This window comes from Oncorhynchus mykiss, chromosome 23 (genome assembly GCF_013265735.2).
Source record: "Oncorhynchus mykiss isolate Arlee chromosome 23, USDA_OmykA_1.1, whole genome shotgun sequence".
NCBI lineage: Eukaryota > Metazoa > Chordata > Actinopteri > Salmoniformes > Salmonidae > Oncorhynchus > Oncorhynchus mykiss.
The window spans coordinates 25,366,924-25,439,012 of NC_048587.1; the positions used below are offsets into that span (position 1 = coordinate 25,366,924).

The 72,089-nt window shown below is 40.4% G+C and overlaps 1 protein-coding gene and 2 long non-coding RNA genes across 3 annotated transcripts; 2 read left to right on the forward strand and 1 right to left on the reverse strand.

The window, feature by feature from the left end:
• The first annotated feature begins 12,449 nt into the window (after positions 1-12,449).
• Positions 12,450-41,854, forward strand: LOC110502488 (inhibitory synaptic factor 2A). The gene is made up of 4 exons (XM_021580538.2): positions 12,450-12,809; positions 20,175-21,360; positions 26,022-26,093; positions 39,407-41,854. The coding sequence occupies exons 2-4, from the start codon at positions 20,180-20,182 to the stop codon at positions 39,588-39,590; spliced, it is 1,437 nt and encodes a 478-aa protein (XP_021436213.1). The 5' UTR covers positions 12,450-12,809; positions 20,175-20,179; the 3' UTR covers positions 39,591-41,854.
• A 6,240-nt stretch (positions 41,855-48,094) lies between these two features.
• On the forward strand, positions 48,095-51,619 carry LOC110503058. The gene is made up of 5 exons (XR_005039166.1): positions 48,095-48,396; positions 49,515-49,630; positions 49,800-49,885; positions 50,439-50,546; positions 50,705-51,619. It is a non-coding gene; the product is annotated as an uncharacterized LOC110503058 (long non-coding RNA).
• LOC110503059 lies at positions 50,441-51,676 on the reverse strand. The gene is made up of 3 exons (XR_002470430.2): positions 51,582-51,676; positions 50,693-50,788; positions 50,441-50,526 (listed from the first exon to the last, which is right to left on the reverse strand). It is a non-coding gene; the product is annotated as an uncharacterized LOC110503059 (long non-coding RNA).
• Positions 51,677-72,089: the final 20,413 nt, after the last annotated feature.

Consider the following 72,089-nt stretch of genomic DNA (forward strand, 5'->3'; position numbering starts at 1 on the left):
AGATGTGCACTAGTTTGTAAAATGTCATAAAATACAAAGATATTGTGTGTGAAGATGATACAGCATCTTCTCCTGCAATTCTACCCCTGGTGTGTGATGAACTTCGTCTAATTGCTGAGCTAGGAGAACAAAGAGGTGTCATCCAGCACTAATTAACTTTCATATGCAGAGTACCAGAGGAAATGATTACCAGGAAAACAGTCAGACTTCCATACCACCACTCTAGCACACAAACTTTTCTGACAACTTTAGTTTAATTAGTTATGTTTTTATGCTGAACTACATGGATTCCCTTATAATTGGAATAGTCTGGAGTGTGATCATGATCATAAATAATGGTTTGAAGGAGATTTAAAGTAGGAGGAACAGAGCAGCGTCAAGTCGTGATAAATAAAAAGTGCCTTGTTGTTCACAAATAACAACATACACCTTTCCTTTCTGATCTAATGTAGTCTGCAATGAGGAGAGTGGACTGATCTAATTTAGTCTGCAATGAGGAGAGTGGACTGGTCTAATGTGGTCTGCAATGAGGAGAGTGGACTGATCTAATGTGGTCTGCAATGAGGAGAGTGGGCTGATCTAATGTAGTCTGCAATGAGGAGAGTGGACTGCTCTAATGTGGTCTGCAATGAGGAGAGTGGACTGATCTAATGTGGTCTGCCATGAGGAGAGTGGACTGATCTAATGTAGTCCTCAATGAGGAGAGTGGACCGATCTAATCTAGTCTGCAATGAGGAGAGTGGACTGATCGAATGTAGTCCTCAATGAGGAGAGTGGACTGATCTAATCTAGTCTGCAATGAGGAGAGTGGACTGATCGAATGTAGTCCTCAATGAGGAGAGTGGACTGATCTAATCTAGCCTGCAATGAGGAGAGTGGACTTGTATCTGACATAGAGTAACACCATCTCACCAGTCTCCATCAATACAATGATGCATTCATATTCTGAGAGGCAGTGGGGATGAAAGCTACTCTCCTCAACCTGTGCAGCTCTGCTATGACATTATCTCTCATAGACTCTGAAGGTAAAGTTACTCGTAACCAGATTAGAGAAAGACGCAGGCACTCAAGTGAAGGAACATCCTGTGTTGAGAGCTTCACCTGAGAAAATTGTACAAAGCACTTCATTTCGTTCAGGAAAGGTTGTGATGCTCATTCAGGCCAAAATACCTACTATATAATTCAATTAGACTGAGTTAGTGAGTTTCAGGCATACAGTGCATTCAGAAAGTATTCAGACCTCGTTCCTTTTTCCATGTTTTGTTTCATTACAGCCTTATTCTTTAATAGATTTAATATATTTTTTTACTCATCAATCTACAGACTATATCCCATAATGACAAAACAAAAACAGGTTTTCAGACATTTTAAGAAATTTCTTAAAAATAAACGACAGAAATACATAAGTATTCAGACCCTTTGCTATGAGAATCGAAATTGAGTTCAGGTGCATCCTGTTTCCATTGATCATTCTTGAGATGTTTTATCAACTTGATTGGAATCCACCTTTCGTAAACTCAATTGATTAGACATGTTTTGGCAAAGGCACCTGTCTATATAAGGTCACACAGTTGACACTGCATGTCAGAGCAAAAACCAAGCCATGTGGTCGAAGGAATTGTCCGTAGAGCTCCAAGACAGGATTGGGTCGAGGTAATGATCTGGGGAAGGGTACCAAAATATATGTGCAGCATTGAAGAACCCCAAGAACACAGCCGCCCCCATCATTCTTAAATGGATGAAGTTTGGAACCCTCCTGGAGCTGGCCGCCCGGCCAAACTGAGCAATCGGGGGAGAAGGGCCTTGGTCGGGGAGGTAACCAAGAACCCAATGGCCACTCTGACAAAGCTCCAGAGTTCCTCTGTGGAGATCTGAGAACCTTCCAGAAGGACAATGATCCCTGCAGTACTCCACCAATCAGGCCTTTATGGTAGAGTGGCCAGACGGAAGCCACTCCTTAGTAAAAGACACATGACACCCCACTTGAAGTTTGCCAAGAGGCACCTAAAGGACTCTCAGACCATGAGAAACAAGATTCTCTGGTCTGTTGAAACCAAGATTGAACTCTTTGGCCTGAATGCCAAGCGTCACCTCTGGAGGAAACCTGGCACCATCCCTACGGTGAAGTATGGGGGTGGCAGCATCATTCTGTGGGGATGTTTTTCAGCGGCAGGGACTGTGAGACTAGTCAGGATAGAGGGAAAGATGAACGGAGTCAAGTACAGAGAGATCCTTGATGAAAACCTGCTCCAGAGCACTCAGGACCTAAGGCTGGGGCGAAGGACAACCGGTTGTTCCAACAGGACAAAGACCCTAAGCACACAGCTAAGACAACGCAGGAGTGTCTTTGGGACAAGTATGTGAATGTCCTTGAGTGGCCCAGCCAGAGCCCGGGCTTGAACCCGATCAAATATCTCTGGAGAGACCTGAAAATAGCTTTGCAATGACCCTCCCCATCCAACCTGACAGAGCTTGGGAGGATCTGCAGAGAAGAATGGAGGAAACTCGCCAAATACAAGTGTGACTCGCTGCCAAAGGTGCTTCAATAACGTACTAAGTAAAGGGTCTGAATAAGGTATTGATGTTCTTTATTTTTAATACTGTTTTGTCATTATGGGGTATTGTGTGTAGACTGAAGAGGGAAAAACAAATATTTAATCAATTTTAGAATAAGGCTGTAACATAACAAAATGTGGAAGGGTTCTGAATAGATTTTCCGATTGCACTGTAATTCTTCCTGTTCTGCGAGAATTGGATTTAACAAATGAATGTTTTCACTGCTAAACAAAAATGTACTCAGCTGCAACTCAAACATGCTCTCATTTAAATGTGTATTAATTTATAAACACAGGTTCAGATTCACCCTCAAACAAACCAAAATGTGACTTTAGTGGAAAAGTACCAAAACACCTCTGCATTCTTTATTGTGAACAACAAAAGAATCAAACAAACATTGTCCTTAAAAGCAGAGCACATTGCGATAGCTTTTGCAAAGGGAAACTATACACCGTCCCATGCCACAGAGGTTCAGATCATTTTTCTCATTTTTTAAGTGTAGAGCTAGCCAGAGACAGGAATGGCTGTTGACACAGCTGAGGTAGTAAACAACGCCGTGGTTGTAAGACTATAATGAGTCCATCTGAGGCAGAGTCTCTCACCAGAGACCATTACAGTGCTTCCCCACACCCCAAGGACACCAACGCTGTCATCACTGTTGGAAGTGCAGAAGAATGACTATAACATCAACAGTGATATCAGCTCCATGGCCAGGGCTATGGAGACGCGTGTCTATATGGAGGAACAGGAATTTTACCTGACCAGGAAAAGGCTTCAACTAGGGTTCAGAGTTTTTCTTATTCAGGTCCCATAGTCAGGGAACCTCTGACTGGTTTGTATCACTGCATAAATCACCATGGCAAAAAGCCATTGCTATCAGATCTGAGCTTTTAATCACCTAAATGAATATTGGCCGGTAATTTTACAGTTTCTGATGTGCCGCAGTTTCCATAAACGAGTTACTGGGTAAGTGTTTCTTCTTGTTTGTTTAAGCAGATAATTATTCCTCAAATGTTTACTCCATAAACCTAAACACTAAGTCTGTGTTCATATTCTAATCAGCTCTTCTTGTTCTGCACTAGTGGAATCCTTTAAATGAGTCTAATAACAAAGTCCAAAAGCATACCGCGCTGGCAAAACTGAGCCTTGATCCTTACTCCTTGATGAGGAACATGACACTAACATGGTGAATAGGCAGGCTGACTCCTCTGTGTGTACATTAACAGTGCCTTCAGAAAGTATTCAACCCTCCGCCTGAGTTTAAAATGTATTAAATTGAGATAATTGTCATAATAATAATAATGTCATTTTTCAAAATGTTTACTATGTTTATTAAAAATGAAAAGCTGAAATGCCTTGAGTCTGTTAGTATTGAACTCCTTTGTTATGGTATCAATACACCCAGTCACTACAAAGATACAGGCATCTTTCCTAACTCAGTTTAATTTTTTACCCATCTTCTAATAAGTGTCCTTCTTTATGAGGTATTGGTAAACCTCCCTGGTCTTTGTGGTGAATCTGTATTTTAAATGAACTGCTCAAGTGAGGCACCATACAGATAATTGTATGTGTGGGGTACAGAGATAAGGTAGTCATTCAGATATCATGTTAAAAATATATTTTCATACAGTGAGTCAATTCAATTTATGTGACATGTTATGATTGGTTTTACTTCTGAACTAATTTAGACTTACTATAATAAAGGTGTTGAATACTTATTGACTCAACATACATATATCATGAACAAGTGCAAAAGTGTTGCTAACGCTCTGCACTTTCTGGAGGACGGAGTTTTTAAATCAAATCAAATCCAGTCAAATGTTATTTGTCACATGCGCCAAATACAACCTTACAGTGAAATGCTTACTTACAAGCCCTAAACCAACAATGCAGTTAAGAAAATACCCCCCAAAAAGGTAAGAGATAAGAATAACAAATAATTAAAGAGCAGCAGTGAATAACAATAACGGGATATATACGGGGGTACCGGTACAGAGTCAATGTGTCAATGCGTGTGGGCAGATAATTGAGGTAATTATGTACATGTAGGTAGAGTTATTAGAGTGATTGTGTATAGATAATAGCAGAGAGTAGCAGCGTGGGGGGGGGGCAATTCAAATAGTCTGGGTAGCCATTAGAGTCTTATGGTTTGGGGGTGGAAGCTGTTTAGAAGCCTTTTGGATCTAGACTTGGCACTCCGGTACCGCTTGCCATGCGGTTGCAGAGAGAACAGTCTATGACAAGGGTGGCTGGAGTCTTTGACAATTTTTAGGGCCTTCCTCTGACACCGCCTGGTATACAGGTCCTGGATAGCAGGAAGCTTGGCCCTGGTGGTGTACTGGGCAGTACACACTACCCTCTGTTGTGCCTTGCGGTCGGAGGCCAAGCAGTTGCCATACCAGGCAGTGATGCAACCCGTCAGGAAGCCCTCGACCTGTCATTCACCTGTTTTCAGATATAGGTTTCTACATTTTTCATGAAGTTGTTTTCATTACAAGTTAAAGCATACTGTTAGCTAGCTAGCTATCGCTAGCTGGCTGGCTCACTTACTAACATTACGTGTATGATCTGTGTAGTAATATTATTAGAATCTCAGTATCAAGGCTTACGAGAAGACCCAGATGCAGACAGTTTTGAAGTAACAAAAGTTTATTACAGAAACAGTAGGCAGGTCAAGTGACAGGTCAAGGGCAGGCAGAGAACAGTAGTCCATAGCAGAGTCTGGAAGGTAGAGAACGGCAGGCAGGCTCAGGGTCAGGCAGATGTCAGTAGTCCAGAGCAGAGTCTGGAAGGTACAGAACGGCAGGCAGGCTCAGGGTCAGGGCAGGCAGAATGGTCAAAAACTTGGAAAGCTAGAAAACAGGAACTAGAGAAAGACAGAAACACAGGAAAAACGCTGGTAGGCTTGACAAAACAAAGAAACTGGCAACAGACAAACAGAGAACACGGATATAAGTACACTGTGGATAATGGGGAAGATGGGCAACACCTGGAGGGAGGTGGAGACAAGCACAAAGACAAGTCAAACAGATCAGGGTGTGACACTCAGAGCCATTGCTAGTTATATCCTAATGTTAGCTAGCTAACATTAAATCTAGTCGGTTAGATTTAGCCTCTTGCAGATTCATGCAGGGAGGTAATGTTATAAATTGAGATTATGGTTAATTGTTTAGCTTGCTACCTAGCTACATGCCTAAACAAAAGACTCCAGTATGCAAGTCACCATTTCACTGTACCGTTTACACTTTCTGTATCCTGTACACCCTGCTAGGTAAAGTCCCCCCTTATCTCAGCTCACTGGTCATCATAGCAGCACCCACATGTAGCACATGCTCCAGCAGGTATATCTCTCTGGTCACCCCCAAACCAATTCTTCCTTTGGCCGCCTCTCCTTCCAGTTCTCTGCTGCCAATGACTGGAACGAACTACAAACATCTCTGAAACTGGAAACACTTATCTCCCTCACTAGCTTTAAATAAAAGTGAAATTAAATTTTCAAAAAATACATGTGTCAAATAAACCATGATTTTATTTTATATAGTGTGTGTTTACCAGAGACAGTAATGTGAAGAAAGATGACCTGCACCAAAGTCAAATTAGGATATAATGTTAGGCCAACGAGAGGGTGTCCAAGTTCTAAAATTCTTCAGTAGAATGCCCTACTTTAATTACATCACACTCACAACAGAAAGCTATTTTCTGTAATTAGTGCTGCAATTAGTGCCCCAGATTTTTCTGCCATCTCCTTAGTCCACAGTTATCAGACTCTGCTTCCACGGGGCATTCCACTGATTTCAAAACTCTGTCCTCCAACAACTGGAGAGAAACACTTATTCGTGATATCTTTCAAAAAAGCCATACACATACTGAGCAGCCCTTAGTTATAGACTGAAGCTAGCTATGGCAGAGTATTCCCAACTCATCTCTCGGGATGTCCAGCCTATCCGTTATCTCAGCCAATCATGACTAGCGGGAACGTTCCTGAATTTTCCATGGCTAAACCAACTAAGCTCATAATTTAACAATTTTATTTGTATTTACAGACGGGATACAAGTTTGCTATTAAGGCACATGAAAGTTCACATGTTCAAGAAGGCATTTCTACCAAAAAAGGTGCCATGTCAGATAGAGAGTTGAATGTATTACATTTTGAGTTTGCATCCCAATATTACACAATTTAAATAGATCACAGAAGACTGAAAAATTACTAAACTGTTTGACACAGAAACACTAGATTTAAAATAAAAAGATAATGAAATCTATTAATTACATTCCACCCATGAGGCCACTAGGTCATTTTGACTGCAGGAAATGGCTACACAGCCACTACAATCTTCAGCTAACTTTAGCCACCGCTAGCAAAACATCTATGAAAATTATGGGGCATGTGATCCCCTGTGAACCCAAAAATGTAGAATCAACTCAAATCAACTCCTTATTTGGTTTGATGTTACTTAAAGGTGATTTGTCCATAAAAAATACAAAACATGTTCACATGCTTCAAAACTTCAATTGGTTTTTAGCTAGTGGTGGCTATATTTAACTACGTTTTGTTGTGGCTGAAAACTGAACAATGGATTCATATTTATCCTGGCTCATAGTCTATATTCAGGCTGAGGAAACATCTAATATCATGTTGTAAAATAATGAACAACTCCTTTATATTAAAAACACAATTGTTGACCTCAAATTATACACATCTACATTTTACATTTTAATAATTTACCAGACGCTCTTAACAGGAGGGTAACGTTTCTTGCTCAAGGGCACAGAAAGATTTTTCACCTAGTCGGCTTGGTGATTCGAACCAGCGACCTCTTGGTTACTGGCCACTAGTCTGTTACCATAAATAAAAATAATAATGAATTAAAAATACACTTTTTATTTGCTGGTACCCTTTTTTTTTAAACCTTTTAAGGATCTGACATACCCATGACATACCCAAATCTAACTGCCTGTAGCTCAGGCATTGAAGCAAGGATATGCATATATTGATGTCATTTGAAAGGAAACACTTTGAAGTTTGTGGAAATGTGAAAGGAATGTAGGAGAATATAACACATTAGATCTGGTAAAAGACAATACAAAAGAAAAAAACTAACGTTTTTTTTTATTGTTTTTGTACAATCATCTTTGAAATGCAAAAGAAAGGCCATAATGTATTATTCCAGCCCCGGCACAATTTAGATTTTGGACACTAGATGGCAGCAGTGTATGTGCAAATTTTAGACTGATCCAATGAACCATTGCATTTATGTTCAATGTGTTGTACCATGACTGCCCAAATGTGCCTAATTTGTATATAAATACATTTTCGAGGTCATAACGGTGCACTCTCCTAAAACAATAGCATGGTATTATTTCACTGTAATAGCTATTATAAATTGGACAGTGCAGTTAGATTAACAAGAATTTTAGCTTTCTGCCAATATCAGACATGTCTATGTCCTGGGAAATGTTCTTGTTACTTAGAAATTCATGCTAATCGCATTAGCCTACATTAGCTCAATCGTCCCGTGGGGGACCCACCGATCCTGAAGAAGTTTTTTAACAACATAGGAAAAATGAATAATTTAGATAGAATTATAATTATTTCACCTAGGGATGTACATCTCAGAGATGCACTTGACAGCATACTCTGCACATTCTGAGCCTTTGAAGAGTGGAAAATTAAGTGCCAAAACAAGTAGAAGAAACACAATAACGTTGGCTACTGAACCTCAACAGAGTCCTCTCGCTCCCTAACTTCCCCTTATAATGTGCAAATACATTTTCCCTATTCTCTGTAACCAGCTAAATTAGATCACTTTACAGTCAGTGTTTGCAGTGGCCTCCAAAGCGCAAACAGTCTCTGTGGGAAACCGACCATGAACAGTTAAAAACTGACAGTAATCTCCAAGGATAACTCATTTGAATAAAACATACACTCACTAGCCAGCCCTTGGCAGATCAATTAGTAGAGTGGAAGAGAGACGAAGAGAGGGATATTCCTCATTTCCTCCCACTTGTCTTTGCATTGTTCCAATCATTAAATCTAGTCAATTTTATCTGGGCTTCAGGCTGATTGGGAGATCTGTTTCTGGGAGCGAGAGAGCAGAGCTTAACAAGCATTCCATGGTGTGGCGTAGTCAGGAAACAGACAATTAAAGTCCAGGTAGCAGATAATGGACCCTATCAGATATTTATGTAGTTAATGCTGTATAGTAACTAATATACATGGGTTCTAACTTGAAAACCACAAAGACTGATGGAAGGCCCTAAACGCAAGATCATAATTTCTTTGACAAGGTGGACGAACAGATTGCATGTAGTCTTCTGTACAAGGTAAACTGGTGCGCACCAGGTGGCACTTCCTTTTTAGTATGGAAACTGGCTGTGGCGATTTTTTTAGACAATATTCACAACATATTGACACAGATACAAATTTATAGAATAAAATACTAATTTCATCAATTACACGTGGAAAAGTTATTTGAGTGAACATTAGCTAGCCAGCAGCAGATGAAACATAGAATGAATGATCTCCTCCCTCTCTCCCTGGTTTTAGTTTGTGGCTATCAGTGTCTAGCTGGCTAGGTTTATGATATTTACTAGCCCATACCAGTGACAAACGTAGGTATGTTATCGACATATGGCAGTACACAAACAAAATCTAGCTCACTTATTTTGCCAGCAAGAAAGAAATAGCCACACTAGCTATTATTACCAACGGCTCTTCAGGCAAATCACGAGTGGTACCATTAGTATGACAAGATGATAATACAGATCCTTCAGAAAATATTCAGACCCCTTCACTTTGTCCACATTTTGATACGTTACAGCCTGATTCTAAAATTGATTTAATGAAACATTTTCCTCTGCAATTTACACATAATAGCCCATAATGACAAAGCAAAAACAGGATTTAGACAGTTTTGCCAATATATTAAAAATAAAAAATATATGTTTCTACAACTGTTTCTACAACTGAATTGAAGTCCACCTGTGGTATATTCTATTGATTGGACATGATTTGGAAAGGCACACACCTTTCTATATAAGGCCACACAGTTGAAAGTGTATGTCAGAGCAAAAACCAAGCAATGAGGTCGAAGGAGTAGAGCTCTGAGACAGGATTGTTTTGATTGTTTTGACCTCCACACACTGGTCAAACATTTTATGCAGCAGAGGACTCTCTAGTATTGGGATGGGAATGTCTTTGTCTAGCGAGAGGTTTACTTGCCCAAAACTCTAGCATCCAAAAAGTGAACACTGGAACAATATTTCTAACATAACGAATATGGGAAATGGTCAGTGGGGACCTAAAGAATAATAATGTTGCTTTTAATTTTGTGATATAATTAAAAACTGTATGAACCAAATACTGTAACTTAGGAAGGGCACCCCCTCTAGCTGTCAAGTTTCCATCCAATACGTTTTCTATGTGATATGACAATTAATGAAAACATTTTTTGTAAGATAGGAATGTGATTTTAGGAGTCATAAGAGATAACTTCTAATCATATCCTTTGCACATTAAGTACCCACGCCCCGAATGAGGTCAGAGAGCTTGTCAGCGTGATGGAACTGTCCTTTTCGACCATAGTGCCTGACTAAGAATTAGCAAATCATACCAGAAGATGTGAGACTGTGGTCCACATGTTGAAATGGTTAAAAACTCTGAAATTCTGAACCTCAACACTAGATGAGAAGATAACCTCACCTACCATACCAGGAAACATGGAGTGTTAGCTACATGTGGGAAACGGTTGAAACAACAAACGGTCAAAAAGATAAACTCACCAGACTATACCTGCACATGAACAGATTGCAGCTGTCCATGTAAAGGGGTTCAAACTCTGACTATCCACACAGGCTAAGAACAAGTTATGAACAAAAACAGTCCATTGGATACCGAACAACTAAGAAGAAGGACATTGTGACATCTGATGGAACCTCGGAGCATGTACAAGTGGCATGTACAACGGCATCCAAACACGTAAATACATTCATTGCTTCTTATTCCAAAATGGGTGGCGGTTCGCGTGCAAAGTATATGATTAAGGTGACGAAAGTCCTAGAATGTATCCACGATAAATGTTCCTTTTTCTCCATCTCTCTATTTTACTCACCCCCTTTTCCATCTCTGTGTAAAAAGCTATCATATCTTGGTAGTCCACTAGGGACTTTTGTCTCAGACATGTCGACATTTGGTTAGGTTTATCTGTCTTACTTAGATGGAAGACATGAGCTAAATGCGGTAGCTTTATAGCTAGTTAACATTAGCATCAAGGTACCAAGCTAGTTCTTTCACTTACCCTTATCACTTCCATTCTCACTGAAGCCCGTGGTAATTCTCGGTTTCTGCTGGTGCAGCAGGCTGTTTGAGATGCTTTAGAAGCCCCATTGATGGTATGGACAACATCTACTTTGAGAAGCAACTTCTTGATGAAGCCCTCCTTCCATTGTTGATGACTCTGAAAGTTCTCAGGGATGAAATGTGCCCCTCAGATTGACGAGTAGATGTCCAATTCTCACACATTTTAAAGAATCTTTTCATTCACTGTGTGACGTTCACCACGGGTTATTGTGGGATTGTTTCCAGAAGTTATTGCTGATTTGGAGAAAACCTCAAACCCAACTTTTAGAACAAGATTACAATATTATAACAATTGATTGAAGAGTTTTATCATTTGTGAATGATATCTTTGGGTGCTCTAAGTTAACATTATATGCATTTCTGGCATTGGGAAATAGGTGCTACACTCCCTTTAAATCAATAAGACAGCAGTCAGCAGATTACCATTCCGCCTCCCCCTCATCTCTTTGCACGACAAACGTTATTTGGAAAGCTTTTCTGCAGGTTGCTTACTCAAGCAAAGCACAGGCAAACTTTTAGTCACACTGGCTGAGAGCTCTCACAGCAGCCACTTGTGGTGCCTTAGTGTCTCATTTCTGCTGTATTTCAACCTTGTTATGCAGTAGCTTACCCAGCAGAGGAAAAGAAAACATACAATGGTGGAGGATTTTATTGTTTTGAAGATCCTTTCCAATCACATATCACCATCTTGATATATCACATATCACCCTCATGATATGCACACCACACTTCACTGCACAATATCTAGCATGTATCACAGCCAACTGAGTAAAGTATTTCACAACCCACAGACAGAATGGAAGTATTGCCTGTGCACTGACCTTGAATGCAGAGAAAAATAATAGAACACTTTGCACCAATCAAGAACTCAAAGGGAGATGGGCTTTGATATACTGTAGGCATTGTTTTTCTTGCTAGTATATGCAAATCCCAGTAACATGGTAAAACGGCTGCAAGTCAAGTTCTCTTTGTGAGGTCAGCGATCAGCGGTAGACATGCAGAGTTGGATACAGTTTATTAATTCTTCTTTGGTGTCCACATCTCTTCCTCTCATTCTCTCCTTCCAGACTACATACTAATACTCTCTCAATTCCTCTCTCTCCTCCAACATTTCCTCTCCCGCTTTTTCTTCCTTCCCCCTCTGTCTCTTCTCTTCTCCTTTCACAAACAGGGTGTCAGATATCTAAAAGTAACAAGGGAAGGAGACATCCAATTAAAAACACAATGCATTATTATTTCAGAGCCTTCCCCACAGGCAATCTGGGAAGCCGTTCAGATGATATAACAGCTCACCAGACCCTATGCCACTACGCCAGCTCAGAGGACACGATAAGGAGGTTTTTACTGTTAATGCATGAGCTCACCAGCTGTGGCAACTATGGACTTTCCCCAGCAGCTTGCGCTTTCCCCCTCTCTCACCCTCCCTAGCTCTCATCCTCCCTCTTCCCCTCTCCCTTGCTCTCTCTCTCTCTCTCTCTCTCTCTCTCTCTCTCTCTCTCTCTCACTCACAAACACGCACACTCCCAAATGCACAGGGATTGCAGCAGCATGTACTGTACGAGTGCCTATTGCCGGTGAGTGTAGGAGCGGCAGCGGACGAGTGTCAGTGATGCTTGAATGAGGTGAAAGAGAGAGAGAGAGAGAGAGTCAGACAGAGAGAGAGAAGTAGGGAGGACTTCATTGTGGACCTTACGGGGTTGGAGGCCGTTTTTTTCTATCCTGAACCTTTGCCGATGTGCCACAACTATCCAGCTGTCACTGCAGTGGCTGTCTCTTTGGTACCCTATCCTCTCTCTGGACGGAGCTCTCTATGCCACTACATGAATGGATATGCACCAGCTCAGTGGGAGATCTCTGCTTTCTCATCCTTTGCTCCACTGATTTGTTTCTCAAGGTAAGTGTTTAACACTTAAGTCTGTATAGTAATAACGATAGGAAGTTAATATAGAAACATAGGAGAATCTGCACTTAGAGTCAGTTTATCAGCTTTGATTTGTCAAGATACAGCAGGTGCCCGAGTGGTTTGAATGTCTTTACTGTATTTGCTCTGATATACTGTATGTCCGGTTGCTTTATTGTCTAGACGCTGATATGTGGAGGATTCAAAGGGGGCATTCTAGCCAACCAGTAAAAGGCTCACAATTTATCTGGAGAAAGCAATGATGTTGTCTTTATGTTATCTGTTTCACTTTTGGCTGATACTATCTGATTTCCTGTTTAGAAAGTGTAATGAACAGATTACTGAACAAGGAAATGTTCAGGTGAATATTCAGTTAGATTTTACATATTGATTTAGTCTTGTAGCATTGATCGATTGCACTTATGGGTTGACCATTATTGCTCTTTTCAATGGGCTAACACATGTGATCATTGGCATTGTATAATTTTTAGGGATATCAATGATAGTGCTCAAGTGCTTGTGACAGTGAGATGTAGTTGGTGTTCAGTGTTGAACACATACCATAGCTACAGTAGTGCTGCTGAAAGTACAGTGATTATTATGAGCGATAGATGTGTTCCTCAAGGCGTCATGTGACGACGAGATGAGGATTCCACCTGGGACTCGCAACTTATCATGAGTAATGACATGTGATCTTGACGCTCCCGGCAGAGCACTACATCACATAGAGGGCAGATCAGATTTTCTCTCTCTCCTCTCTCTGTTTATTAAATACTGTTTCATAGTCATCCCACCCTTCTCTCTCTATAGCCCCGTTTATACCTGGTGCTAACATGCATCCTTTGTCCTTATCTTGTCCACATTCGGATTGTGCCCAAATTTTGGGGCAGGTGTAGATGATTAAAAGACGCATTGTGATCTGATTGTGATGAGATCTTCCTGACCACCTCCGGAGGTAATCAGGGATCCAATGTATCTGGATATCGATCAAGTGTAAACAAAGCTGATTTATTACATCAATAATTGTCAATAATTCATATTTTTTTCTAAATAATTACAGGGAGGCAACAGGAAATCTGGTAACAATGCAGACATAGTGGACAGATAAGAGACACATTTTAATACCATGTGTTGATATGACACTGATTGGATCATATTGATCAGATCACAAAATCCACATTAGCGCAAGGTGCAAACGAGGCTTCTGGAACCAGTTCAGATGGTTTGTTCTCCCCCTGCCTCATTTCAAACCAATCTCTGTCTCTACAGAAACCTCTATCTTAGAAACCCGCTTATGGTGTTCCCAAACCATCTTCTATCCTAGGCCCCCACCTCTTTCTCTATTAGTCTAATCAAATATTGTATTCTCTCTTGGCTCTGTTTATGAGAAACCAACCACTTAGTTCCTTCATCCTTTTCTGTTGTTGGAGCAATTCAAATGATCTTACTCTTTCTTTGAAACACCAGCAGCCATACCCTCGTCAGTGAGCGAGTAAAAAGGGTGGCTCACAGTAACCTGTAAATATGGTACAATTGGGCAAGGAACAGCTACTGTAAGGCATGGGAACATTAACCAATCTGCCATCTCACTCTCTCCTGCTTCCGGGAAACACCCCTCAGCTCCTCACAGCTCTCTCTCCCTTGTAACCATGTCAATGCGTCAGGTGTAATGCACTTCTCCTTGTCATGGCGATGCTAAACTTACTCTTCGGAAGATCCATTTCATAGCACTGGCTTTCAGTGAGCAGATGAGCAAATTGAGGCCTTTTTAAAAGCTCCCCTACTCCTCTGTAAAAGAAAGTGCAGTGCAGTGATGAATCTTTTAAGCCAATGCCATAAAGCACACTGTCTCAGGTGTATCCTGCAGCCCAGCAAGTTACTAAGAATTCACCAGACAGACAGAACCGAGATATGAGGATGTGCATTACTGGGGGATACCTAGCCTATAACTTGGTGGGAATGTCCAAAAATATATAGTAAGTACCACACATATACTACAGTGTGTAGTATAGTATTCTACAGTATACAAAAAAATTATATAGTAAGTACTAAACATGATCGAGGGACACTGCAGTGTGGAGTATAGTATTCTAAAGTATACTACAATTTGCTACAGAATTCTATAGTAAGTACTATAATATTCTATAGTAAACTGTAGTATTTTTTCATGTGGGGAAGACCAGTATGATAATGATAAGAAAACCAATTCTTACAGATGTCCCCACATCACGCACATTATTCTCAAATCACATATTGTGCAATGGAAGGCGAAGTACTTCTGATTAGGTAAACTTGTATGATCAAACAGTAGATACAAAGTACCCAACAAAGAGTTATGGCCCCTCCTCTTTTGGCATCATAGTATTAAAAAGGGTGCCAATATGCTATGCAACACACACATCTGGCGTGTGTCCTCAGATATTCCCTATTATAAACTGGGTGGTTCGAGCCCTGAATGCTGATTGGCTGAAAGCTGTGGTACTGTATATCAGACCGTATACCAAGGGTTGACAAAACATTTATTTTTACTGCTCTAATTACATTGGTAACCAGTTTATAATAGCAAATAAGGCACCTCTGAGGTTTGTGGTATATGGCCAATATACCTCAACTAAGTGCTATATCCAGGCACTCTGCGATGTGTCATGCGTAAGAACAGCCCTTAGCCGTGGTATATTGGCCTTATACCACACCATGTCAGGCCTTTTATCTTAATTATCTATCTCTGTATAATGGGTTTTTCCAAGATGGTGTCATGGGGGAATTGGTGCGTTGGGGCAGTCGATGCTCCTCAGAAGAGCAAGGGGAGGACCATCCTCCTCAGTGAATCAAATAAATAAATAGTGAAACATTAAAAAAGTTATATTTTTTTGAAAATATTGAGAAACAACCTAGGTTTACAAGTAGCTTTTCCTTTTACCATGTAATTACCTATGCCATATCATATTCTGCAATTAGGTTCTTCAGTAGATAATGCTAATGATCATTACTCCACAAATAGAGTTGTGAAGTACTGTATGTTATATGAATTAATTTTGTTGTGTAAATAACACTTTCATGGTGCTGTGAGCAGTGCTCGGCTTGTGCCATACACACTCAGTAAAAAGGGTATGGTTAGAGTACAGTATTCTTCCCTGGGGTACAAAAAGATTGAAATACACATAATGTGCCTTCAGAGGTACACATAATGATCTCACATGGTACTGTTTGGTTCGTTTAAGGGTACATGTGTGGCAGTGGAGGCTCCACAGAGCAGGAAGGGGAGGACCATCCTCCTCAGTGAATTTCATAAAAAATGAAAATAGCAAAACATTAGAAGTTGTATTTTTGAGATACAACTGTACTAAATATATTCACGTTACCAAAACAATGATTTTAAACACACTGTCTTTCAATGAAGGTCTACAGCAGCCGCAACAGCACTCTGTAGGGTAGCACCATGGTGTAGCCGTAGGACAGCTAGCTTCCTTCCTCCTGTGGGTACATTGAATTCAATACAAAAACTAATTATTAATTATTACAACTTCTGGAGGATGTCCTCCAACCTATCAGAGCTCTTGCAGCATGAACTGACATGTTGTCCACCTAATCAGAGAATATAGGACTGAAAGCTACAGCTAGCTAGCACTGCAGTGCATAAAATGTGGTGAGTAGTTGACTGGGGTGGCAGGGTAGCCTAGTGCTTAGAGCATTGGACTAGTAACTGAAAGGTTGCAAGTTCAAATCCCCGAGCTGACAAGGTACAAAATCTGTCGGTCTGCCCCTGAACAGGCAGTTAAGTTAACCCACTGTTCCTAGGCCATCATTGAAAATAAGAATTTGTTCTTAACTGACTTGCCTAGTAAAAAAAAGAGAGAGAAAGACAATAGATTTCTTACAAAATGAGAGAGAGGGCAATAAAGAGAGCTGTCTATATTTTTTGTTTAAATTTCACTTACTTAGCTGGTGGCTGCAGCTAGCTTGTTTAGCATACTCAAACACCCGGCACAAACAGAGAGGGATGCTATGTTAGCTAGCTGGCAATGGCTATCCAACACTGGCACTCTTCCAAGTCAAAGTACATTTTTGGTTTAATTTATTTATTGCCACCGGGGCCCGCCGGTGTAGCTGCTAAGCCACTTTATCACAACGATGTAGGCTGTGTGTAGTGGTTAATGGTTATGATACGAAGGTTTGGTTTGAAAAGGTTTTTTTGCCTGACCACAGACAACTGAGAGCATATGGATCATACTGTTTTTGTGTGTATTCATTCCGCCGATTCTATTGAAAAAACTTTTCTTATAATGAAGCAAGTGGAATATAACGGGGATAAACTTACCTGAATTTGTCCAATAAAAACACGTCTTTACAATTGTTGGACTAATAATTACACTCTAGATCCGCTACATGTAGGCAAGAGTGTGCAAGACAGTATTGAATGGGTCACTGCTTGTCACCTTGACTGCAACAAAAAAAACATCTCGACCTGTGCACCGACGCTGTAAACTTTCAATCATGGGCTAGGTTGTAGCAACGATGGGTATACGGAGTATAATGTACTAGCCGAAACCTATCAATGTTACATTGAGCTGGGTGAATAGAATATGGATGACAGCCATCCAATATGCTTAAACAGCACCAACCACCACTGTGTTGGGGAATTAGTATGTGGTGTCACAACATAAATAGTACGGATTGCTATGATTTGATGCACTGAGAAAACATGCCTTGGCAGCAGATAGACAGCAAACTGCAAGTGAGATATGGTTTCCCATTCACTGATGATATGCATCACGTGTGCTGTGTCAAGGTCAATGCCATTGATAGTGCTGCTATCAATGCCTCTGTAATACCATTACTATACCATTTATGAGAGTGGATAGGCTGCATTTTAATCCTACAAACACGCCTTATCAGGAGAGCATGTCAATCACTACACCTCAAGAGCACCTCTCTAGAAGCTTGTTCACATGCTGGAGCTGGAGGCAGAGCTGAATATCGTAAGTCAGCAATGTTATAGATTTGCTAGCAGGGATAGTGATACATTCATATATATATATATATATATATATATGTATATAACCAGCCAGCACAGTCCTATGTCCAAATAACTGACAGAAAACACTAGATAATTATGGCGATGACCACTCAATCATAGCATCTGATGTGGAGTTTTCTATCTAACATTTCTGTATGAAGAACTGAAGGGCAATTGTAACAGACAGCATGGTCTGCCAGAGTTCATAAGGAGATTTAAGAGGATTACTTTTGCAATTTTAGAGTCAATGCATTATTCATAATCCCCTGGATGGTTGGGGCCAAACCAGGGAAGAACCTCTGGTCATTAGCAGTGATAGGTAGCCCTGGGAAGTAGGGAGTGAGTAGGAAGAGGAAACGTAACTGGTTATTCAGAGGAGCTGTGGCGGTGACACATACTCAGTTGTCTTTAAAATTATCATATGACACTCCAGGTTTGCTCAAGAACCTTGAGGGAATGAGGATTTTTTAAATGTACAGTATATATTCTCTATGTGTGAATTAGCATTTAGCTTCTTTACATGCTTTGTCTTGTGTTTGAATATAAAGTAAGGACGACTCGAGGGGACTTTGTATGGATCTAGATACAATTCAATGGTTTGAGATGGCAAGAAGAATATATCTAAAAAGGCTTCCCTTTCATCTGTAGTCTGAGATACAAAAAAGGTCATAATGTCTACAAGGCTACAAAGTAAAACACCTGGCACGATTCCCAATGCATTCAGTTGCCCCTTTTATGAGCCCTTGTCCAATGCTATCTTAATATTGTGTGAGTGAGAGGACCTGAAGTACTGACAGACTCTCTTTAAAACGTTGGTAATGGGGCTTCCTTTCTTCCTTTTATGCAGGTGACATTAGGGGTCGTGTGGTAGAATCAGTGCTCATATATTGCCCACATGGACAGAAGGCAATGCTAAGGCTAATACAGGCTCTTGGATAACTCCGAAATATCAATGACATACATATGATTTTTCTACATAACTTCATAACCTCATTACAGTCTGTTTCATTATAAGCAAATTGTGTGGGGTAGTGCTTTGGACTTTGGACTTATAAGGAATTTGAGATGAAAAAACAGTATGTCACCAAGCATACTGATGGATTGACTACGTCTCAAAATGATTGAACGTGATTGCTTTCAGAGAAGTGACTATGCCATGAAGGGCCTGCATTTGTGTAGTAACAAATGATGCATTCGGGTTTATTTATCACATAGTGTCTCATCGTATAAAGATGATGAACTAGCTCAGCTCTGATATTTCCTTTTAACACAATTTCATTCCCAAAAACTGCTTTCCATGTTAGTCCGTTAGTAATCAAATCTATTATAAATCTCGTACACTATTCCAATGACACAAAGTCAAACATTATTCAATGCAATACAGCCCCTTAAATACGACAGCTCTGAATGTGGAATATCTATAGAAATCTTTATTTGTCATAAGAATAATAATATAAAATAAGTCTGTGTCTGTGTGTGTCTCATCTGTGACATAAATCGTGATCTCGTATAAATTCATCTCTGGGCCCGGTTGCATAAAACGTTTAAAGTTATCTTTTCCCTTAAAGTTTCATTAACTTTAAGTCAGTTGCACAAAACATTTTAAGGTGAATCCCCCCCTTAAATTGAGTGGCAAAGTTAAGGATCCCCATTAACTGCTTCATTCAGTATCGATTTCAATGTAAACGTCATTTGTGGAGTTGAATGTCGTTTTCGTCTGCCCTGGTTACAAAAGGAAAACATTAACCAGCTAGCTACTTACCTAAACAATGGAAGGTGCACAAACCATGGCTACAAAGCTAGCTGGCTAGTTAGCTATCTACTCTGTAAGCTAGCTTGATGTGCTAGAAAGAAATAGAAACAAGTTGAGAAAAAAGTAACTAAAATAAACTTGGTTTATTTTCTTCTGAAGCAATTTGGTTATCCTGTCTTGATTTTTCAAAGTTCTGTTCTGTTATCTCACAAAATACGTAATCTCTTTGAGGAAACATTTAGTCGGTGAATCAGGCCGTCTCCATGGTAACCAGATACTCTTTCAGCCGTACATGCTTTCAAACTACAGTAAAACCCCTTAAGTATGCTCTTACCTAAGGGAATAGTTGAGGGGATCTATTTAACACCCTTAAACAATTATCTTAGATAAGGGACAATTATTCCTTAATGTGAACCCTTAAGGAAAACACTTAAGATGTTTTATGCAACTGGGCCCTGACAGTCTAGATGTTAGTTGCTCAGTAACAGAACAAAGAAAATAAAAACGATCTGCTGCCTAAAGTAAATGTACTGTGATTAAACCCCAGCATATTATGACATACACTGTATATTTCTCTCCCTTCTCCCAGAAACCATGGTGAGCAAGGAGAGCAGCAGGGTCGTGCTCTCCAACTCAGAGTCAGATTCAGAGACAGGCCCGTCACATAGCTTGGAGGCACAATACGGTCCTGACGGCAAACAGCAGGTGAAGAAGAGGAACAAAGCCTTACAAGTCCGCTTCAAGGATATCTGTGACGCCCAGAACGAGCAGCGGGCAGGGGGGCGAGGAGCAAGGTCCATTTCCTGTAAAGTGGCATACAGGAAGTACATGGCGATGCCTGCGCGGCGCTCCATCCCCAATGTGACTAAGAGCACGGGTGTTCAGACGTCACCAGACCTTACGAAACACTACCAGACTTTCCCCTTCGAGCGAAAGAAAGGACACACCATCAAACACACGGCCTTGGTAGAGGACTACAAGGGTCAAAACAATGGGTTTTTGAGTGACTTGAAAGGTCAGGACGAGGCAGTGAGTTTAGAGGAGTGCTCGTCATCTCAGGGTGCAGGGAAGCATGTGCGGCAGACGCAGGCACTGCTCCACCACAGGGACGACAGCAGTGGCACAGAGGATCTGTTATCCGGTGCCAACTGCGTAGACAGGCGTGAATGCCGGGACCCTTCTCTCCTCACAAAGGACACAGAGTGCTTTGCAAATGACCCAACTCCCATGGGAGAGCCGAAGAACCAGGCTTCTGGCGTGAGAACCAAACACAAAGTATTATCCAAAGTGGACACGATGGGTGCCAACCCTTCCGCCAAACGCCAGTTGGCAAACTGCGAGGAACTCTTACAGGACACAAGATTAAAGGTCACAAGTCCTGTTGCCTGGAACTCCCTGACGCAAGTGGAAAGTCTAGGCCTAGGGAGTCCGTCGGTGCACCACAAACGCAAGAAGGCCATGCAGCCCAATGGACAACAGTCTCAGACACTGCCCCACCCCCACAGTGCTGGCTGCTCTGTGGTCAAGGTAAAGGCACATCAGTACCAATCAGGGACTTTACCAGCCCCAAGGAAAACACAGTCGGGCCTGGAGGATCAGGCTTGTCCTCCAGGACGGCAGGGTGCCTGTCAGCAGATAGTGCCCTTACCTGGGAATGGGGATATTAAGGGAAAGCTCCAGGCCATGGAAAACCTCATCAGCTCCAGTCAGGAGACCATCAAGGTTTTACTGGGGGTCATCCAAGAGCTGGAGAAGGGCGAGGCTCAAAGAGAAGGGTGAGTTGAACCATCCACTATGCATCAAATGTGCCCAAATTCCTCAAGGTGGGAGTTTGACTCTAGTTCTTACTTCATAGGAGGGTGGTTTGAAAATAAAATATATAGATTTTTTAAGATTTCTTTTGCGGAATTGCCTTCTTGAACATATTAACTTTCATGTGCCTTGATTACAAACTAGTATGTGATCTGTAATTATGGATAAAAATGTTAAATTACGAGCCTAGTTTAGCCAAGGAGAAAGCACTGAGCTATATAGGGAGAAAGACAGTATCCTTCCTGGTCAGCCATGATTGGCTGAGATAATGGAGGGACTGAAGATGCCAAGAGATGAGTCCTGATTGGTCTATCATGTCACAGGCGTCTGTCTATAACAGAATGGGGGCTTACATGGTCAGTTTATAGATAATCTTGGCTATCACAGATTTTTGGAAAGATATACAGTTGAAGTCAGAAGTTTACATACACCTTAGCCAAATACATTTAAACTCAGTTTTTCACAATTCCTGATATTTAATCCGAGTAAAAAATCCCTTTCTTAGGTCAGTTGGGATCACCACTTTATTTTTAAGAATGTGAAATGTCAGAATAATAGTAGAGAGAATGATTTATTTCAGCTTTAATTTCTTTCATTACATTCCCAGTGGGTCAGAAGTTTACATACTCTCAATTAGTATTTGGTAGCATATCCTTTAATTAAATTGTTTAACTTGGGGCAAACGTTTCGGGTAGCCTTCCACTTGCTTCCAACAATAACTTGGGTGAATTTTGGCCCATTCCTTCTGACAGGACTGATGTAATTGAGTCAGGTTTGTAGGCCTCCTTGCTCACACACGCTTTTTCAGTTCTGCCCACAATTTCTATAGGATTGAAGTCAGGGCTTTCTAATGGCCACTCCAATACCTTGCCTTTGTTGTCCTTAAGCCATTTTGCCACAACTTTGTAAGTATGCTTGGGGTTATTGTCCACTTGGAAAACCCATTTGTGACCAAGCTTTAACTTCCTGACTGATGTCTTGAGATGTTGCTTTAATATATCCACATAATTTTCCTACCTCATGATGCCTTCTATTTTGTGAAGTGCGCCAGTCCCTCCTGCAGCAAAGCACCCCCACCACATGATGCTGCCATCCCCGTGATTGACGGTTGGGATGGTGTTGTTCGACTTGCAAGGCTCCCCCTTTTCCCTCCAAAAATAACGATGGTCTTCATGGCCAAACAGTTCTATTTTTATTTCATCAGACCAGAGGACATTTCTCCAAAAATGTATGATCTTTGTCCCCATGTGCAGTTGCAAACCGTAGTCTGGCATTTTTATGCCGGTTTTGGAGCAGTGGCATCTTCCTTGCTGAGCGGCCTTTCAGGTTATGTCGGGATAGGACTCGTTTTACTGTGCATATAGATACTTTTGTACCTATTTCCTCCAGAATCTTCACAGGGTCCTTTGTTGTTGTTTTGGGATTGATTTGTACTTTTCGCACCAAAGTACGTTCATCTCTAGGAGACAGAACACGTCTCCTTCCTGAGCGGTATGATGGCTGTGTGGTCCCATGGTGTTTATACTTGTGTACTATTGTTTGTACAGATGAACGTGGTACCTTCAGGCATTTGGAAATTGCTCTCAAACAGGAACCAGACTTGTGTAGGTCTACAATTTTTTTCTGAGGTCTTGGCTGATTTCTTTAGATTTTCCCATGATGTCAAGCAAAGAGGCACTGCGTTTGAAGGTAGGCCTTGAAATACATCCACAGGTACACCTTCAATTGACTAAAACGGAGTCAATTAACCTATTCAGAAGCTTCTAAAGCCGTGGCATAATTTTCTGGAATTTCCCAAGCTGTTAAAGGCACAGTCATCTTAGTGTATGTAAACTTCTGGCCCACTGGAATTGTGATACCGTGATACCGCAAGCTGTCCAGAGCAAAAAGAAGCACCCATCAATCTACACGAAGAGCTTATTTATTTTAGGGAAAGTTATTTTAAAAAGTAAACTTTCAATAGCGAACATACTGTACTAGCAATATGCTGGCTACTGTCGATAGTGTGCTAAAAGAAAGATACAAAAAGACACCTAGCATTTGTCTTGGCTAGGCTACTGTAGCCATGTTGATATCTGTTTTTGACTTAAAGGGTCAGCATCCTATTTTCTTATGTAAAAAAAATCTCTAAATTACAGACACTAGTGTACGTTAGAAATAAAAATGAATTAATGAATACAATTATTGAATACAATGCTATTTTAAAAAAAAATAGTAATGGCCTCCAATGCGTTTTAAAACTACACTATGACAAGAATTTCTCTACACCCGCAATAACATTTGCTAAATATTTTTATGTAACCAATACAATTTGATTTGATTTGATGTCCCAAAAAGTCAAAATTCTGTCTGGGCCAGTAGATTTTTTGCCAACTGAGAAAAAAAGTAAACATTGGACCATTGGAACATTGGTTTTATAAAATGTAAAGAACAGTTTGTCAAAACATTACAATAATCCTAGGATCCTGTAACCAGTCACATATGGAATTGACATAACTGACATACTCAAGTGAGTACATACATTGTGTGTGTGTGGTTCAGTCATCACTGAGATTTGATGTTCTTGGTAGTCCTGCAGCCCTTCAAACTGCTGTGGTCTAACAGTATGTGTAAGCTAAATTGAGCTTGTGAATACATACATCAATGCTATCTGTGTCATCTCATTCCAATAGCAAGGAAGTAAGTGGTCTCTGATTGAACTGTAGATATCATTAAGTATATTTGCTCAGTTGTACAGAGGTACTAACAAGTGCATAAAGTTTATGTGCCAACTCCAAAAGGCCAAACCTCTTCATCATTAGACAGAATGCAGAAGGCTGTCTGCTCTGCTCCATCACTACAATCCAGAGTGGCACAAAGCAAATTGCATTAAGCCTTCGCCACAGCCACCAGAGAACACGGTACCCCTGATGTCGCTCCTTGAAGCCTAGTTTAAAAGGACCAATTATCAACGCATCATAAAGCACTGGCTTTCATCTCCTCTGAAGTATGGGCTCATATGGCCCTTTAGTATGTTTGACCACTATTATTAGAGCCTGCTCGTCACCACAAGGCCCCAGTATCTCAGCTCCCTCCCCACCTTCTCGCTCCCTGCCAAGCCATTCTAAAGCTGTCTGTCTTCAAAGTGATGGTCACAGATTTCCGGTGGAACGGAATAGTGTCTGAAAGCCAGTCTTATTCTCACTGGGATAAAGGCATTACAGTATGTGGATGGATTTCTCAGGTGAAAGCTCTGCTTTTAGAGCACACACAGTGATGTGGAAGTCAGCGCTATAGGGACAGTGAGGATTTCTTATTTGCACAGTGAGGACGAGCAAATAACACCGGAGTGAGCCTGTGCCAGCAAACAGTGGCACAGCTTAGAGATGACTTATAGTGTCAGAGCTTAGAGAATTACTTTCCGACACAGTGTCCTCACATAAAGTAATCTGGCCTAACACAACATTGGTACATTGCTAGATTAACTGAAAATACAGTTCAGTAAATACAATTGTAGTTTAGATTTACAGTAGACGATGTTGTGCTAGAAATGTGATGACCTTGATTATCATGGTAACACTGAAATATCTCAACAAAAAACCTCCCTTCTTTTTGTGTGACTCAAAGAGTTATTGTGTATTCAGGCCCTCAACTCCACATTCAAGAGCAACCTCTAAGGTGACATGGACAGATGAACTTGGTGACCTTGCATTCCCATCTGCAATTTTGATCCATCCAAGACAGATAAGGTCATCCTTATGACATGGTGAGCAGCAGAGTTCAACCCCTCTAGTTCTCATCCATCATCCCCCAGTGACAATAAGCAATTACATGTCCTGGTGGACCCAGTTGCCCCTTCTGCTTTCCAGTTGACCCCACCCCTTTCATTCCATTCCAGCCATTACAATGAGCCTGTCCTCCTATAGCTCCTCCCACCAGCCATTACAATGAGCCTGTCCTCCTATAGCTCCTCCCACCAGCCTCCACTGTTCCCTACACATCATGAACGAGAAATCCCAACACTGCCACCAACGTATGTGACATCCCAACGTATGTGACATGAAGGATGGGACTGTTGACACTAGAGACTACTAGAGAGATTTATATAGATGCCATCAAATCTCCATGCATGCTCAGTTCACACTTATGTCTGATTACTGTAAGTATGCCTCAGGAGCAGAATGTACATACAATTGTGCCAAAGATGGAGGAAGCATCGCAATCTAAGTAATGACAAGACAATACAGGGCGGAGACTGGGCTTTAGGGCTCTTTGGAATGCGATAAAGAAGACAGACAGCATTTGTCATGTTGATTGTCTTTTGCCTCCCTAAATCTCATTCTTTTCTGAATACATTCAGTTGGATGGAGCCCAACATATATTGATTTTTCTTTAGTATTCATAAACATGGTTAATAATGCATTAGTTCTGTTAGAAAGTCTGGTGAAAACAATATTATGAAAACCACTTGTATACTGTGTCATAAGGATAGAGATGAGCATATTACATCTAGTGAGTATGTCTATTACCTGGCCAACCCAATCTCACAAAAGACTAGCATTATTAACACAAATCCATGTCAGTTTGGAAAGTAGATAAATGAAAATGAAATAAATGCATCATCCATTCTTTCACCTCTCCCCAGGCTTTCCTACCGAACGGGACAGGACACAGCCAACTGTGACACGTGTCGAAACAGTGCCTGCATCATTTATAGGTGAGTACTTGTTTACAGCTTGTTTACAGCTTGAAAGGTCACTTACACCTGTAATGGAACAACATGGCATGAGAGATGCTTATATGTACTGTATGTGTGAGGTGATATACTGTAATGTGGCAAACCAAGTGCTAAGAGTCAATTAAGTAGAATGTGTTTTCTGGTAATGAGTAGAATTGAATAGTTTACTGAACTCAGAGGATATCATTATTATCACTGCATGGTGTTAATGGTATTGCATGAAGTATTAATGGGCGTAGCTCGATTGTGAAACAATAATGACAATTGATAGAATACTTCTGTCAGAGTGAGATCAATTTATTGAGCACCATCCACGTGAATCTGAGGTGGAAATAGATACTAGGAAATGGTGTGTCTGAGATCAATGATAAGTTCACTGAAGGAGAAGAGAACACTCCTATCTGGGTCAGATCAATTATGAAAATAAACTATTGATATCCTATTACAATTATGTATAGACATCCTCAACTCTTATTTCAGAATCTGGTGAGCATTTAAATAGAGGAATGTAGTGAATGTAGAAAGGAATTAACACATAAACGGAATTAGAAGCAGCAAATTGAGTTTAATTTATAGATGCAGGTTCTGCACATATAACATTGTCATGGTTGAAGATAATAAAATAAATAAAGAAAACTATAGATGTTCTGACTTCTCCACTCGTCTGAGAGATCTAAATGATCCTCAGGCAGGTTGCAAATGTGTACACACTGTGACTCCATTTTTCCCAAGAGTCTAATTCCTTCACTTTGCCTTCAGAGACAAGAATAAAAACATCCATCTCAGAGATCGACTCCAATTTAAACAATATAGAATATTACAGAATATACGGAAGCATACCATCTGAATCATGGTACTGAGCCTCCAAAGTTTGTCACCATCAAGATGTTAGTTGTTTTTGTACCCTAGTGTGCCAGCAAGCACCTTCCATTCAGCAAGCTGCTTCTTCAGCTGTACGGCTTGTTCCAGCCTTACAGGCAGGGAAAGACTCACAGGGGAAAACATAAGATAGCAGGGTTTGTGATGTCGCAAATAAACACCGTAACAGAGACTGCTATAGCAGAGATCTAAATTTAAAAAGTGAACCAATTTCAACAAATACTTTCATGTCAATTTTTTGCACTCATTATCATCATCTTAGTAAACAACTCGTGCTTAAGTACATACACTTTATCCATGAAAAAACAGCATGCATTTAAAAAAAAACTTTGGCTAAGGGAACTTCTAAATAATTTGACCAGGTATAGACTCTAGTCTAGTCCACAGTTACTAGAGTTGATATTAGATGTTAGATAAGGTCTCTAATGCTAACAGAGTGACCTGAACATTGACTGGTTATCATCTAGTTGTCCTCTCAAGAGGAAGCTTCTTACCGTGACTAATGACTGGAACATGACCCAAGTTATCACTCAACCAACTTGAATGTATATCAATAGTAATGGATCTGTGACATCCACTTACAGTTGAAATCGGAAGTTCACATACACTCAAGTTGGAGTCATTCAAACTCGTTTTTCAACAACTCAACAACATATATTTCTTGTTAACAAACTATAGTTTTGGCAAGACGGTTAGGACATCTACTTTGTGCATGACACAAGTCGTTTTTCCAACAATTGTTTACAGACAGATTATAACTCACTGTATCACAATAACAGTGGGTCAGAAGTTTACATACACTAAGTTGCCTGTACCTGTAAACAGCATTGAAAATTCCAGAAAATGATGTCATGGCTTTGGAAGCTTCTGATAGGCTAATTTACATAATTTGAGTCAATTGGAGGTGCACCTGTGGATGTATTTCAAGGCCTTCCTTCAAACTCAGTGCCTCTTTGCTTAACATCATGGGAAAGTCTGGTTCATCCTTGGGATCAATTTCCAAATGGCTGAATGTACCACATTCATCTGTACAAACACTAGTACACAAGGAAACACATCATGGGACCACGCAGCCGTCATACCGCTCAGGAAGGAGACGCTTTCTGTCTCCTAGAGATGAACATACTTTGGTGTGAAAAGTGCAAATCAATCCCAGAACAACCGCAAAGGACCTTGTAAAGAAGCTAGAGGAAACAGGTACAAAAGTATCTGTAACCACAGTTAAAACGAGTCCTATATTGACATTACCTGAAAGGCCGCTCAGCAAGGAAGAAGTCACTGCTCCAAAACTGCCATAAGAAAGCCAGACTACGGTTTGCAACTGCACATGGGGACAAAGATCGTACTTTTTGGAGAAATGTCCTCTGATCTGATGAAACAAAAATAGAACTGCTTGGCCATGACATCGTTATGTTTGGAGGAAAAAGGGGGAGGCTTGCAAGCCGAAGAGCGCCATGCCAACCGTGAAGCACGGGGGTGGCAGCATAATATTGTGGGGGTGCTTTGCTGCAGGAGGGACTGGTGCACTTCACAAAATAGATGGCTTCATGAGGTATTGAAGATATTGAAGCAATATCTCAAGACATCAGTCAGGAAGTTAAAGCTTGGTGAAAATGGATCTTCCAAGTGGACAATGACCCCAAGCATACTTACAAAGTTGTGGCAAAATGGCTTTAGGACAACAAAGTCAAGGTATTGGATTGGCCATCACAAAGCCCTGACCTCAGTCCTATAGAACATTTGTGGGGAGAACTGAAAAGTTGTGTGCAAGCAAGGAGGCCTACAAACCTGACTCAGTTACACCAGCTCTGTCAGGAGGCATGGGCCAAAATTCACCCAACCTATTGTGGAAGGCTTCCTGAAACGTTTGACCCAAGTTAAACAATTTAAAGGCAATGCTACTAAATACCAATTGAGTGTAAGTAAACCTTTGACCCACTGGGAATGTTATGAAAGAAATAAAAGCTTAAATAAATTATTCTCTCTACTATTATTGTGACATTTCACACTTCTTCGGCATCAGTGTCCCTTCCATGGGATGATTGAGCTAACGTAGGCTAATGCGATTAGCATGAGGTTGTAAGTAACAAGAACATTTCCCAGGACATAGACATATCTGATATTGGCAGAAAGTTTATTTTTTGTCAATCCTTCTGCACTGTCCAATTTACAGTAACTATTACAGTGAATGAACACATGCTATTGTTTGAGAAGAGTGCACAATTTTGAACATGAAAAGTTTTTAATAAACTAATTAGGCACATTTGGGCAGTCTTGATACAACACTTTTGAACAGAAATGCAAAGATTCATTGTATCAGTCTAAAACTTTGCACATACGCTGCCGCCACCTAGTGGACAAAATCGAAGTTGCACCTGGCTGGAATAATACATTATGGCCTTTCTCTTGCATTTCAAAGATGATGGTACAAAATAAATACAAAACAATGTTTTTTAAAATTTGTATTATCTTTTACCAGATCGATTGTGTTATATTCTACTACATTCCTTTCCCATTTCCATAACGTCAAAGTGTTTCCTTTCAAAAGGTCCCAAGAATATCCATATCCTTGCTTCAGGGCCTGAGCTAGATTTGGGTATGTCATTTTAGGCGAAAATTGAAAAAAGGGGGTAATCCTTAAAGAGAATGATTGCTGTTTTGAATTTTGTGTGGAAGGGGTGGGAAACGATTGTTAAACATCATTAATGATCAGCTACCAGGTATTGACAACCTAGATGGGAAACTACTGAGAATGGTAGTAGACCTTATTGCCACCACTATTTGCCGTGGCTTTAAACAAAAGGAGTGTGTGTGTCCACAGGCTTGGAAGGAAGCTAAAGTAATTCCACTGCCTAAAAATAGTAAAGCCCTTTTTTACTGGGCTCTAACAGCCCAACAGTCAGTTTGCTGCATGTTTTCAGGAAACTGATGGAGAACAAATACAATTCTGTTTTTCAAAGAACACGTTCACTACTGACTTTCAGCATGTATATAGTGAAGCTCATACTGCACTGACTCAAATGACTCAAAAATTAACAATAAGATGATATTTGGATGTGTATTGTTAGATTTCAGTGCAACCTTTCAGTGCAGCCTTGGATGTTATTGACCATAATTTGTTACTGAAAAAACAAACTTTTTATGGTTTTACATCACCTGTCATCACATGATTGGAAAGTTACTTATCCATTAGAACTCAGAGAGTATTCTTCAATGGAAGCTTCTCTAACATCAGATATGTACAGTATAGAGTACAGTATCCCTCAGGGCAGTTGCCTCGGGCCGTTACACTTCTCTTTTTTTTTTTTTTTTTACAAATGATTTGCCACTTGTCTTACAAGAAACTATAATGACAATGTATGCTAATGACTGCACACTCTACACAGCTTCATTAAATAGTACCCAGAAAACACCAGTCTCAACAGCAACAGTGAAGAGGTGACTCCAGGATGCAGGCCTTCTAGGCAGAGTTGCAAAGAAAAATACATATTTCAGACTGGCCAATAAAAATAAAAGATTAAGATGGGCAAAAGAACACAGACGGTGAACAGAGGAACTCTGCCTAGAAGGCCAGCATCCCAGAGTCGCCTCTTCACTGTTGATGATGAGACTGGTGTTTTGCGGGTACTATTTAATGAAGCCAGTTGAGGACTTGTGTTTCTCAAACTAGACACTAATGTACTTGTCCTCTTGCTCAGTTTTGCACCGGGGCCTCCCATTTTTCTTTCTATTCTGGTTAGTGCCAGTTTGTGCTGTTCTGTAAAGGGAGTGGGACACAGCGTTGTATGAGATCTTCAGTTTCTTGGCATTTTCTCGCCTTCATTTCTCAGAACAGGAATAGACTGATGAGTTTCAGAATATTTTTTTTTGTTTCTGGACATTTTGAGCCTGTAATCGAACCCACATGCTCCAGATACTCAAATAAGAATCTGATGCTCCATATTTAATGCTTATTTAATCAGGACAATAGTTTTCAGCTGTGCTAACATAATTGAAAAAGGGTTTTCTAATGATCAGTTAGCTAATCCAAGTTTACAATTTTAAAAAGCTAACACAACGTGCCATTGGAACACAGGAGTGATGGTTGCTGATAATGGGCCTCTGTACGCCTATGTAGATATTCCATTTAAAAAATCTGGTGTTTCCAGCAGCAATAGTCATTTACAACATCAACAATGTCTACACTGTATTTATGATCAATTTGATGTTATTTTAATGGACAAAAAAAAAGCTTTTCTTTCAAAAACAAGGACATTTCTAAGTGTCCCCAAACTTTTCAATGGTAGTGGATACTAAATAATATGTGTGAAATTTGTTTTGAATTAGAATGGACCATTATCATGCACCTGTATCGAAACAGGGGCATCAACGCACTTAAACAGCGAATGGAGGATGCTTTTCCCGTGGTTCATTTTCATGCCAGCCAGGTAGGCTATACTCCTGTTGTAAATATAAGCAATTTGCTTAATATTAGGAAAGTTGAGAAGTAAATATTGTAAGCCTATAGAAAGCTGATGGGATCCTTCTCTGTTTAGTAGATGCCATCACTCTGTTTTCTCGCACAATTGCATAGCCTATAGAAATGTTGCTCAACATGAGGTCATGGGCTCTCAGGAAGTGTTTGATTAGATTTTTGATTAGATTTTTATTGATGTCAGAATGATTAGAGGGACAATTGAGTGCTGAGTACCAGGCATTTAGCAAGTTTGGTAGGCTACTAATGACCAACATCAGCATCAGACCTTGGAGAAGCCTAATTACTGTGACTAAATGGTCACCTGGAATTTGTAGGCCTTCATGACTCATGACCGCTGGTGTGGGGTCCCGAGCGCTCTGGAGCAGGTTTTCATCAAGGATCTATCTGTACTTTGCTCCGTTCATCTATCCCTCGATCCCGACTAGTCTCCCAGTGCCTGACACTAAAAAACATCCCCACAGCACGATGCTACTTCCACCATGCTTCACTGTAGGGATGGTGCCATGCTTACTCTAGACGTGATACTTGGAATTCAGGCCAAAGAGTTTAATCTTGGTTTCATCAGACCAGAGAATCTTGCTTAAGTCCTTTAGGTGCCTTTTGGACAACTCCAAGCGGGCTGTCATGTGCCTTTTACTGAGGTGAGGCTTACGTCTGGCCGCTCTACTGAAAAGGTGTGATTGGTGGAGTGCTGCAGAGAGGGTTGTCCTTCTGGAAGGTTCTCCCATCTCCACAGAGGAACTGGAGATCTTTCAGAGTGACCATCGGGTTCATGGTCACCTCCCTAATCAAGATCCTTCTCCCTCGATTGCACAGTTTGGCCGGGCGGCCAGCTCTACGAAGAATCTTGGCGGTTCCAAACTTATTCCATTTAAGAATGATGGAGGCCACTGTGTTTTTGGGGACCTTCAATGCTGCAGAATTGTTTTGGTTCCCTTCCCTAGATCTGTGCCTCGGCACAATCCTGTCTTGGAGCTCTGCGGACAATTCCTTCAACCTCATGGCTTGGTTTGTGCTCTGACATGCACTGTCAACTGTGGGACCGTATATATACAGGTGTGTGCCTTTCCAAATCATGTCCAATCAATTGAATTTACCACATGTGGACTCCAATCAAGTTGTAGAAACAAGGATGATCAATGGAAACAAGGATGATCAATGGAAACAGGATGCACCTAAATTTAATTTGGAGTCTTATAGCAAAGGGTCTGAATACTTATGTAAATAAGGAATATGTTTTTTTTTTGTAATAAATTAGCAAAAATGTCTAAAAATCTGGTTTTGCACTGTCATTATGAGCTATTCTGTGCAGATTGGTGAGGGTAAAAAATGCATTTAATACATTTTAGAAAAAGGCTGTAATGTAACAAAATGTGGAAAAAGTCAAGGCTTCTGAAAACTTTCCAAATGCACTGTATACCCCAGGAAGAGTAGCTGCTGCTGTTGTTAATCTCCATTTTAACCTGAGTTAACGTAATCAGTACCTAATCAATTAATGTTCTCATCCAGACAAAGCCTCTCATTTTGTTCAGCCCTGTTCTCTTGTTGCTTGCGTAAATAATGCTTCATGTAACAGCCATGGTGTCAGAGTAAGGAAATTGGCATGCAGGAATGATTCATGTAATGATGTGCTTTTTCTTTTACCTTAGTCTCATTAGCAATATGTTCCCTCATGAGCAATATGTTCCCTTGGTGGTTAGAGCGTTGGACTAGTAAGCGGAAGGTTGCAAGTTCAAACCCCCGAGCTGACAAGGTACAAATCTGTCGTTCTGCCCCTGAATAGGCAGTTAACCAACTGTTCCTAGGCCGTCATTGAAAATAAGAATTTGTTCTTAAATGACTTGCCTAGTTGAATAAAGATTTTTTAAAATAAATAATAATTTGAGCGATGATCTATAATCTGAGATAACTAATGTGACAAATCACATTTGCTAGTACAGTATCTAACTGAAGACTAGTGTGGCACGAAAGAGGATTTGAAATGATTCAATTCCTACCATAAATGCTGATGTATTAATGTATGAGCTGTTGTATGCTAACAAAGTGATTACAGCCATTGATGTCTCACAATGATTCAACAAGAATGCTCCTTCTTTTTTGTGATGCTATGCCTTTGGTGTGATATCATTATGGGATTACTTAAAATAAACACAGTTTCCACACTAATACAAGAATGCATGTCATAACAGGAAGAAACAGAACAGATCCTATACAGGATGTAGGCTTTTACGTGGGTAATACTGTATGTATGTAGGCAGCCTAATGTCCTTTGGGTATGTGGAGTATATATGTACTAACTAAAATAACAAACGATGTGTTGAAAAACACTTGTAATTCTGGGAATATAAGAGGGGATAAACATATCTACACACTTTTCTCCTTTATTCATGAACCTTGGCTGGAGATATGTAAAGATGTTACATGAATTATGAATAGCTTTGCTTCAGTAGAGGTTGATTGTAAGTGAAATCCTGAAGTGGTGTTTGATTTAATTCACAAGGTCACATAGAAGGAAGCAAATAATATACTGTTTACCAACAATGCCGATGACTTACAGTACATCACACCATAAACACTATTGGGACAGAGATACATACATCAAACAAACAAGGACTAACTAAACAATATACAGCAAGGAAGGATAAAGGGCAGAGAAGGAGCCAGGAAGGATAAAGGGCAGAGAAGGAGCCAGGAAGGATAAAGGGCAGAGAAGGAGCCAGGAACGATAAAGGGCAGAGAAGGAAAACTGCTTTGATAGAGGCAAAAATATGTTTTATCTTTATCAATGCACTGATCACAGAGAGACAACAGCTTTACGCTGACCCAGGTCTAGAATGCATGATAATTATTCTCAAAACTTGAGATTATCCATAGATAGCTCTCAAACCTTAAAAAGGAAAATACATTTTCCACTGGAAGTGCCAGGATGTAACCTAAACACAGCCATTCCATGAAAAGTCTATGCAAATGATTCATTTTGTTATTAGAAAAAGGCCTGTGGAATATATACAAAGGAAATGATTATCATTCCATCTGTGTTCAATAGGTTTTTCAGCTCCTAAATTGTGTGCCTCTGCGGGTTTTTTTTGACTGTCCTTGAATAGGACTTGGGAAATGAAAGCAAGACGACCATCTATCAAGTGCTATCTGTCTCTGCCAGCGCAATGGGCAGTAAATATATCAAAAAACTTTGCAAATGGTCTAGTTCATTTTTTTCTCTGCAGTATCCCCTTACTACATCTTGCTGATTTACACACTGGATTGAGTGTCACACCCAATCCCCCAATATATATTTTTAAAGTCTACAAGGCGAATGATGATTCTTTCTATGAGTGTTTACCATTTTCTTATATCATTAATGTTATCTACTTCACATGTTACAGTGTATACTTTGTTTAGCCATTTGTTTTTTACTATTCTTTATTTTCTGAGATTTATGTTGATTTCTTGAACTTTTACGTTAGGACTGTGGCTTTCAGCGCTAGCTATGTGAATTAAAATAGATATCCAACCTAAAATGGACAAACAGTAGAGGTTTGAGTAGACCATTCTTTGTTATGACAGGCCTATTCCTGCCAGGGCCTGTGGTGGTGACTCATAGTGCTGATAGGGCAGCCAGCAATAATCACCTTGCTGGGCAAACCATTCTTTGCTTCCACTTAATGAGCTGGCCTGGATACAGTGAGCAGAATTAAAAAGAGCCAAACTAAAAAAAAAGTCAGAACCAAAACGGCCAATTATTCCTCAAACTTGGACAGTAACTGCTCATTGCCAAGATTAGCAGCAGCAGAGACGTGGCCTCTAATTCCGAACAGCAAGTCAGTTCCAATATGGCTAATCAATCCATGGCTTGGGCTCCTGCAGGTGCCCAGTTGAGCTGAGGTAGTCAATCTACAATCCCTACCCAGAATTCAACTCCCGCCCGACACTCCCAGCCCCTCCCTCTTGTATACTGCAGCATCCATTGCATCACTGCTACTGATACAAACAGAGCAGAGAGAGGGACAGGGGGGATGGAGAGGGAGGGAGATGAGAGAGAGAGAGCATAAAGGCCTCACTGCTGTAGTCACATCACATCCCATTGAAAAGCAGGCTGGGGAAACAAAATGCAAAAAACCCCTGAGAAAACAGTGGACGTAGAGATTATGGCCCAGAGTGTCTAACCTCTGCTCCATACAGTTCCCAGCCATGCTAATGTCCTTCTGGAGCTTAGGGCTCTATTCAGTCTGTATCGCTGAAGTGTTACTGATTGCGCAATAGAAATGTAAAGGTAATTTCTGATTGAGCCGACATATGCAGTGTTTACCATGAATGCAGTCACCACCAATTCGGCAACATTGCCTTTAAATTTCAATCATGCTGTAACACTGAAATTCTTCGATACGAATTGAATAGATTCCTTAGACTACTTAGTATGGCTCTGCAGTAACATCAACAGTAAACAGTCTAGGGTCTTTGCCCATATTCCATACCAGGGGAGCACAGATGAAAAGCCTGATTTCTGATGCACACCCACACGGATTGGGTTACTAGTTCTAGTTCATAATGCATAACATAGGTACAAGAATCAGAATTCAAAAAGAAGGTGAGGGTTGAATCTTGTTTGCAGAGATGTTTTATAAGGCTAATTTGAGGCTAATAACGACTTCACAAATCAGTGCTAAAACAGTTCCTGGTTGTATGAGTTGGGTTTAATGAAGATGTTATATAATTACTCTTAAGAGCAAGTAGCTAATTGGGTTAGCATGTATGCCCCCTGTTTTTAGAAAAGATGCAGTAGTTTCATTGGTGTTGAGAGGGCTTGTAGTATCGATGTGTTCAATAAAGTATGTGTCTGTCATTCTGTGTGCACATGACTGTGTTACTGTAAGGCAGTCAACCATTAAATAGAGCTGGACCTTAGCTGACATTTTAACAAAGAAGGTACTATCAAAATGGCACCTTGTCAGTCAAAGATATATATGTTCATTGGTTCCAAGTGAGTCATTTGTACTCTGGTGATATAAATAAATAAACATAGGCAATTGAAGTATATTAGTTGGATATTTTTATTTTAAATTTTTTTGGGGGGGTGCCTGCACCATTCATGTCGGTAGCCCAGAAGGAAAGACAAATAAGGAGCATTGTATAATATACTGTATTCTGGAGGTGATATGGGAAGGGGAGAAAATATTGAGAACATTTACATCTTCATTTAGCAGATTATCAGAATAAAACCTACAGTAATAGTAAAGTAATGTGCTACCACACCATCAACGTTATAGAATTAGAAACCAACCAGAGAAGGAAGACAGTGAGAGCATGTAGGAGACAACATCTGCCATCACCACCCTCCAAGGAAGAACAATCATTAAACAATGTTCACTCCACCGGGATCACAGCTAAACAATCAGGCACCAGTGATCACACACACAGCTATTCACAGACCGTAGCTAAACAGATGATTAATCTGCTTGTGAATGATTGAAAATGCTATACCCCATCTCTAGCTGTCCCAATCTGTTGAGAATGAGATGATCTGAGATCCGTGGTCTTTGTTTACTCAGTCACCTGCTCCCCAGGGCCACCCGCACAGTACAGTGTGCCTCGGGCTCCCTGATGAGCCAATTGTCCACAGCATACAGTAATTGCAGCTCTCTGCCAAGTGATTCATTGCTTAATAAGTGCCAAGACCATTCCATAGTGTGCTGCGCTGTTGTGCTTTGTGCTGTTTTCTAGCGAAAGCTTGGCATCAACAAGAGCCCTGAAATGCTGAGCTTTCAGAATGGCTCTAGAAATACTGGGTAATAAGAGGACGTCTTCTGTACATATACAAAGCGTGCAACTCATTTCAAAGTTGTGGCAATTCAATCTTGATGGAAGTAAGAAGCAACTGACCGATGTAAAATCTCAACAACCCAAAACAGAGGTACAGTATGTGCTGGCACATACAACATCATTGAAGTGCTCATCATTTCACAATCCTGTTTTGGGGGAAAAGTTCAAGTATTAACTACCTGTATATATTCAAGATTGTATTTATGGTCACATTTATATTCCTGTAATCAGACCTTTATTGATTGATTCAATCTTCTGCACCGCCAAATGCCTGTCTGGCACCATGTATCATTTTCTCTGAAGGTTGTCATAGCGTTGAATAACTGACACTTATCTTAAGGGTATGGACACTTCCTAAGATTAATTCTGTCATTCTTGAGCAGAGCATCTCCTTCAGAAAACTAATTGGACTGCCTGTCATGCCGGTGATTGTGAAAAGGGCTGAACAAGGCATTGTACATCCATCTGTCTGCCTACACTGTGTATACTTATGTTTGACCTTGGAGGGTTTCATGTAATTTCAGAAGGTTTGACTCCTCTTTAACTTACATCTGTTTGACTGGCAAAAATAGGCCGCTTCAAATTGTTCTACACTTTCAATAAAAACAATTTATCAACGATAAATAAGATCAGTCTTAGACAACATTGTGTGATAAGGTTAATGTTACTTGCCTGTTGGAAAATGACACTTTCTGCTACTGCTACTATTTTTACTGTTGCTTCTAGTACTGTACAACCACACAGTGCAATCTTCAGAGAATGGATGTTTTTGATTAAATTGCAGAGGCCTGGAAAATATAATGACTCCGGGGGAAATATTTTTTGTCAACATGTATTAAATTGGCAGTCAGGTATGACAGTATGAATCCTACTTTACTCATTCCAAAATAGTATTTTCCATATTTATTACACATGCCAATGGTAATACGTAAATGAATAGATTAACTTAATCAATAGCTATAGATGTAGTACGTCTGGGCCTGCTCGGGTTGTGAATGATTTCATTTGGTTGGGATAAAGCTCGGTGCTTCTCCCAGCAGTGAGAGATTTAGTTTCAGTGCCCGAATGGAATCGGATGATGGCATCCAGGGATTACAGCAGAGGATGAGGAAATCAGACATCAGAAACGACTCACATCCCGACTACTAGATGGACATACTGTATCATGTTAGGGAATACCCTTCACTATGCACTGAAACATACAGATGTTCATACTTTTTATATACATTAGTCTGATGTCACATCCAGTACATTTCAGAGGAAATGATTTATGGTGCTATGAGAATTATCAGACTGTACTGTGCGCTTCCCAAACAATCCATCTGGAGTCTATGGCTAGCGACTGCCCTGGATTATCAACGGACAAATTGAATGCCGGCGAATTGGCAGTAGTCCTGAATCATATTATTAACTTGAAATCACTTTTATGGGATCAAAATCCAATGTACCAGATTGTGCAGAGTCATGGTTCATATTTGAGCTGCTTCATTCATGTTCAATTTGTGATACCCACAATTAAGACTGGTTTGAATGTTATTCAATCTCTTAAATCCTGGTACTCTAAAAGCTAAACCGAAATAGGGTTGAACCATCTTTCCACAGTAGCTTCAAATTCTAGTATTTTCCTTCTCTAAGAGAAGGAAAATATCACAGAACATTTGTGGCACCTTAATTGGGGAGTATGTGAACACCTGCTCGCCGAACATCTCATTCCAAAATAATAGGTATTAATATAGAGTTGGTCCCCCCTTTAATGCTATAAGAGCCTACACTCTTCTGGGAAGGCTTTCCATTAGAAGTTGGAACATTGCTGCGGGGACTTGCTTCCGTTCAGCCACGAGCATTAGTGAGGTCGGGCACTGATGTTGGGTTGGTCAGGGTTCTGTGCAGGCCAATCAAGTTCTTCCCCACCTATCTCAACAAACCATTTCTGTGTGGATTTTGCTTTGTGCACAGGGCCATTGTCATGCTGAAACAGGAAAGGATCTGCTGCCAAACTGTTGCCACAAAGTTGGAAGCACAGAATTGTCCAGAACACCATTGTATGCTATAATTTAAGATTGTGTTTTATTATATATTATTGTGTTAACTCAATGTTATTGTGTTGTTTGTGTTGCAGTGTGGAGCTGGACTTCAAGCAGCAGGAGGACAAGTTACAGCCCCTGATTAAGAGACTGTGCCCCTTGGACAACTCTCAATACCCTGCTCTGCCTTACCCCCACGAGGTGTTCACTTCAACCCCCAAACGCAAGTCCAAGACAGAGTCCAAAAAGCATGGTCGCTGGAAACTCTGGTTCCTTTAACTTAGGGAAGATCTTGGCTTTTGGAATGGACTTTTGGATCTGTTTTTACACATCTATCTTCCCTCAAAGGGATCTATCACAACAGTAGATGTTCTGCTCCAGGGAACGGATAATCTGATAACAGTAAATCATCTAAATCAGGATTCTAAGTTTGAACTGCACTAGAAATCAATGGGGGATTTTTTTTAAACAATCTTAGCTCTGCCAAGCCTTCAGTTTTTTGTTCAAAACCGGAGAAGGTCAACTTATACCCTGGCTAAAGGTTAGCAGAACTACATGGTGAGACTGGATATATTTTTGTCATCATGAAATGTAGCCCACAAATATGAAGATGGATATTATTTATTTACCGGGCAAATGTTTCTCTCACTTTTTAAAAATGATTTCCAATGGCACACCTTTTTGGTCTCTGCTTGACCAGAAGAGGAATCACCATGTGGAAGGCCTGTTTCTCTAAAAATATACTTTAATCGTACATCAGCCTGTTGGAAAAGCACAAACATTTGGAGACTGAGAACATCATGGAAGAAGAAGTTATATACAGTACATTACACTATATTAGTGAACCGACTCTACATGAACCCTTCTTGCCTCTTCTCTCCAGTCTTGAGAGAGCCCAGTTACTCTCTCTCCCCTTCCTTTCCCTTTGTCTCTTTCCCTTTTTCTGTCTGTCTCGCTCTCTCTCTTTCTCTTTCTCTGCACACAGACATGCACTTCAGGAGTATGTAAAGGAAGATTGCGATATATGGGATCCTCGACTGCTTTGTTTTTTAGAAACAGGATATAGTCAAGGTTATAGTTCTGTTCCAATAGCTGTTCTAATCCATCAATGTGCAGAAATAGGGGTTGAATCCAAGATTTGACTATTGCATATAGAAAAAAATATAGACTTATTTTAACATATTAAAGTTTGTTGATTATCTTATATAACATATTAACGTTTCTTATTACTGTGTTATTCAACATGCAGCAGACTATTTTATGAAAATATGATTGAATTTCAGTTGAAAAAGTAAGCATGGTTTTGACACTTCTTTATCAATTCACATGCACAAAGCTGTCATTGCCTTTCACTTACACACAGGTTAACATCTCACTAACTTACTCTAACCCACAGAAAGGAAATGTACTGTAAGGACAGGACGAAATGCAACACTATTCTCTCTGGAATATGCATTTCACATTATAAACTGGGTGGTTCGAGCCCTGAATGCTGATTGGCTGACAGCCGTGGTATATCAGACCGTATACCACGGTTATGACAAAGCATTTATTTTTACTGCTCTTATTAGGTTGGTAACCAGTTTATAATAGCAATAAGGCACCTCGGGGCTTCGTGGTTTATGGCCAATGTACCACGGCTAAGTGCTGTATCCAGGCACTCCGCTTTGTGTTGTGTGTAAAGAACAGCCCTTAGCCGTGGTATAATGGCCTTATTGCTTAATTCTAACTCACTTGGCTCAACTGATCATCATCACAGACCATATGGTCCTTCACGTAGTGCCATAATTCTGCAACTCACCAATAATTTTGATTAACATTGATCAGCACCTAACACCTTTGCTTACTCTCTCCTATATGATTACATTAGGGGTGGAATCAAGTCACGACCCAGACGTAGCAATCCATGCACTGAACTTACAACAATAAAGAAGGGCTATTTACAGTATACATAAGCATGTAGGGTATTCAATCTTTATCTTTGACGAATAGTGACTTTGGATCAGATGGATTCATTTGATGAAGCAACTTAAACCATCCACTTATTGCACCTAATATTTATAGATAATCATTTAAATCTCACATAAACAATGTCACACTGACAGCAAGTGATTCAATCACACATTTGATCTTCTTGGCTGGGTTACCAGGTCCTTCAATATTACTGTACAGATGGAGGAACTTAATTTGAGCCAGTTTGCCACTGAAAGAAAATACACCTGCAGAAATAGGCAATGTGAATGTGGAATATAATTAATTACATTTTTTTTGTAGGGGTTGATAGATTTTTCATTAGGGCAAATCAAGTATGACATTTTAAAGTGGAAATTACAAACTTTAGAAGCCATTTTAAACATCAAATACACAAGTGTACATTTCTTGCTGTGCAGGAAAGTTATCCTCAACAAAACAGTGATCAAATGAAGATCCTACATCTGTAGCATATTGAAGGACACCTTAAGGAAGTGCAATTCATTGATTTGCAATATTATGCATTTTGTACTGTTTTTACCTTAAAACAAATGCATTTTCAATAAAACCAATATAATTGTAAGAGGTGTGCTGACATTATTCTAAACTATGTGAATTGCAAGGCAGAGACAATATGATGCAACACAATGTTGACGGAACACAATGTTGACGGAACATACAGTTGAAGTTGGAAGTTTACATACACTTAGGTTGGAGTCATTAAAACTCGTTTTTCAACCACTCCACATATTTCTTGGTAACAAACTATAATTTTGGCAAGTCGGTTAGGACATCTACTTTGTGCATGACACAAGTAATTTTACATGAGGAAGAAAAATTATATGGATCTATTGAAGCAACATCTCAAGACATCAGTCAGGGAGATAAAGCTTGGTCGCAAATGACTCTTCCAAATGAACAATGACCTCAAGCATACTTCCAAAGTTGTGGCACAATGGCTTAAGGATATTAAAGTCAAGGTATTCGAGTGGCCATCACAAAGCCCTGACCTCAAACCTATTGACCATTTTTGTGCAGGACGGAAAAGCATGTGCGAGCAAGGAGGCCTACAAACCTGACTCAGTTACACCAGCTCTGTCACGCTCAACTTATTGTGGGAAGGTTGTGGAAGGCTACCTGAAATATTTGACTCAAGTTAAAAAATTTAAAGGCTATGCTGCCAAATACTTTGTGCATGTAAACCTCTGACCTACTGGGAATGTGATGAAATGTGATGAAAGAGATAAAAGCTGAAAATCATACTCTCTACTATTATTCTGACATTTCACATTCTTAAAATAATGTGGTGGTCCTAACTGACCTAAGTATTTAGACCATCTGAGAACCAATTGGTACATCAACGTGCTACTGTACAGCTCCCCATCCATGCTCTCTTCCTTGTCTTGTTGATAAAGACTCCTAGCATGAACAGGGCTCAGCTGCAGTGTTGGATTGCTTTGAGGTCTGCATAGTCACTCTCAGAAGTCTCTCTCTCTTTCTCTAAATGTGATTGGCTCACTCTCTGGCAGGGCCACAACTGGCATGCCCTGAGGCTGGCCAGTTTCCAGCCTGCCACTTGCTGCCCAGATGCCGTCAGCTTGGACGACTAAACTCAAGGGTGTAATTTCCCTCTCTCTTCCTCTCTACCTTCCTATATCTCTCCATCCCTCACTTCCCCCAGCTACAGTACAGTGAAACCATGGTTACCATGGTGAAACAGGTTGGATCATTGACACAAGCTCAGTGGCTCAGGTCCCTAAGAACCATTATAGTGTCTGAGTTCAGCTGGGCTTTTTTACGTGTCACCTTTCCATGCAAAATAAAATGGAATAGAATATCGCCCTTCATCATCCACATCCCCCAACTGGAGGTAAAAGTCGGGCAATGATGACATGTCTGCCCATCCTCGCTCTATCCACTACCAGCATATCTTGGGCTCTATTCATTCAGATCTGCTTTAGCCGACATCCGCATAGCGGTTGTTTTGACAGTGTCAGAGGTAGAATTACATTAGTGCTGTCCAATCCACAATTGGTTCCTGGCATTATACCTTAGTTAGTGTCCTGTGTACATCACAGTACCATTCACTTTCAATCTCTTTTACCAAGCTGACCCAGTACCGTGACCACTACTGCTACTAACCATAACACACATCAGTGAATAAATATTATTTTTGGGGGGCCATTTGAGACGAAAGCATGGCTGGTAAATCCATTTGTTCTATCTACTGTAAGACTGCCTACATCACACCGAAGGGTTTCTACTCAAGCATAGAATCCCTTAATCCCATAACTACTGGCAGATTAAGATGCACTTTGGGTAGAGTTGGAGCCCCACACTGGAGGTAACAAGGCAAAGTGGTTTACAATTCAATACCTATGACAGAAACCACCACTATAATGTCACACAACAAAGCATCAATGTTTTCCCATTTCTGTCTGGTATGCTTTTTTTTAAATATGATTTGAACCTTTATTTAACTAAGCAAGTCAGTTAAGAACACATTCTTATTTACAATGACAGCCTACCAGGGAACAGTGGGTTAACTGCATTGTTCAGGTGCAGAATGACAGATTTTTACCTGGTCTGCTCAGGGATTCGATCCAGCAACCTTTCGGTTACAGGTCCAACACTGTAACTACTAGGCTACCTGCCGCCACCCATATTTTAGTGTGGAGATTAATGTCTTAGGTTGTCATTTTTCCAAAACCATAAAGTTGTGTTGTTAGGTCATAAAAAACTGGCATATAAAGCATTTAACTGTGTCGGCTTAGTTGATGGCGCCACATCGTTTGCTTGGTTATTCCTAGTAAAGTAGATCATCTTACACAAATGCCCCAGGCAGTGTTGGAAGTGGGTCAGCCCTTGCCAGAACTTGATTTCCAACTAGTTTGAGTAATAATATTTAGAAGAACTATGTAGTGTTTACCTAAGCAAGAAAACTGAAGTTATAGTCAAGTATTGGATGACACTGGCACCGGAAGCTCCAGGCCACTGCCCTTCCCAAAGAGTATACGTGGTGCCACCCAAAGAGCACTGATCTCACAGACATGACTCACACAGTCAACACTGATATGGATACATCACTATCTTTTGGTTACATATATAGTATATACATATATACAGTACCAGTCAAAATTTTGGACACCTACTCAATCAAAGGTTTTTCTATATATTTACTCATTTCTACATTGTAGAATAATAGTGAAGGCATCAAAACTATGAAATAACACATATGAAATCATGTAATAACCAAAAAAGTGTAAAACCAATCAAAATATATTTAATTGTTGAGATTATTCAAAGTAGCCACCCTTTGTCTTGATGATAGCTTTGCACACTCTAAACATCCCTTAAAACAGCTTGGAAAATTCCCGAAAATCATGTCATGGCTTTAGAAGCTTCTGATAGGCTAATTGACATCATTTGAGTCAATTGGAGGTGTACCTGTGGATGTATTACTCAGTGCCTCTTTGCTTGACATCATGGGAAAATCTAAACAAATCAGACCTCCACATGTCTGGTTCATCCTTGGGAGCAATTTCCAAACGCCTGAAGGTACCAAGTTCACCTGTACAAATGCAAGTATAAACACCATGGGACCACACAGCCATCATACCGCTCAGGAAAGAGATGAGTTAAGTCTCCTAGAGATGAACGTACTTTGTTACGAAAAGTGCAAATCAATCACAGAACAACAGCAAAGGTCCTTGTGAAGATGCTGGAGGAAACAGGTACAAAAGTGTTTATATCCACAGTAAAACGACTCCTATATCGACATAACCTGAAAGGCCGCTCAGCAAGGAAGAAACCACTGCTCCAAAACCACCATAGAAATGCCAGACTACGGTTTGCAACTGCACTTGGTGACAAAGATCGTACTTTTTGGAGAAATGTCCTATGGTCTGATGAAACAAAAATAGAACTGTTTGGCCATACTGACCTTCGTTATGTTTGGAGGAAAAAGGTGGAGGCTTGCAAGCGAAAGAACACCATCCAGCACCAGCATCATGTTGTGGGGGTGCTTTGCTTCAGGAAGGACTGGTGCACATCACAAAATAGAAGGCATCATGAGGTAGGAAAATGATGTGGATATATTGAAGCAACATCAAGACATCAAAAGCTTGGTCGCAAATGGGTCTTCCAAATGGACAATGACCCCAAGCATACTTCCAAAGTTTTGGCACAATGGCTTAAGGTCAACAAAGTCAAGGTATTGGAGTGGCCATCACTAAGCCCTGACCTCAATCCTATAGAAAATTTGTGGGCAGAACTGAAAAAGCGTGTGCGAGCAAGGAGGCCTACAAACCTGACTCATTTACATCAGCTCTGTCAGGAAGAATGGGCCAAAATTCACCCAACTTATTGTGGGAAGCTTGTGGAAGGCTACCCGAAATGTTTGAACCAAGTTAAACAATTTAAAGGCAATGCTACCAAATACTTATTGAGTGTATGTAAACTTCTGAGCCACTGGGAATGTGATGAAAGAAATAAAAGCTGAAATAAATCATTCTCGCTACCGTTATTTTGACATTTCACATGTTTAAAATAAAGCGGTGATCCTACCAGACCTAAGACAGGGAATTTTATGGTCGTCATGACAGATGCCCAGGATTAAATGTCAAGAATTGTGAAAAACTAAGTTTACATGTATTTGGCTAAGGTGTATGTAAACTTCCGACTTCAACTGTATGTTTCGGGCCATGTTAGAGAGATGGTAACTCTGCAGATCCACCAAGGCAGACCAACAGCAGTCATAGGACAAAGTCACCTAGAGGGGGACAGCCAGTCGGAGTCTCTATTAGCTGGCAGTGGGAAAGATGCTGTACATGGAGAGATGCAGAGGAGGAACGACCAAGGAGAAATTAGGAGAGTGAAGAGGTGAGATCAGAGGGGAGATACGCTTTGGTTAGAACCCAAATTGAAATATCACTGAAAATTCACTTGACTTTTTATATAGAAAGAGAGGCTTATCTGGTCAGAATGGGGCCATACCTGCATGGTCATCATGACAGATGCCCAGTAGAGCATCAAAGCATTTAATGGTGGAACTCTGTGCAGCACTTCCCCCTGACAACATCATTGGTTCATCCCCCACACCCTCATACAGCAGCCCTCCTGAAGCATGGGGTTATCACTCCATCTACGACAGCACTTTACAGAGTTACACTATATATACAAAAGTATGTGGACACCCCTTCAAATTAGTGGATTCGTCTATTTCAGCCACACCCATTGCTGTCAGGTGTATAAAACACACAGCCATGACATCTCCATAGACAAACATTGGCACTAGAATGACCTGACTGAAGAGCTCAGTGACTAGCAACGTGGCACAGTCATAGGATGCCACCTGTCTAGAAGCAACAATGGCTCAGCCACGAAGTGGTAAGCCACACAAGCTCACAGAATGGGCCCGCAGAGTCCTGAAGCACCATGTGCAATGCCAAGCGCCAGCTGGAGTGGTGTAAAGCTCACCACCATTGGATTCTGGAGCAGTGAAGTGATGAATCACTCTTCACCATCTGGCAGTCCTACAGACATATCTGGGTTTGGCAGATGCCAAGAATACGCTACCTGCCCGAATGCATAGTGCCAACTGTAAAGTTTGGTGGAGGAGGAATAATGGTCTGGGGCTGTTTTTCATGGTTCGGGCTATCCTCATTAGTTCCAGTGAAAATAAATAAATTATATAGCATATAATGCCATTCTAGACAGTTCTGTTTTTCCAACTTTGTGGCAACAGTTTGGGGAAGGCCCTTTCCTGTTTCAGCGTGACAATGCCCCCATGCACAAAGCGAGGTCCTTACAGAAAGTGTTTGTTGAGATGCGTGTGGAAGAACTCGACTGGCCTGCACAAAGCCCTGATTTCAACCCCTGTGGGATGAATCTAGTGGAAAGCCTTCCCAGAAGAGTGGAGGCTGTTATAGCAGAAAAGGGGGAACCAAGTCCCCCGAAAAATGATGTCCCTCCCACCTCTAAAACCAAAGTTGCGCCCTTGCTGAAGAGATCACAAAGACAGAAAGAGACAAGGAGAATCAGGGTTACAATGAGAATGTCAGAGAGATACAAAGTCTGTGAGAGATACATAGATAGAGCCAGATAAAGAGAAAGAAAGACATATACTTTCCTGAATTCCTGAGCTAGAAACCCTCTCCATCAAGAGAGAGACCAGGAAGAAGCTTTCTCCCCCAGTGAAAGAGAATAATGTATTCGAGTTCCTATATTCAAAACCACATGAATATTGCATGGAAACAGAAAACAGAACCGAAAACAGGAATTTACAGGAGATAAATTCAAATGTACTTGTCATGATAGTGTATCTGTCATATTCACCTAATCTTCATGTCCCTGAAATGACAAGTTTAAGAAAGAATGTCAATCAGTGGAGGCTCCTCAGCGGAGGAAGGGGAGGACCATCCTCAGTGAAATATCATAAAAATAAAAATTGTGAAACATTAAAAAGTTATCATATTTAAATAAAACTATATTAAATATATTCATATGTCACCAAATAATTGATTACATAATTTCTTTTTTGCAATGAAGGTCTACAGTAACTTCAACAGCACTGTCTGGGGTAGCGCCATGGTACATTGACATCAATACAAAACCTAGGAGGAATTTGGATACATTGTTGGATAGAGATAACATGAAAGGTGATAGTTGAGAGCATTTTTTGGTTATTATTCAATTCAAATTAGTTTTTTCAGGTTACAGTAGACTGAATAGGTATATTATAAATTGTTTCATTGGTCTAGAACTTTATTTTTGTGTCCAGTTAGTGCAATTGTCTTTCTAATTTCAGTAACTACTGTACCAGCGTGAAGTTTTCTACACCAGAATGGTAGAATGACCAACGAAGAACCCCTTTCATTCTCTGGCGTACACGGAAAAGGTGCGAATTAAAAGCGAGGGTCGACCGCTGCCTGAGATCAGTTTCATGAAGAAAGATGAAAAGGTGAGCTCGTTCAATATCACCTGGTATCAAAAGTATAGCTGGTTAACAGGGAGCCTGTATTAATGGTCTTGCCTGCGTTTTTGGGCATGCAATAATTTGCTTTTAGAGGACACGACGAGATGGAAAGTTCCGCCGACAAGGAGTTTTGCCGAGGTAATTGAACGTTACGATGCTTTACTTGCTGAACAAATCAAACTTTCGACTGTCTTTTCTGGGATGTCGAAAACAATTCCGAATGATTTGATAGCTTCCATCGCATCATCCATTAAAAGATTAAAGAGAGTTTGACGCAGCACATTTTTTTCGTGTGTGCTCAAGTAGACTTTCCACTTTCCTCCGGTATTTATTTCCCAAAGATGATAACACAGACACAAGCAAAAACGAATGATATATATGTTGCAGCAACCTAGACTACACCTAAACATTAGAAATCTGAAATGATGTATGGGATGAAAACAATACTATTTTTCAGTCTAGGCAACTAATTAGAGCAGCTGCATACAGCCTATGCGCCCTGTCCATGTGGTCAGGGTAAACTAATTGGTAACGTATTTATAGTCCATTTGTGTGCCAATTAGAAAATGTGAATGTGGTCAAATTTAGTTTATATTCCAAATTGGGCTGGCTAGGCTGCCTATACGTTTTTAATCCAAAATGATTAACTGGAATGAATGAATCAACATAATAGTGATGACGGATGTGAGTAAATGTTTTACAAGGCCTACAGTTGCATAGGCCTGCATAATGCAAACATGCATAAAGCAAGCTCAGCCCTGTGAGTTCTATTGTCTATCAGGTGTGGTCTGGGTAGAGGAAATCCCCTTCCTAATTTAGTCTAAATATAATTTATATGAACAAGTATAAGGTTGCTGCAGTTTGACAGGGTTTACATCCCCCCCAGGGCCAGGAGTTTTTTTTTCTTCAGTTTAAAAAAATCATGTGATCTAATTATGATCAACTGGTCCCATCATATCCCATATAAAACCTTTTTACAACTGATTATTCACTGTCATACCTTATAGGGTCCAGAGTTTTCCTAGTTATGTTAACATTTAAGGAAAAACAGGATGATCAGGGCTTTATTCAGGAAAGTTTCTTGGTCTACTTTGATGTGTCAAGTGGGCGAGGTGCTGTGTTTGACTTTATGAATTTTGAGATGTCTGAATTTAAGTTTATAGAGAAAGTCATTGTCCAAACCTACGATGGTGCAGCTGTAATGGAATGTATCTGCTTTTTGTCTGCTATATGTCCCCTCCTGTTCCCTGATTAAGAGGTGATGACTACTCCACCCTACTACCTTTGTCAAATTTCTCCTGACATGAACTGAAGCCACGTCTCATGTGCCCGCACATCCACTGGCACATTGAATGTTTCCCCTCCAAGTACTGTGAGTACCCCTATACATTTTCACTCATTTCTTTATGTAGAGTCAATCACATACGCATACACAATCACATTTTTACACACAAATGATTTTACTCCTTGCTTGGACGAACTCATTCGTAGCTCTTTTGTCTAACTGTGTAGTGTGTTGTGTTATGTTTTTGTCTTCCCAGTCAAATCCTGTCCTGCGCTGGTCAAGCCTTTGAACACCTCAACTCAGGCCCTCATTCAATCACTGCTGTGATCCCTTTCCAACAGTGTAAGTAGCCCTCGCATTCCTATTCCCCATAATATGGTACTATAAATGTCTTTATTAAATGCTTTAGGTTAAAATAATTAGTCTTTGATGATTTTTGAAACACACTTTGTCGTCTCCGTGCGTTACGCTCCTATACTGTGGGTCACCCATCCTCCTCAATGTTTCAAGTCACCAGCCTCCACTGATGTCAATACATTTGTTTCCTAAACAGTACATGGTCCTGTGGTGTTAATAGAATTGATGGTAGATGATAAGGGTGTAGTGGCATTTTGGGTATGGGATGAAAGGAAAGTGTTCAAGGGGGTAGAGCTATGAGCTAAGGTTCTAAGGCCCAGCTCACCCTGTAGGTAATTTAGTCTCCATTTGTCCAGAACAGAATCTGCATAGGTCAGGATGGGGGGCAGGCCGAGTCTCTAGGAGACCAGCCAGTAGGGCAGAGCCAGCAATTTGGGGAGAGTTTAATCAACACAAACAATGCCAACAATCAATGGGACATAGTTCAAGTCTGAGGTTAAAGTTAATGCTGCAATGTTTTTTTACCTGGGCAAGGCAGGTATTGCCCCTCCTGCCAGACATAGACCAAGGTGAGCCAGCCTCAGCTTCCGATGGCCCTTCAGGTGATGGGGACTCAGCACGGGCATCTGTTTCCAACAATGTGTCTGTTAGTATGGGGTCTATCAGCAACACGGGTACAATCACAGACATCAGCATGGCCATCACAAGCCCAGACACATACAAAGTCACATCACTGCTGAAGCCAAAATCAACTGTATTTGATTGTTGACTGAGATACATGTGGTTTCTCACCTCTTTTACCAGGTGTCGTAGCTGATGTGTTTGGATGAGGGGTGTGAGGTTGCTGGCCAAGTCCATCCATACCCGGTAGTACTGTGAAAGGTCTGTCTAAAATGGGCAAAGGTCATACAACTAGATATGACAGTACGCTGATTTATCTGTGCACTATACACCAAATAAGAAGGTTTTGTGCTCTAGAAGTTCAAAAGTTCAAGCAAAATATATGTTTTTGGCTCTACAATCAGAATGTACTGTAAGTTAATAAGGTGTGATGGGATAAAAATATCTACATTTGAGAGTAGAACTTGATCTAGTGTTGACATTGAGCACACTCTTTCCCATGTAAGTCAGTAGAGACCAGAACATACCAAATGTCATGTGCTCACAGCTCAGTGTGTGCTGGAGGGAGAAAGATTGATAGGTGTCTTAATAACATTAATCACAGCAAACCTATTTAACAGTTTAAAACCCTGGTAGCACATGGTATTTGTGGATCAAGAGTCACTGGAGGAAATACCATGGGTCACTGAGACTGAAAATAATTTCAACCTTCTCATATTATTGGTGCGGAATCTACAGACTGACGTTACATGTGGAAGGAAGTAGGTCCTCTATGTTGCTTTTCATATCTCAAAACCAAAACCAGGCAGTTATTTGAAAGATGACTTGGCTGATCTAATTTGTAGAGAGCAGAGAAATCAAGCTTGCTTCATCAGCAAAACAAAACAGCCCTTAATGGAAAATGTACCGATGTGGTAATAAATAAAATGCCAACAGATGAAAACCTGAAGTCTCACCATTAATACAATTCTGTTAACAGTAATTGCAGTCATCTTGAGACATTTTCTGACAACATGCTGAACTCAAATGACATGTATAAAGTTAGAAAAAGATGCCTTACTGCTGGCTGCTTGAGGAGGAATCCAAACTCTTAAAACACAAAGAAACAGTCCAGGTCAATCTGCAGTGATGTGCTGGTGTAGCTTTACTGTATCTATCACTCACTTACACTTTATGTATTTACTATTATTGAACACATCCCTTTAATCATGATTTCAGACATTTTTAAGTCCAATCCTAGAATGCTGTGTACAGTATCATGTGACACCAAGCAGTTCCTCAAATCTGGGATAGAATCTGTGTGCGTTTCCCGGAATTAGGAACCTTATGATTGTCATATTGGATTTAGATTCAAAATAAAAAGAGAGACAGTTTGTCAAGACGAAACTGAATTTTAAACCTGACACAAACGACTTAAAAAGTCAAAGCCATCCTTACAGTTCATGAAATAATAATGGACTGCTTCGGAACAGCAAGCTTTAAAAGCTAGCAGTCGCCCTGCCCCGCCCCCTTTGGTTAATGTTGCAACCTCGGACAACAATTTCCCGGAAAGCCCAATTCCCCCTTCTAACCACTTGTGAAATCCCCTCACAATGATCTCAAACTGTGTTTCTAATACACAATTAAATAAAAAACAGACAACCCCTTGCTTATCTGGAAACTTGGGTATGTTGTGGTGGACTGTCATTACAATTGCTTCACGGAAACCTGGTAAAAGTATGTTTAGTGTGGCTAGCCACGGAACGGTTCTGAATTTACTGTCAGCTTGCAGTCAACGCTATAACTAGGCAGGTTCTGTCAACACTACAACTAAGCACGGCAAACCTGCCTAGTAAAAGCGTGTTGGTGATTTCTCAAGTATCATCAAAATAAATCAATCACGGCACATTTTTAGACTCATTCAGCAGTTTTTGCCTGGTTAAGTACAATACATTGGAAATGAATGTTGAAAGTTCAATTTATATTCCTAAAACTTTGAAAATGATGATGTCGCTGCTTCCTGTTGACAAGACATTTTGATAATTACCTCCCAAACACAGTTTTAAAGTGACCTAATCAATATGCAAAAACAGTTTGATGTATTGAAAACATAAAATGTTCTCTCTACATATAATGTCAAGCAAAAAAAAGAAACGTCCTCTCACTGTCAACTGCATTTATTTTCAGCAAACTTCATGTGTAAATATATGTATGACCATAACAAGATTCAACAAGTGAGACATAAACTGAAGTGATTCTCATCCTCATGGACTGTACCAGATTTGCCAGTTCTTGCTGTGAGATGTTACCCCACTCTTCCACCAAGTTACCTGCAAGTTCCCGGACATTTCTGGGGGGAATGGCCATAGCCCACACCCTCCGATCCAACAGGTCCCAGACATGCTCAATGGGATTGAGATCCGGGCTCTTCGCTGGCCATGGCAGAACACTGACATTCCTGTCTTGCAGGAAATCACTCACAGAACGAGCAGTATGGCTGGTGGCATTGTCATGCTGGAGGGTCATGTCAGGATGAGCCTGCAGGAAGGGTACCACATGAGGGAGGAGGATGTCTTCCCTGTAACGCGCAGCATTGAGATTGCAGGCAATGACAACAAGCTCAGTCCAATGATGCTGTAACACACCGCCCCAGACCATGACGGACCCTCCACCTCCAAATCCATCCCGCTCCAGAGTACAGGCCTCGGTGTAACGCTCATTCCTTTGACGATAAACGCGAATCCGACCATCACCCCTGGTGAGACAATACCATGACTCGTCAGTGAAGAGCATTTATTGCCAGTCCTGTCTGGTCCAGCGACAGTGGGTTTGTGCCCATAGGCGAAGATGTTGCCTGTGATGTCTGGTGAGGACCTGCCTTTACAACAGGCTTACAAGCCCTCAGTCCAGCCTCTCTCAGCCTATTGTGGACAGTCTGAGCAGTGATGGAGGGATTGTGCGTTCATGGTGTAACTTGGGCAGTTGTTGTAGCCATCCTGTACCTGTTCCGCAGGTGTGATGTTCGGCTGTACCGATCCTGTACCGATCTAGGTGTTGTTACACGTGGTCTGCCACTGCGAGGAAGATCAGCTGTCCGTCCTGTCTCCGTGTAGCTCTGTCTTAGGTGTCTCACAGTACGGACATTGCAATTTATTGCCCTGGCCACATCTGCAGTTCTCATGCCTCCTTGCGGCATGCCTAATTCATGTTCACGCAGATGAGCAGGGACCCTGGGCATCTTTCTTTTGGTGTTTTTCAGTGTCAGTAGAAAGGCCTCTTTAGTGTCCTAAGTTTTCATAACCGTGACCTTAATTGCCCATCAACTGTAAGCTGTTAGTGTCTTAACAACTGTTCCACAGGTGCATGTTCATTAATTGTTTATGGTTCATTGAACAAGCATGGGAAACAGTGTTTAAACCCTTTACAATGAAGAGCTGTGAAGTTATTTGGATTGTTATGAATTCTCTTTGAAAGACAGGGTCCTGAAAAAGGGATGCTTATTTTTGCTGAGTATACATGTACAGCAATAGTATTCATAATACTTGTATTTTTATTTCACCAAAAACCCTGTTGTTTTGACAAGTGACAATAAATCACTCATCTATTGGGGGGCGATAAGGTTGCACATCCTGTTATAACTAACACAGCTCAAACTGGGAATAATGCGTACAGCACCGGTTAGAAGACAACATGAAGGAGACAGCTTGCTACATTATGAAGTGTTGCATTTAGATTCAAGTGGGACACCAAGTGTAACGCAACGCTTTTTTGTTGACCACTTCCATCAATATCATAGTGAAATTAAGTAATTTTAAGAATATAGTGTACAGTTTAGATTATAGTATACAGTATGTTGCCCACTCAAACTATTGCAACAATGACATCAATTTATCAGTTGAACCATTCCCATAAAAAAAGTAATATATGGCCTTATACAGTTGAAGTCTGAAGTTCCTAACATTTAATCCTAGTAAAACTTCCCTTTCTTAGGTCAGTTAGGATCACCACTTTATTTTAAGAATGTGAAATGTCAGAAAAATTGTAAAGAGAATGATTTATTTCAGCTTTTATTTCTTTCATCACATTCCCAGTGGGTCAGAAGTTAACATACACTCAATTAGTGTTTGGTAGCATTGCCTTGAAATTGTTTAATTTGGGACACGTGTTTTGGGTAGCCTTCTGCAAGCTTCCCACAATAAGTTGGGTGAATTTTGGCCAATTCCTCCTGTCAGAGCTGGTGTAACTGAATCAGGTTTGTAGGCCTCCTTGTTCGCACACGCTTTTTCAGTTCTGCCCACAAATTTTCTATAGGATTGAGGTCAGGGCTTAGTGATAGCCACTCCAATACCTTGACTTTGTTGTCCTTAAGCCATTTTGCCACAACTTTGGAAGTATGCTTGGGGTCATTGTCCATTTGGAAGACCCATTTGCGACCAAGCTTTAACTTCCTGACTGATGTCTTGAGATGTTGCTTCAATACATCCACGTAATTGTCCTACCTCATGATGCCGTTTATTTTGTGAAGTGCACCAGTTCCTCCTGCAGCAAAGCACCCCAACAACATGATGCTGCCACCCCCATGCTTCACGGTTGGGATGGTGTTCTTCAGCTTGCAAGCGTCCCCCTCAGACCAAAGCCTCAGACCAGAGGACATTTCTTCAAAAAGTACAATCTTTGTCCCCATGTGCAGTTGCAATCCGTAGTCTGTTTTTTTTTTAATGGCGGTTTTGGAGCAGTGGCTTCTTCCTTGCTGAGCGGCCTTTCAGGTTATGTCGATGAAGGACTCGTTTTACTGTGGATATAGATACTTTTGTACCTGTTTCCTCCAGTATCTTCACAAGGTCCTTTGCTATTGTTCTGGGATTGATTTGCACTTTTGGGCAAAGTTTGTTCATCTCTAGGAGACAGACTGCGTCTCCTTCCTGAGCAGTATGACGGCTGCATGGTCCCATGGTGTTTATACGTGCATACTATTGTTTGTACAGATAAACGTACCTTCAAGCGTTTGGAAATTGCTCCCAAGGATGATCCAGACTTGTGGAGGTCTACAATTTTATTTTCTGAGGTCAAGTAACGATGATGTCAAGTAAAGAGGCACCGAGTTTGAAGGTAGGCCTTGAAATACATCCACAGGTGCATCTCCAATTGACTCAAATGATGTAAATTAGAAGCTTCTAAAGCTATGACATCATATTCTGGAATTTTCCAAGCTGTTCAAAGTCACCGTCAACTTAGTGTATGTCAACTTCTGACCCACTGGAATTGTAATATGTAAAATAATCTGTCTGTAAACAATTGTTGGAAAAATTACTTGTGTCATGCACAAAGTAGATGTCCTAACCAACTTGCCAAAACTATAGTTTGTTCACATGAAATGTGTGGAGTGGTTGAAAAACAAGTTTTAATGACTCCAACCTAAGTGTATGTGAACTTCAGACTTCAACTGTTTAAAAAAAAAAACTCAGCGTATATTTTAAAATATACGATCATATATTTTTATTTATTTATTTCACCTTTTATTTAACCAGGTAGGCTAGTTGAGAACCCATTTATAAACGTGACATACATTTGAAAACATATGTTAATATATTTTAGTAAAATATATAAATCTCACACCTACCATAGACAAAATACTGTTATGGGTATGTATTTTCATCATGAAAAATGTACTTGGATCGTTTATTTTTTTATGCATTTATTGCTTTGAAATGTGTTCCAGAATATTTTTTTTTACATGGCATATATTATACAACAATATCAATCTCACATGTAGGGATCAATTATTTTCTAATTGCATTTAGTGATAGGCAGCCTTGACTACTTTTTATATCTTTGTGTCTACTGTAGATGTTGCCATTTATTTTGAGATTAGATTGAGATGGTTGTAGACTATTGTAAGGTTATCATTTGTTATGTTCAAGTTTTGAAAGCGCACAGAGACCTATGTTTGAATGTTTATTTTCATACACTATAGATGTGGTTGCCCATAAGGTTGTAATCACATTGTATTTATAAAACTTGGTTCAGATATTGTTGTAATCAATGACTGTATATGGTTGTAATCCACTGTTATTTTGGTCCTCCAAGGATTTCCATTGGGAATTGTTTATGCCTGTTTACAACAGCAGGGGTGAGGGAGCACAGCCATTTGCATCTCCCCTGGAGACTCCTGTGACAACACTACCATTTATCCCACACTCTTTTTTCATTGTTCTCTTAAACAGGTATGTGGTATACACAAGCACAGAACCTATAGAAAATGTTAGTTGAGTGATTACTTACTTTTTCTGTTGAAATGGTAAAGTTTAAATGTGGAAATTGGTTGAGTGACAAGTGTTCACGATCTTGACATAAAGATGACGGTTTGCGGCTAAGCAAGGCTAGCCCATAGAATAACATAAGAAAAATGGCACCATATAATATTCTGGTTAGAATTTTATTGATTTATAGCTCCTCTGAGGTAATATTGTTGTTTCTTTTCTACTCTGTTTATATGATCTTGACCCTGACATCTTCCCACCCAAGTGTTATATACTATATATGTATATATATATATACTCTGCTCAAAAAAATTAAGGGAACACTAAAATAAAACATCCTAGATCTGAATTAATGAAATATTCTTATTAAATGCTTTTTTCTTTCCATAGTTGAATGTGCTGACAACAAAATCACACAAATTATCAATGGAAATCAAATTGATCAACCCATGGAGGTCTGGATTTGGAGTCACACTCAAAATTAAAGTGGAAAACCACACTACAGGCTGATCCAACTTTGATGTAATGTCCTTAAAACAAGTAAAAATGAGGCTCAGTAGTGTGTGTGGCCTCCACGTGCCTGTATGACCTCCCTACAACGCCTGGGCATGCTCCTGATGAGGTGGCGGATGGTATCCTGAGGGATCTCCTCCCAGACCTGGACTAAAGCATCCGCCAACTCCTGGACGTTCCCCAGACCTGAATCCTGGACAGTTGGTGGATGGAGCGAGACATGATGTCCCAGATGTGCTCAATTGGATTCAGGGCCTGTCTGGCCTGTCTCCTGGTAGCGCCTCCATGCTCTGGACACTACGCTGACAGACACAGCAAACCTTCTTGCCACAGCTCGCATTGATGTGCCATCCTGGATGAGCTGCACTACCTGAACCACTTGTGTGGGTTGTAGACTCCGTCTCATGCTACCACTAGAGTGAAAGCACCACCAGCATTCAAAAGTGACCAAAACATCAGCCAGGAAGCATAGGAACTGAGAAGTGGTCTGTGGTTATCACCTGCAGAACCACTCCTTTATTGGGGTTGTCTTGCTAATTGCCTATAATTTCCACCTGTTGTCTATGCCATTTGCACAACAGCATGTGAAATTTATTGTCAATCAGTGTTGCTTCCTAAGTGGACAGTTTTGATTTCACAGAAGTGTGATTTACTTGGAGTTACATTGTGGCGTTTAAGTGTTCCCTTTTATTTTTTTGAGCTATATATATATATTTTTTTTTTTATTATTTTTTTTTTTACTGTATACGCTAATGCTAGCCTGTCAAGCCTATAGGGTTGCTATTAGCTTAGGGGCTTCCATTAGCTGGCTCGGTATTTAAATGGCTGTGCTGGTTTATGGTTAATTTAAAGGCATTTTTATTGAAACGTACATGGCTTTAATGCGATTTAAATGTGAACTTTGTCTGAGGTGTCAGACTCGACGGCAGTTGCTGTCCATTGAAGCACTGCCATTCGGTGCTTAACATTTTTGTCCGGGGCTTAGCGAAGGGTCATTTGGTGTTGGGAATTCTATTGTAGGATCTGTGACTCTGAGACATGCATATCGTAAAACCACACCATATCTCATCAAAACCTCTGATCTTGGACGCAAATGTTCCATTGTTGATTACTAACCTGTTTAGAAGGTTTGAATCCCAGGAAAACTGCCCTCTGGTGAGTACATGTTGGAAGAACAGTAGACTGATATAGCTGCATTAATGTAACGTGCCAAAGCTGTGTGCTGGAAAGTCTTGGTAGTGCATGGGTAAAGTTATGCTTGTAATACTTATTTGAGCTTTGTGTTTAATTAGGCTTTTGGAACCACATACTCTTCAAAAATACCTACTCAAAACACAACTCATGGAGACATATCTGACACAGTAGTGCTTTGACAGCTCACATGTGTGGAAGAATGAGGGAGGAAGATGGAGGGAGCTGATCATGGACTATAGTATACGGAGGGGTGAGCACGCCTCCATTTACATACAGTGGGGCTTACAGAAAACGTTTGACCTCTGTCATTGCCAACAAAGGGTATATAACAAAGTATTGAGATAAACTTTTGTTATTGACCAAATACTTATTTTCGGCCATAATTTGCAAATAAGTTCTTTAAACATCCTACAATGTGATTTTCAGGATTTTTTTCTCATTTTGTCTGTCATAGTTGAAGTGTACCTATGATGAAAATTACAGGCCTCTCTCATCTTTTTAAGTGGGAGAACTTGCACAATTGGTGGCTGACTAAATACTTTTTTGCCCCACTGTAGATGGGGCTGTAGCAGAGCAGGTCGTGAGCTTCAATTTCCTCGGTGTCCACATCACAAAGGAATTAACATGGTCCACACACAGAGGGCCTCTTCTCCCTCAGGAGGCTGAAAAGATTTGGCATGGGCCCTCAGATCCTCAAAGTTATACAGCTACACCATTGAGAGCATCTTGACTGGCTGCATCATGACTTGGTACAGCAAGTGCGCTACAGAGGGTGGTGAGTAGGGCACAGTACATCACTGTGGCCGAGCTTCCCACCATCCAGGACTATACCAGGTCATTTCAGACTCCAGCCACTCAATCCGCCGTTATCGCACGGCACAGTGTCAGTGTACCAAGTCTGGAACCTGAACAGCTTCTACCCCTAAGCCATTAGATTGCTAAATAGCTAATCAAATGGCTACCCACTGCTGCCTATTATCTATTGTGTTGCCTAGTCACTTTAATCCTACCTGTATTTTTTTATTTTTTATTTAACTAGGCAAGTCAGTCTTCTTAACAATAACGACCTAGGAACAGTGGGTTCCTAGGCCTTGTTCAGGGCAGAACAACATATTTTTACCTTGTCAGCTCAGGGATTCGATCTAGAAACCTTTCGGTAACTGGTCCAACGCTCTAACCACTAGGCTACATGCCACCCCATAGTACATAGCTACCTCAGTTATCTTGTACCCTTGCACATCGACTCGGTGCTGTGTATAGCCATGTTGTTTTTAATTGTTATTCAATGTAGTTATTCCTCGTGTCACTATATTTTTAATATTTTATTTTTAAATCATTGAAAAAGGACCCAAAGCATGTGACAAATACAATTTGATTTGAAAGAAATCACCTAATATATGGCCATTTGTTGAATTTCGACAACAATTGTGCTAGGTTTATCTGAGAGACATCGTTAGCTGTCAGGGAGACTTTGAACAAGCTGCCTCATGTTCTGTGCACTTTGCGCAGCAGTGTATTTGAGGAGAACACTGTGTCATTACATGCATTGTCAGGCAGTGTGATTACTCAGAGACATATCTGTCACAGCAGTGCTTTGACAGCTCACATTGTGTGGAAGAACGAGGGAGGAAGATGGAGGGAGGGAGAGAGCTTAGGGCAATGCTTCAGTGTCAGCTCAGCTATACAGTTCATTAAGAGCACCCACCCTGTCATATAACCTGCCAGTTCAAGTCTACCTCTTCTGTCTCCCTTATTCTCCTCGCAGTAACATTTATGGTAGCATTTTTGTCCCAAGCTCGCAGGAAATGACTTCAGCAGGGTGAGTTATACTACACTTATCCATGATGTCTCTCCGTCATCTCACAACATCTTGTGATGCGTTCATTTTAATAGCAGTTGGCCTTGTCTAAATAACTGTCTTTGTACACCCTGTACCTGACATGTTTTAGCCTCACATATGCAGAGTTTGACAAGAGTTTGATATGAAGAGTACCCATTGATTTCTGAAAGCGCATGTGGGTGTGAAAGAAATAGATATGAGAGTAAAGTACACCGCCAGACAAACAGCTTATAGTTCCACTTTAATACACAGCATACAGTAAATGGAACTGACAATGATACACAACGAGAGGAGTTTTCTCACCTGTCAACCTATCAGAGTGAACATAGCTCAGACTGAGAAGAGGAGAACCTTTATAACCAATTATATCAGCTCCATCAACCTTTGTGCCAGGTGTTGCCTTTGCACCAGTGAGAAATAGGAGAAGGAGCACAATGGGTGAGACCGAGAGCAGGAAAGAGAGATAGACAGCGAGAGAAAGTTGTTTAGTGCAGTAAAAATGTTCTGCTCCCCTGAACTTCGGCGTGTTTATTTTGCAGTAAAGCTCTGAAAGCCCATTGCATATTTACAAAAAGCATGGGCCTCTAAGAAATGCTCCCCTCTAAAAATCCAGTGTGTTGCTTTGGATGCTAACCAAAACAGTTTATGATTGGCTTGTAAGCTACGTGAGGTGGATACATTTTGAGTTTAAAAGAATGAATGTCCTTCTCGACAGTGGGATGAGTCGTCACCAATATGTTTTCTTAGACAAGACATCACTGGTGTTTATAAATAATACATTATATATTGTGGTAGGTAGGAGTGCATGAGATTACCCTTCACTGTGCTGCAGATGTGACACTGTGCATGACAGTCTTATAGCCTTCCTTGCAAACTGACATCTGCCACTGTGCCAGCTAACCCTATCTACCTGACACATTTCAAATTGCTATTGGGCCCCATTTTCATAGCAACCAGGTGTGTCATATCACATATTCTATGCTCAACCTGTCAGTCTACCTCTGTGCCTCAGGGATAAATAGATCCAATCAGAGAGAGGAAGGAAAACAGAAGCTGAAATAAGGGCAGACAGATGACTAGTCAGTACAATGAGTTGCCTTGAGCTTGTTTGTGGGGTTCAGATAGTAAACTTTGATCTCTTCCTAGAGAAGCCCACACTCTACATTATTAATCAACACACTAATTGATATTTCTCACATAAACAAAGCTTTTGACGTAAGATAAGAAAAGTTACCAACGAGACACTGAGCCAAATAGGAAAGTCTCTTCTACAGTCGATCAGCTGCTTAAGTAATATATAGCATTTTTTAAGTTATAGTGTTCACAGACCACATGACTTGACAAGAAGATATTTCTCATCAGGCTTATGAGCTATGGGTGATGCTGATCATGACTAGATAAATTCTATACTGTAGACCAGGGTTTCCCAACTGGTGGCCCGGGCGGCGAATTTGCCCCTCAGGTGATTTTATTTGGTTTTCTGAGCCCCTCCCCCCAAAAAAAGTATATACAGTATACACTACTGTTCCAAAGTTTGGGGTCACTTGGAAATGTCCTTGTTTTTCAAAGAAGAGCAACTTTTTTGACCATTAAAATAACATAAAATTGATCAGAAATACAGTGATGACATTGTTAATGTTGTAAATGACTATTGTAGCTGGAAATGAAAAAAAATGATGTCTTTTTATGGAATATATATATTTATGGAATATCTACATAGGTGTACAGAGGCCCATTTTCAGCAACCATCACTCCTGTGTTCTAATGGCACATTGTGTTACCTAATCCAAGTTCATCATTTTAAAAGGCTAATTGAACATTTGAAAACCCTTTTTCAATTATGTTAACACAGCTGAAAACTGTTGTCCTGATTTAAAGAAGCAATAAATGGGCCTTATTTAGACTAGTTGAGTATCTGGAGCATCAGCATTTGTGGGTTTGATTACAGGCACAAATGGCCAAGAACAAAGGACTTTCTTCTGAAAGTCACGTACGCTACGGTCACAAGACACAGGCCTCCTAATTGTCCCTAGAATTTCTAAGCAAGCAGCTGGAGGCAGGGCTTTCTCCTATAGAGCTCCATTTTTATGGAATGGTCTGCCTACCCATGTGAGAGACGCAAACTCGGTCTCAATCTTTAAGTCTTTACTGAAGACTCATCTATTCAGTGGTTCATATGATTGAGTGTAGTCTGGCCCAGGAGTGTGAAGGTGAACGGAAAGGCTCTGGAGCAACGAACCGCCCTTGCTGTCTCTGCCTGGCCGGTTCCCCTCTTTCCACTGGGATTCTCTGCCTCTTACCCTATTACAAGGGCTGAGTCACTGGCTTACTAGGGCTCTTTCATACCGTCCCTAGGAGGGGTGCGTCACTTGAGTGGGTTGAGTCACTAATGTGATCTTCCTGTCTGGGTTGGCGCCCCCTCTTGGGTTGTGCCGTGGCGGAGATCTTTGTGGGCTATACTCGGCCTTGTCTCAGGATGGTAAGTTGGTGGTTGAAGATATCCCTCTAGTGGTGTGGGGGCTGTGCTTTGGCAAAGTGAGTGGGGTTATATCCTTCCTGTTTGGCCCTGTCCGGGGGTGTCATCAGATGGGGCCACAGTGTCTCCTGACCCCTCCTGTCTCAGCTTCCAGTATTTATGCTGCAGTAGTTTGTGTCAGGGGGCTAGGATCAGTTTGTTATATCTGGAGTACTTCTCCTGTCCAATCGCAAAACACCAGTCTCAACGTCAACAGTAAAGAGTAAACTACGGGATGCTGGCCTTTTAGGCTGAGTAGCAAAGAAAAAGCCATCCCTAAGACTGGCCAATAAAAATAAAAGATTAAGATGGGAAAAAGAACACAGACACTGGACAGAGGAAGATTAGAATAAAGTTGTATGGGCAGATGAATCTAAGTTTGAGGTGTTCATATCACAAAGAAGAACGTTCATGAGATGCAGAAAAAATGAAAAGATGCAGGAGGAGTCATTGACGCCATCTGTCAAGCATGGTGGAGGCAATGTGATGGACTGGGGGTGCTTTGGTGGTTGGTTCTGTATGGGGTGAACCAACATTAAAAAACAACTGGATAATAACTTAGTTAGGTTGAGTTAAACAATGTGTATTAAGATGAAAAAGTCATTGTGTTTAAGGTGAACTTGAAATAGAATGTAATGAGCTGGCTGCAACTACCTTGGCAAAGTAATGTTAATGTCTTAACTGTGAATGTTATCCTTGTGTATTGAAATAATGAACAGCTTTGCTTAAAGATCTCCATATTAACTGACAATGTCAAATTAAATGTTACCAGGGTAAGCTAACTGTTTTGTGTTTTTTTCTTTCTATTGTGGAAAAATCACACTTCAAGCCTACAGATACCTAGCCTAGTATGGTGTTTTTTAATTAAGTGAATAACTTTATTTACAGCAAACAAAAATACATGAAAAGTGCTTTAAAAAGCTTTTGTATGAGTTTGTTATATTGTATCACAGGGCCCTTGTGTGTAAGAAGTATCTTGTTTGTGTTTTCAAACCAGTATGGCTATACTATTTAGTTAACTATAATCTCATAATTCATTATAGTTAATGATCTATAAAAAATCATACTGAGTTTTATAAATACTTATGAGTTATTATGGATGCTCATAGTCAGTGTAATATCGCATTATAAAGGGTTTATAAAGCGTTATATGTACTTCATAGAAAGTGTTACCTACTGTATATTTATTTTAGGTGGATTAATTCTGTATCAAATCTCTCCTCTTTCTGGTAGGATTAAGAAACTCATAACACAGGCTATACACTATAACCTCACTTGACCGCAATCATTTCCATACTGTCAGCCTATCACCCCTGTTTTGAAACCGACTGACTAACTACAATGTGAGAGAGTGAGTAAGGAGGCAGGGGGAGGAGAGGAACAAAGGTTAGCTCACAGCATCATAAAGAATATCTGCAGCATGCCTTGACTTTTTAAACATGGGAGGGCAGACGGAAGGCAAAAATGTATTTTTTCCTCAAGAGAGCAACTGCCACAGAGCGTTCTAACAGGGAGGTGTGGGTGTTTTGCTAATGATTATTGCTCTCATCCAACCTCTAAATCTGCCCTCAGACATTCTTCTGACTCAGTAAATGAGTATGTATGGGCACAACCCTGACATTTCCCTTTTACCGAGCCACTCAAATCAAATTTCATTGGTCACATTCACATATTTAGCAGATGTTATTGCGGGTGTAGTGAAATACTTGTGTTCCTAGCTCCAACAGTCAGTAATATATAACAATACACACATCTAAAAGTAAAATAATGGAATTATTAGGATAATATTAGGAAAAGCAATGTCGGAGTGACATTGACTAAAATACAGTAGAATAGAATACATTATACACATTTGAAATTAGTAAAGCAGTATATAAACATTATTGAAGTGACCAGTGATTCCATGTCTATGTATATAGGGCAGCAGCTTCCTAAGGTTCAGGGTTGAGTAACCGGGTGGTACCCGGCTAGTGATGGCTGAGATAGAAGCTGTTTTTCAGTCTCTCGGTCCTAGCTTTGATGCACTTGTACTGACCTTGCCTTCTGGAAGGTAGCAGGGTGAACAGGCCGTGGCTCGGGTGGTTGATATCCTTGATGATCTTTTTGGCCTTCCTGTGACATCAGGTGCTATAGGTGTCTTGAAGGGAAGGCAGTCTGCCACTCTGTGGCTAATTGGCTCTGTAGAGGCTCCCTGAAAGCTTATGACTGCTGATGACTTAGAGTTGCCCAGCTGGCAGTGATTTTATTTGGCCCACCCAGTTTTCTGAGCAAAAATATATACTTAACAAAAATATAAATGCAACATGTAAAGTGTTGTACCCATGTTTCATGAGCTGAAATAAAAGATCCCAGTAATATTCCATACGCACAAAAAGCGTGTTTCTCTAAAATGTTTTGCACAAATTTGTTAACATCCCTGTTAGTGAGCATTTCTCCTTTGCCAAGATAATCCATCTGACAGGTGTGGCATATCAAGAAGCTGACTAAATGGCATGGTCATTACACCGGTCCACCTTGTGCTGGGGGACAATGAAAGGCCACTCTAAAATGTGCAGTTTTGTCACACAACACAATGCCACAGATGTCTCAAGTTTTGAAGGAGCGTGCAATTAGCATGCTGACTGTAGGAATGACATGACAGCATCCCTGAGTCGCCTCTTCACTGTTGATGTTGAGACTGGTGTTTTGCGGGTACTATTTAATGAAGCTGCCAGTTGAGGACTCGTCTGTTTCTCAAACTAGACACTAATGTACTTGTTCTCTTGCTCAGTTTTGCACCGGGGCTCCCACTCCTCTTTCTATTCTGGTTTGAGCCAGTTTGCGCTGTTCTGTGAAGAAAGGTCTTTGTTTCAGGCCATGTTGAGCCTGCCAACAAACCAACAAATGTGGATGCACCAGATACTCAACTAGTCTAAAGAAAGGCCAGTTGTATTGCTTTTTTATCAGAACAACAGTTTTCTGCTGTGCTAGCATAATTGCAAAAGGGTTTTGTAATGATCAATTAACCTATTTAAAATTATACACTTGGATTAGCTAACACTACGTGCCATTGGAACACAGGCGTGATGGTTGCTAATAATGGGCTTCTTTATGCCTATGTAGATATTACGTTAAAAAACTCAGCTTTCCAGCTACAATAGTCATTCACAACATTAACATTGTCTACACTTTATTTCTGATCAATTTGATGTTATTATAATGGACAAAATATAACATTTTCTTTAAAAAACAAGAACATTTCTCCGTGACACAACTTTTGAAAGGTAGTGTCTATCTTTCTTTTTTTTCAGATTGAAAAAACACCAGCAAATGATTTTAATTTGGGAAATCTGTTCCAATGTAATCCCATGCATAATAGATATACAGTACCAGTCAAAACGTTGGACTCACCTCCTCATTCAAGGGTTTTTCTTTATTTTTACCATTTTCTACACTGTAGAATAATAGTGAATACATTAAAACTATGAAATAACACATGGAATCATGTAGTAACCGAAAAGTGTTAAGCAAATCAAAACATATTTTATATTTCAGATTCTTCAAAGTAGCCACCCTTTGCCTTGATTACAGCTTTGCAAACTCTTGGCATTCTCTCAACCAGCTTCAGCTTGAATGCTTTTCCAACAGTCTTCAAGGAGTTCCTGTGACGTCTACTCCCGCTCTCCGGCGCTCTACATCGCCAGTTTATTAATTATAACGCACACCTGCCACCATCGAAACGTGCACCTGTGCCTCATGAGACTCCCCTGGACTCCATCACCTACCTGATTACCTCCCCCATGTCTGTCACTCCATTTGGTTCTTTCCCCAGGTGTTATTTACTCTGTTTCACTGTTTTATTTATTTACGCTACTCGTGTTCCTTGTTATGTTCCGTTATTTATTACATTCACTCCCTGTACTTGCTTCCCAATTCTTAGCATACATGTAACAGTTCCCACATATCCTGGGCACTTGTTGGCTGCTTTTCCTTCACACTGCAGTCCAACTCATCCCAAACCATCTCAATTGGGTTGAGTGATTGTGGAGGCCAGGTCTTATAATAGCCCTTACACAGCCTGGAGGTGTGTTGGGTCATTGTCCTGTTGAAAAACAAATGGTAGTCCCACTAAGCGCAAACCAGATGGGATGGTGTATCGCTGCAGAATGCTGTAGTCATGACTTTACTTTCATTAAACTGATGACTTATTTATCTAATCAACTAACCATGTTTAATTGTTACCTTATTTAAATTATTCATGTAACAATTAACTCATTAGGAATTTGGGGCACCACAAGAGCAGTTGTTTAAAGAGTTACCATCTCCTGAATTAAACTCCAAACCTATCACATCCATAAAAGTCAACGTATTAATCATAACCTCGTATCATATCATTCTGAACAGTCGTAAGCTACATCTGCAAAAAAACAGCCTTACATATGATTAAGTACTACACAAATTGGTTAAATTATTTATTTACTAGCTAACTAAGTGATAACACATAAACATACACACTTAATACATTAAAACAGGTCCCTAGCTGACTGACAGAATATGGCAGCTTCTTACAAAGTAGATGGGAGGGAGAGAGAGAGAAAGAGACACTTATCGTTGATACATTTTAGGAACTACTCTCACAGTAATCATATACTTTGCACATGAACTGCCGCCCATTTGGAGTAAGAAATCATGCATTTATTTACGAAGGAATGCCTTCGTTCACCGTTTATCCCTGTCGGAACCCGGCCTTCTTAGGGAGGGTGTTGGCCTTTCCACGGCACGCTTGTAAGTCTCTGATTGTCCAAAAGGTCCCCCCCCCCCATCCCCGATCTTCTACTGTTGTTCATTTCGGAAGATAGGCTAGCCAGCCATGACGACGGTTCCCGTTGCTGATAAGAGTAGTAGAATACGTGATTTGAGGAGTAGTTGAATAGCATGGTATGAAGAGTAGTAGAATGGTCCCACTTATATTCGCATTTCTGGATACCTTACTTATGACGGCTAATCAGCCGTACCAGTGATTGTCTGCAAGGTGAGCTTCTCGCCTCTACCATGTGTTAATATTCAGAGTTCGAACCACTTCCGACGTGAGCTGCAGCTCAATGCCTTTCTGGTCTAAATGTTAATTTCTTACCAATCCTTTGATGCACTCTGGTCAAAAGGGACGGAACTGTCAGGCTGAAACACTCTCTGACCTAACTCGGGGCATGGCTACATACTGTGCAATGTTTATAAGACACAAATGATATCTTATGGCTCCTAAAATCCCATTCCTATCTTAACAAAATTATTTATGTTTTCTATTTCATATGCAACGTTAATGATGGAGGCTTCATACATGTAGTGTATATACTTTAAGTTACAATATTTCCTTTAACATTTTTAATGACATCACAAAATAACAACCCATGTCCTTTCCTTTAATTTCCAAAAGGGCGTGAGGTGTCAACCTCAACCTGTAATCCATTGCCAAGCTGATCAGACCCATTTGGATCCCAACAGGGCAGTCATGACACTGTGGTAGCCATGCTGCTTAAGTGTGCCTTGAATTCTAAATAAAAAAAGCATCCCCACGCCATCACACCTCCTCCATGCTTCATGGTGGGAACCACACATGTGGAGACCCGTTCACCTACTCTGCGTCTCACAAAGACACGGTGGTTGGATCCAAAAATCTTATATTTGGACTCAGACCAAAGGACAGATTTCGCCGGTCTAATGTCCATTGCTCGTGTTTCTTGGCCCAAGCAAGTGTCTTCATCATAGCGCTTGGTTTTTGCGACTGCACTTGAAGAAACGTTAAAAGTTCTTGAACTTTTCCATATTGAATGACCTTCATGTCTTAAAGTAATGATGGACTGTCGTTTCTCTTTGCTAATTTGAGCTTTCTTGCCATAATATGGATTTGGTCTTTTACCAAACAGGGCTATCTTCTGTATATCACCCCTACCTTGTCACAACACAACTGATTGGCTCAAATGCATTAAGCAAAGAAATTCCACAAATTATCTTTTAACAAGGCACACTTGTTAATTGAAATGCATTCCAGGTGACTACCTCAAGAAGCTGGTTGAGAGAACGCGAAGAGTGTGCAAAGCTGTCATCAAGGCAACGGGTGGCTACTTTGAAGAATCTCAAATAAAATATATTTTGATTTGTTTAACACTTTTTAGGAATACTCAAAATTACAAAATAAAGTAATATGTGATAGCTAAACTACTGTTGCATTGACTTTGCTGTACTTACTATAACTGTGAAATGTTGTGGTCTTAACTGCAAGTTGCTTTGGATAAGAGCGTCTGCTAAATGTCTAAAATGTCAATTTTAAAAAGCATATCAGTATACAGATCAAATCTTCTATCCAGACGAGACATCAGACACTTGGAGATTTGTTTTGACTGCTTGCTCTTATCCCTAGTTTGTTCATTTGTTTTTGTTGATAAAGTTACTGTGTAGAGCTACTCTTCAGTAAACCTTACTATTATTCTACTCCTGTTTAGTCTGTGAGAGTCCTGACAGCCTAAAGGAAACAGACTGGAACTATCGCACCAGACCACCACCGCTCCCAGACTGTATGGCACACACACTAAAATATACACAGACCACAAGAGCATTCGACACATTCGTTTCGGTCCAGTGGTCCTGATGCTGGCACATCAGCAGCAGCCATTCATGTAAATAGAATACTGATTGTGTTTGTAAAAGGTTTGGCTTCCACCTGAACTGTTCATATTTGTATCATTTTTCTGAGGGAATGACTTTTGCTACCCTCTGGTTCATTGTCTCTAGCACAGCCTGAGACATAAAGAATATACAGTATGTCTAATAATCATTATGATTACTTGTGTTGTACAACATGTTTAATCTGCGTGATATATGACGGTTCACAGAGGGGAATCATGAATCTTATTTAAAACTGTTAAATGAAAGTTAACAGGCAAAACAAATTACTGCATGCAGCTCAGTAAGGTATCCTGTTGCCTTCCATATGTTCGGATACAGCACACATGGCACCATGAACTAGACAAACCAAATTCAGACAAAAATCTCAGGCTAACTACCATTTTTCGTCTCACAATCTTTATACTAGCTGACAGCTAGTGAAACTTATTAATGGGTTGCATGTTTCGTCACAATATTGTTTTGAATGTTAATTTTGCACTGATGCCTAACTGAGCATTTTACTCAATGAGAGCTGATAAAGATTTCATCAAAAGTGCATTACAGTGGCTTGGAATAACAATGTCATTCAATAGGAGGCAAATACAGTATCTTGCGAAAGTATTCACCCCCCTTGGCATTTTTCCTATTTTGTTGCCTTAACCTGGAAATAAAATCGATTTTTCGGGGGTTTGTATCATTTAATTTACACAACATGCCTACTACTTTGAAAATGCTAAATATATTTTGTGAAAAACAAGAAAGACAAAAAAACTGAACTTGAGCGTGCATAACTATTTACTCCCCTCCCAAAGTCAATACTTTGTAGAGCCACCTTTTGCATCAATTACAGCTGCAACTCTCTTGGGGTATGTCTCTATAAGCTTGGCACATCTAGCCACTGGGATTTTTGCCCATTCTTCAAGGCAAAACTGCTCCAGCTCCTTCAAGTTGGATGGGTTCCGCTGGAGTATAGCAATCTTTAAGTCATACCATAGATTCTCAATTGGATTGAGGTCTGGGCTTTGACTAGGCCATTCCAAGACATTTAAATGTTCCCCTTAAACCACTCGAGTGTTTCTTTAGCAGTATGCTTAGGGTCATTGTCCTGCTGGAAGGTGAACCTTCGTCCCAGTCTAAAATCTCTGGAAGACTGGTTTCCTCAACAGATTTCCTCAAGAATTTCCCTGTATTTAGCACCATCCATTAAATCATTAAATTCTGACCAGTTTCCCAGTACCTGTCGATGAAAAACATCCCCACAGCATGATGCTGGCACCACCATGCTTCACTGTGGGAAAAACGGCAGACATAGCGTTTTCCTTGATGGCAAAAAACTAAATCTTAGTCTTATCTGACCAGAGTACCCTCCCATAAATTTGGGGAGTATCCCACATGCCTTTTGGCGAACTCCAAACGTGTTTGCTTATGTTTTTCTTTAAGCAATGGCTTTTTTCTGGCCACTCTTCCATAAAGCCCAGCTCTGTGGAGTGTACAGCTTAAAATGGTCCCATGGATTGATACTCCAATCTCTGATGTGTTGCTTTGCAGCTCCTTCAGGGTTCTCTTTGGTCTCTTTGTTGACTCTCTGATTAATGCCCTCCTTGCCTGAGTTTTGTTGGGTGGCCCTCTCTTGACAGGTTTGTTGTAGTGCCATATTCTTTCCATTTTTTAAATAATGGATTTAATGGTGCTCCATGGGATGTTCAAAGTTTCAGATATTTTTTTATAACCTACCCTGATCTGTACTTCGCCACAAATGTGTCCCTGACCTGTTTGGAGAGCTCATTGGTCTCCATGCTGCCACTTGCTTGGTGGTGCCCCTTGCTTAGTGGTGTTGCAGGCTCTGGGGCCTTTCAGAACAGGTGTATATATACTGAGATCATGTGACAGATCATGTGACACTTAGATTGCACACAAGTGGACTTTAATTAACAGATTATGTGACTTCTGAAGGTAATTGGTTGCACCAGATCTTGTTTAGGGGCTTCATAGCAAAGGGGGTGAATACATATTCACGCACTACTTTAATGTTTTTTAAATTTTTCTGAAACAAGTATTTTTTTCCATTTCACTTACACAAAATAGTCCAAATTGGTTATGTCCATAACATGAAATATAAATCATTTTAAATTACATGTTGTAATAGGAAAAATGCCAAGGATGTGAATACTTTTGCAAGGCACTGTAATTAGTAAGAAAACCACTTGTCATCATTTTGATGTGTCCACATTGACTTTAGATGCAGTATAACATTAGCTAGTTAGCTAAGATTGAGGAGAGGACACTAGATTTTAGCAAGCTAACATTAGGATTCCTAGCTATTTTTGACTAACTTTGCTAGCTAATGACAACATTGTCTAAAGTAAATTTGACTACTTAGCAATGTCATTGTATCTCCAGGCACTATCGTGTAATTTAGAATAAACTGTCGTTAGCCTTTGTCCAGAATGACTGGGTTCATCACGACTTCAGGGCACAATTATTGCGCAGCCGGTAGAGGGCGGCTTGAGAATGTTCAAAACAATGGCATGACGTGACCGAGTGATGGAGACCACAGTTCCTTAGCTAAGTAAGCAGTTTAGAGGTGGAAGGGGTATTGCACTGCAAAAAGTGAAATCTAAGCAA

What these genes read in the sequence shown, in the direction of transcription:
- LOC110502488 (XM_021580538.2), top strand. Translation starts at nt 20,180, where the DNA reads ATGGTGAGCAAGGAGAGCAGCAGGGTCGTGCTCTCCAACTCAGAGTCA. An exon ending in GGCGAGGCTCAAAGAGAAGG is followed by an intron (nt 21,361 to 26,021) that starts GTGAGTTGAACC and finishes ACCTCTCCCCAG; the next exon opens with GCTTTCCTACCGAACGGGAC. An exon ending in AGTGCCTGCATCATTTATAG is followed by an intron (nt 26,094 to 39,406) that starts GTGAGTACTTGT and finishes TTTGTGTTGCAG; the next exon opens with TGTGGAGCTGGACTTCAAGC.